The sequence below is a fragment of the Elaeis guineensis genome, chromosome 2, assembly GCF_000442705.2.
Source record: "Elaeis guineensis isolate ETL-2024a chromosome 2, EG11, whole genome shotgun sequence".
Classification (NCBI taxonomy): Eukaryota; Viridiplantae; Streptophyta; class Magnoliopsida; order Arecales; family Arecaceae; genus Elaeis; species Elaeis guineensis.
In genome coordinates, this window is record NC_025994.2 from 126,878,371 (window position 1) to 126,950,459 (window position 72,089).

Consider the following 72,089-nt stretch of genomic DNA (forward strand, 5'->3'; position numbering starts at 1 on the left):
TTATTCATTATCTACTGTTCATCAATCCCCTGTTGATTTAAGCATCGGAGGGTCTCGTTGGATACAATTTCTGTCTGTAAGGACTTCATTTTATACGTGCTCTTCACCAGTGATAGGCGACAGAAGATTGGCCGCAACAATGGGTACGTTGAATTATATCAATGAAGTCTCCATTTTATTGTTCAGAAAATTATGTATACTGTACAAATACGTAGTATAATTGCTTTCTTAGGAGTGACAAACCGCAAATAGATCGCCCATTTTTCAATTACAATAAATAGTCATATACCACGAATTCGCTCCACACCCTGCGAATATCACGTGGGACGGAGAAATAAATGAAGGTAGAGACCGCGAGGTTTTTTCCAAAATAATTCAAAAAAAAAACTTAAATATCAAAATATATCAAAACCAAACTTATTTACCAAACTAATGTAAAAGAGAAAAACGCCATTTTGAATGGCATTTTTTCCCCTTCCACGTCACCCCCCTTTTCCACGGTGTCATCGTCCCAAAAAAAAAAAAAAAAAAAAAAAATGCCATTTCGAATGGCGTCTTTAAAAACGCCATTTTGAATTGCATTTTTAAAAACGCCATTCAAAATGACGTTTTCAAATTTTCCCCAAAAAAAAAAGGGAAAAAATCATGAAATAATGGCAAAATTGATTTTTTAAAATTTAAAAATAATGAATAAATTAAAATTATAATTTTGATTGAAATTTAAAATATAAAGATTTGAATTTTTAATTCATTAAAAAAAATATTTTAGATTTTTTATTTAAAATATTTTTTAAAAGATGTCAAAAAAAATCTTAAGAAATAAAAAAAATTATCATAGAAAAAAAAAAGAGAAAGAAATTTGAAAGAAATAAAAATTTAAAATTTAATTGAAAAACATCATTCGCAATACTTGTCATAAAAATTTCTAAAAAAATTATAAATTTTAAAATTTTTAAAAAATAAAAAAAAAGAATTATAATGTAAAAATTAAAAAAAATAAAATTTTAAAGATTAATTGAAATTAAAATATTATTTCAAATTACTTTCTCAAATTAAAAATAATTATTTTAAAAAAGATTCAAAAAAAATTTGAAAAATAGGCTAAAAAATTTTTATAAAAGTATAAAGAATTGAAAAAAAATAGAAATTATAATTGTAATTGAATAACAAACTTTATAATTTTTAATTTTAAGAAATAAGAATTATAATTGTAAATGAAATTAAAAATTATATTTTAAATAACTAAATTAATTTAAATATAAATTTTTAAAAAATATTATAAATAAAAGAAAAAAAATACGTAATAGAATATCAAAAAGATAAAAATGAAAAAAAACTAAAATTAAAATTTAAATTTATAAAAATTATAAATTAGATTAGAAAAAATATATCATAAAAGAATAAAATTAAATTAAATTAATTACAATTTTTTTTAGGGTATTTTATAAATGTGACTTAAAAAAATTAAATTTGAATTAAATTTTGATTAAAAAAAATACATTAATAAGTTAAAAAATGATGAAAAGTTAAAAAGTTTAAAAGTTAAAATTTTTAAAAAGTCATAAAAAATAAGAATTCTAAATTTAAATTTTTAAAGAAATAAAATTTTAAAGATTAAGTGAAATAAAAATATTTTTTAAAATTAATTTCTCAAATTAAAATTAATTTAATTAAATTTTTTTTTAAATAAAATATAAAAATTGCCTAAAAAAATTTCATAAAAAGATAAAGAATTGAAAAAAAATAGAAATTCTAATTGTAATTGAAGAACAAAGTTTATAATTTTTAATTTTAAGAAATAAGAATTAAAATTATAATTGAAATTAAAAATAATATTTTAAATAACTAAATTAATTTAAATATTAATATTTAAAAAAATATTTTAAATAAAGAAAAAAAATACGTAATAGAATGTCAAAAAGATAAAAGTGGAAGAAAAATAAAAATAAAAATTAAAATTATAAAAATTATAAAAAAAAATATTTCATAAAAGAATAAAATGTAATTAAATTAATTACAATTTATTTTTTCGGATATTTTATAAATGTGACTTAAAAAATTTTAATTTGAATTAAATTTTGATCAAAAAATAAATACATTAAAAAGTTAAAAAATGAAGAAAAAAATCATAATTTTATCAGATATGATTCTGAAGTCTCAAAAGCAAGAACAAAAGATGTGTAATCTATTAGAGGCAATTTTAATATTTTTGGAAGCGTATTTTCTAAGAAAAATAGATTTATATTTTTTAGTCGGCCCCATGAATCGACTCATGGCTAAAAGAGTTTAACGGCACGCAAAATTTTTGGCTGCCACACTCTGTGAGTCGACCCCTTGACTTTCTTTCTGGTAATTTTTATTTTTTAAATTTTTTAAAAAGAGGGAGAGAGAGAAAGAGGGAGAGAGAGGAGGCAGCTCACCGCCGTGCCGTCGGAGAGACGCCGGAGAAGGGAGAAGAGGGAGAAAGGAGAAGAGGGAGAAGGAGAGAAGAAGGGGGGAAAGGAGAAAACGCCGTTCCCTTCGGCGTTTTTTTATTCTTTTTCTTTTTTTAAATTTTTTTTAAATTTTTTTCATAATTTATTTAATTATTTTTTTTTAATTTATTAAATTTTTTAATGAGGATAGTAATTTGAATGATAATTTTTAATTTAAATTAAAGTTAATTTTTTATTTTAAATTATAATTTCTATTTTATTACCATTTTTTCTCTTTTATTTACTATTTTTATGATATATTTTTTTTAATTTAATTTATAATTTTTATAATTTAAAAATATAATTTTAGTTTTCTTTTATTTTTATGATATATTACATATTCTTTTCCTTTACTTAAATTTGTAAAGGAAGAAGGAGAAGATCGAGAAGGGAGAAGGGAGAAGGGAGAAGGGATAAGGGAGAAGGAAGAAGGAGGAAAAAAAGGGGTTTGGGGAGGGGAGAGAATGGCATTTTCTCTTTTTATTTATTTTTTATTTTTTAATTTCTTTATTTATCTATTTGTAATCTTTTAATAAATAAATTTAATTAAATAATAAAAATAATAATTTAAATGATAATTTTTAATTTAAATTAAAATTAAATTTTTTTAAAATTTATAATTATAATTTCTATTTTATTATTATTTTATTATTTTTTTTATGATATTTTTTTAAAATTTATTTTAAAAATTTTATCATTTGAAATTATAATTTCAGTTTTCTTCCATTTTTATCTTTTTAGCATTCTATTACGTATTCCTTTCCTTTACTTAAAAAAATATTTATTTTTTCTAAAGTTCAATTCAAAAAGCAACATTTGATATATTATTATTTACGTTATAATTTTTATAATCCTTTCAGCATAATATTTTCTCTCCTAATGTTCTGAGACACGTTCGAGTATGTGTATCCATATGCACTGATCATAATATCCAATCATTTAAAATTAAATAATATAAAATGAAATCAACATTTAATATTATTCAATAGAATAAAAATGTCAAACGTACAAAAAAAAAATAGTACAATAAAAATATAAAAATACTAAATACAAATACAACAAAGACTAAGTCCCACAAGGACGTCGCGGCGCCCGTGGTCGCTTGGACCTTCTCAGAAAGGTCCTCATCGGCTGCTCCTGCTGTGATGGCTCCTCTCCTATATCAGTGGAGGAGATCTGCTGATCATGCTGCTTAGGAATAACTGATGCTGTCGGATCATCTACGGACTGAGAGACCCGTTCAACTCTCTCATCTGGATACACGGATGGACCTGAAAAAAAAGTATCATACTCATGTGGCCAACTGGTACCCGGTGATGGCATCTGGAGGATGTAGGAAGAAGAAGATGCTGCCATCTGTGGATGAAAAGATGGTGGCATCTGTGCAGCATCAAATGATGACATATGCGGAATATGCAGTGATGGCATATGTGAAGCATATGGTGACGGCGTATAACTCATATCTGGCGCCCGAACTGCTCCATACCAAGGCGCACAGGTATGTGGATCAACACCAATCGCCACCAATATTTTGGAACCTGTTCTCTCCATCTCCCGAAGTATCTGAATCCGCTCGTCCTCATCAGTCGTAGATAAAGCACGACGAGTGTCCAACACAAGATCCGACACAGAATCAGTCTATAAAATACAAATAGAACAGTTAGTATAAAACAATCAGTATAGTGTACAATATAAAACAAAAATATAACACAAATAACATGAAGTAATTTTCGTAATCTTACCAAAAGACGTACAGTAGAACTCTCGCCCTCATATCCAGAAACTGCATACTGAGACTGTCCAATGACTCGCACCGTAATACTAAAAAACCAAGCCATATAGTCATCAGTATATGAACGGTCTCTCAAAATAGGATCACCATGAACAATGTGATCTCGACGTGCATCCCAAATATCGATGTACTGTGCATGTCTGATACGCCAGTCGATACGAGCTTTCCCTCGTCGATCAATACGATGAAGTCCCTGGCTGGTATCAAACTGCTCTGGGATGCCCTGAGTCTGACCAAACTGCCGCAGGACACGATCGGGAAGATGCCACTCTACCACATCAAAACAAATAAGTGACACCCTAGCAGTCCATATGTCGTGTCCAACTGTACACATCTGCGGCAGTATGCCAATATCCCATCTGTATATGGCTCCCACAAAAACTGATATAATATAGTTAAAATAAAAAAAATTAATAAAAAATTATAATAAATTATGAATACTGTAAATTGATATTTGTAAAAAATTTAAAATTTACCCGTCTAGATGTATCAACTAATGTATCCAACTGGCACCTATAAACCCGTGCCACTCTTGTCGATACGTGATGAACGTTGAATGCAACGTTCCATCTGTTTCACAATGTACTAATATTAAATAAATTTAAAATAATAAAATTTAAATAAAAAAAATAATATTTCGATACCTGTATCCTAATGGTCCGTCTAGTCTGAATGGAACATCAGGATCCTGCTGCTCTGATGGCATCTCGAGCAACTGTCGTCGTAATGGACTGATAGTCGGCATACGCTCCCATATCCAAATCTGCAAAATTTAAAAATTAAATAAATGATATATCGAATGTAAAATATAATTAAATATTAAAAATTAAAAATTTTAATTCACGTACCTGTAATAATACAAGATAACCGCCAATCTCGCTCTGATCAGCATAGGAACCCCGACACATAGCTCGGTATAGACAAGCTAGTACTGCACTGCCCCAACTGAGTCGACGAGCGAAGTCTAAATCCTCTAATAATGGCAAAAATATCAACTTCATCTTATTCGATGAAGTATCAGGTAACAGGACACCACCTAACAATCGCAGCACCTGACCCCTAACATACTGCTGCACCATCTCCTCTGGTGCATCATCCGTAATATGAAAATGACGATAACGATCATCCAAACACTCAATCCTAAGTCGTGAATGATCGAAAAAATATGCGTCAGGCTCAAACCCTAACAATCGCAAGCACAAAGCCTGCCACTCCGGAATGGTAAGTGTGGGATCAACTCCGATAACTGGATCTCCATCAACTGGTAGTCCAGTAAGGATGCTGACATCCTGTAAACTGATGGTCGCCTCACCAAATGGAAGATGAAATGTGTGTGTCTCTGGACGCCATCTCTCAAGCAAAGCCGTAATAAGACCAACGTCCATCTGTATACGACCGATCCGATATACTCCATAAAATCCCAGATATCGTAAATAATCTAACACTCTATCTGGGATGTCCTCTGTCCTCCAGAAATCTGCATCGGATCGTCGTAGATGAAGATGTCTGGACTCCTGCAATAAAATATAATAATTAGATAACATACATGATTTTTAAAATAAAAATTTAAAGAGTAAATAAGATTGTAATGCTTACGCCGCCATCTAAAATAGTCTGTGATCGATGGTGCTCCTGCAATGTAAGAATGCTGCTGTCTCGGAGACCGGGATATCGTGGATCGTAAGCCATAATACGCTGTCTCAAGCAATATTATCACAGATGTATTAAAAAAACAAGACAATATATTTTAATTTTTTTTTTAAATACAATATTATCACACAATACAACTTAAACACAAAATTCAGTTCATCCCAACATATTAAACACGAAAATTCAAATACAATCCCACAGTAATTCATAAAACAATGACAACAATAAATTATCGAAGCTTTCAATTTCTTCCACTGCTTGAAGTTGAAGTATGTTGAAATATCCTAGGACAGCGACGACAATCATGACCCTGTTCCTTACAAATACCACAGTGGTTCTTATTTCTTATTTGCCTATCATCCATCTCATTTCGTAGTCTCGTTGACTTTGGTCTACCTTTCTGCTTCGGTCTCAAACGATGATGATCAGGCATACATTTGAACATACGTGTATGCATCCAATAATCTTTATGTGGTAGTGGATTGAAATTATCGCTCCAAGCATTCATGTATGCTGTAATTGTATATGCATCATCCACAAAATCACTAAAATGTACAGCAATTTTTTGACACACAGCTAAAACATGTGAACATGGATATTTGTACGTGCTCCACTTTCCACAAGAATATTTTCTTTCAGCTAATGTAACAGTATGAGAATTTTCTCCACCTCGTAATCCTCTGCTTGCTCTTCTCGTAAGCACTTCATATATACCTCTTTGAAGGTTGAATGCTGTTACTCTGTGCTGGTTAGCCTTAACTTGATCTTCAGCAATTTTAATTGCAACATGAGGAGTAAAAAGATTATTTTGATTCTTCTCTACATATCTCAAGGCTTGGGCATGCCTCGTATTGAAATATTTGACAAGACGATAAAATATCAGTTGAACACAAGCTGTAATTGGCACATTTCTAGCTCCTCGTAAAATACTGTTAAAAACCTCCGACAAATTTGTAGTTAAAACACCATAGCGTAGGCCATCATCATGTGCCAATGTCCACTTCTCCTTTTCTATCTCGGACAACCAGCCCCAAGCTTCTTCATTCACTGTTCTAATCCTACCCATGATAAAATTGAATTTACGAACTTGATGAGCACTTCCTGCTTGCCATACTGCTCTTTTCAGCTGCACATTTTTAAAATGAGTGTTGAAATTACTGCAGATATGTCTTAAACAGTATCGATGATAAGCACGTGGTGGACTCCATCCAATAGACTCATCTACGATGGCATTTAATATACCTGGATGCCTGTCAGAAATTAAGCATATTCCATTTCTATCTTTAACGATATGTGTTCTGAGCTGGAAAAGAAACCAACTCCAACTTGCAGTCGTTTCCTCATCGATAATTGCATATGCTAATGAAAATATCCCATTCTCTGCATCAATGCCTGTTGCAATTAACATCTTACCTTTAAATTTTTCATACAAGTGCGTGCCATCAATGCTATCAGAATTTATTCCACCGACTACCCAATCATCATTTCCTATATGAGTGTCGTCTCCCGCACTTACCACTGCTTGTACCAAAGGAGAAGTCACCATAGCAGAAGACACAGGAGAAGTCACCACAGCACTTGGAATAATTGGACAGCTAGGACCGGCAGTAATGGAATGTTGTTCTGCAAAACCGGCCTCAACTCTATCGGTTTGTATCATAGGAGTTACGAAAGGTGAGGAAGGCCCAACATTATTATCCGCTTGAGTTAAAAACCGACTATGATATCCAAAGCTTGGTACATCTTTTTTTTCAATATATAATTCTAAAAATCGACATTCTGAATATTTCAAAGAAAAGGTCAGCATTTCTTCGACATCATCATCGTCATCAATTGGAACCAAGATATATTTACTCTGCATTAACTGTCCCGACAGATTAGGAGATCTCCATTTCGATTTTATTTCATATTTTTCTTTGTCTACAGGAATACTGCTGTATAAATGATCCAATAATTCTTGACGTGATAATGATGAAAATATTCTAATCATCCGATTTGCAGAGTGACTATACTGCACACCAGTTTGATCATTCTGTATCATGCCATCATAATACAATAAAATACGAACTCGAGTACTAGCCATTTTCTCAAAAAAACCTACAATAAAATCAAGATTAAAATATTTAATATTATTAATTATTTTATCATTACAAAAGATTTACATGATACATGCATCATATCATCAACAAATAGGTACAGATAGATCCTATCCCATTCGGGAATTGCATTAATTCTATAGATTAATTACATTAATCAAACGATACGCAAAAAAGACCGAAAGAAATTTCGGCAGCATTTTCCCTTAGTTCTCCCCCCACGACTCAAAATGTGTGAGGAGAACTAAAGAAAAATACTGTCCGAAATTTCTCTCGAACCCTCCGCATATCATTCGAATAATGTAATTATCTATAGAATTAAATGCAATTCCCAAACTGTCCAAACTGGACAATCAATTGACCAATGTATGTATTTTACGATATCCATATAAAAATATATATTTCATATATATTTTATACGGATAACGTAGAATATTATACATTGATCAATTGACGGGTCTACGTTTTCATGAAATGCAATATATTTAAAAATTTAAAATACAACTGGATCTAATTAGATAAAGATAAAAATAAAAATAAATTAATGAGATAAAAAAAATGAGCATCGGAACCCGTGGGCCCACCGTCATCGCAGCCCATCGCATCGGAGCCATCGCCACACGGGGCCCGCCGTCAGGGCATGCGGCCCCACCAACCGTCTGAGCCCACCGCCGAGACGCGGGCCCACCGCCAGGAGAGGCGGGGGGGGGCTGAGGACCGCCGTCGGGGTGCGGGGCCCGCCCTGGCCACCGGGGCGCGGGCCCACCGCCAGCCGGGGCCGGGCTCATCTTCGGGATGCGGGGCTCGCCGCCGGGAAGCGCAGCCCGCCGCCGGCCGTCTGTGGCCGGCGGCCAAGGAGAAGGGAGAGAGAGAGGAAGAGAGAGAGGAGGGGGCCGGGGGCCAAGGACGGGACGCGGGACCCGCTGCCGGGGCGCGCGGCCCGCCGCCGGCCGTTTGTGGCCGGCGGCCAAGGAGAAGAGAGAGAGAGAGGAAGAGAGAGAGGAGGGGGCCGGGGGCCACCGTCGGGACGCGCGGCCCGCCGCCGGGACGCGCGGCCGGCGGCCAAGGAGAAGGGAGAGAGAGAGGAAGAGAGAGAGGAGGGGGCCGGGGGCCACCGCCGGGACGCGGGACCCGTCGCCGGGATGCGGGACCCGCCGTCGGGACGCGCGGGCCACCGCCGGCCGTCTGTGGCCGGCGGCCAAGGAGAAGGGAGAGAGAGAGAGGAAGAGAGAGAGAGAGAGAGGAAGAGAGAGAGGAGGGGGCCGGGGGCCACCGCCGGGATGCGGGACCCGCCGTCGGGATGCGGGACCCGCCGCCGGGACGCGGGGCCCGCTGCCGGCCTTCTGTGGCCGGCGGCCAAGGAGAAGGGAGATAGAGAGAGGAAGAGAGAGAGGGAGGAAGAGAGAGAGAGGAAGAGAGAGAGAGAGGAAGAGAGAGAGGAGGGGGTCGGGGGCCACCGCCGGGACGCGCGGCCCGCCGCCGGCCGTCTGTGGCCGGCGGCCAAGGAGAAGGGAGAGAGAGAGAGGAAGAGAGAGAGGAGGGGGCCGGGGGCCACCGCCGGGATGCGGGACCCGCCGCCGGGACGCGCGGCCCGCCGCCGGCCGTCTGTGGCCGGCGGCCAAGGAGAAGGGAGAGAGAGAGAGGAAGAGAGAGAGAGAAAGGAAGAGAGAGAGGAGGGGGTCGGGGGCCACCGCCGGGACGTGGGACCCACCGCCGGGGCGCGCGGCCCACCGCCGGCCGTCTGTGGCCGGCGGCCACGGAGAAGGGAGAGAGAGAAGAAGAGAGAGAGAGAGAAAAAGAGAGAGAGGAGGGGGCCGGGGGCCACCGTCGGGATGCGGGACCCACCGCCGGGACGCGGGACCCGCCGCCGGGGCGCGCGGCCCGCCGCCGGCCGTATGTGGCCGACGGCCACGGAGAAGGGAGAGAGAGAGGAAGAGAGAGAGAGAGAGAAAAAGAGAGAGAGGAGGGGGCCGGGGGCCGGGGGCCACCGCCGGGATGCGGGACCCGCCGTCGGGACGCGCGGCCCGCCGCCGGGACGCACGGCCCGTCGCCGGCATGAGAAAAAGAGAGAGAGGGGAAGAGGGAGAGAGAAAGAGGAAGAGGGAGAGAGAGGGGGGAAGAGCTCACCGCCGTCGAGACCTCGCCGCCGTGCCGCCGGAGAGACGCCGGAGAAGATCGAGAAGGGAGAAGGGAGAAGGAGAAGAGGGAGAAGGAAGAAGGAGGGGAGAAGGAAGAAGGAGGGGAAAAAGGTTTTGGGGAGGGGAAAACGCCATTCTCTATGGCGTTTTCTCCTTTTTTTTTATTTCTTTAATTATGTATTTGTAATCTTTTAATAAATAAATTAAATTAAATAATGAAAATAATAATTTAAATGATAATTTTTAATTTAAATTAAAATTAAATTTCTTTAAAATTTATAATTACAATTTCTATTTTATTATTATTTTATTATTTTTTTATGATATTTTTTTTATTTATTTTAAAATAGTTATCATTTGAAATTATAATTTCAGTTTTCTTTCATTTTTTTCTTTTTAGCATTCTATTACGTATTCTTTTTCTTTAATTAAAAAAATATTATTTTTTCTAAAGTTCAATTTACAAATTTTTTTTTTCATATTTTTCCTCATTTTTTAACTTTACACTGTATTTATTTTTTGATCAAAATTTAATTCAAATTAAATTTTAAATTTTCCTCCCATTTTTTTCTTTATTTAAAATATTTTTTAAATAATAATGTTTAAATTAATTTAGTTATTTAAAATATTATTTTTAATTTCAATTACAGTTTTAATTCTTATTTCTTAAAATTGAAAATTATAAACTTTGTTCTTCAATTATAATTACAATTTCTATTTTTTTTCAATTCCTTATCTTTTTATGAAATTTTTTTAGGTCATTTTTAAATTTTATTTGAAAATTTCTTTAATTAAATTAATTTTAATTTTATAAAATACATTTAAAAAATATTTTTATTTCAATTAAACTTTAATTTTTTTTTAATTTTTAATTTATAATTCTTATTTTTTGTGACTTTTTAAAAATTCTCACTTTTTAACTTTTTAACTTTTCCTCATTTTTTTTAACTTTTTAATGTATTTCTTTTTTTATCAAAATTTAATTCAAATTTAATTTTTTAAAGTCACATTTATAAAATACCCTAAAAAAGAAATTGTAATTAATTTAATTTAATTTTATTCTTTTATGATATATTTTTCCTAATCTAATTTATAATTTTTATAAATTTAAATTTAAATTTTAGTTTTTTTTCATTTTTATCTTTTTGATATTCTATTACGTATTTTTTTTCTTTTATTTATAATATTTTTTAAAAATTTATATTTAAATTAATTTAGTTATTTAAAATATAATTTTTAATTTCATTTACAATTATAATTCTTATTTCTTAAAATTAAAAATTATAAAGTTTGTTATTCAATTACAATTATAATTTCTATTTTTTTTCAATTCTTTATATTTTTATAAAATTTTTTTAGCCTATTTTTCAAATTTTTTTGAATCTTTTTTAATATAATTATTTTTAATTTGAGAAAGTAATTTGAAATAATATTTTAATTTCAATTAATCTTTAAAATTTTATTTTTTTTAATTTTTACATTATAATTCTTTTTTTTTATTTTTTAAAAAAATTAAAATTTATAATTTTTTTAAAAAATTTTTAGGACAAGTATTGCGAATGATGTTTTTCAATTAAATTTTAAATTTTTATTTCTTTCAAATTTCTTTCTCTTTTTTTTTTCTATGATAATTTTTTTATTTCTTAAGATTTTTTTTGACATCTTTTAAAAAATATTTTAAATAAAAAATCTAAAATAATTTTTTTAATGAATTAAAAATTCAAATCTTTATATTTTAAATTTCAATCAAAATTATAATTTTAATTTATTCATTATTTTTAAATTTTAAAAAATCAATTTTTCCATTATTTCACGATTTTTTCCCTTTTTTTTTTTGAAGAAAATTTGAAAACGCCATGTTGAATGGCGTTTTTAAAAACGCCATTCAAAATGGCGTTTTTAAAGACGCCATTCCAAATGGCGTTTTTAAAGACGCCATTCCAAATGGCGTTTCTTCTTTTTTTTTTTTTTTTTTTGGGACGATGACACCGTGGAAAAGGGGGTGACGTGGAAGGGGAAAAAACGCCATTCAAAATGACGTTTTTCTCTTTTGCATTAGTTTGGTAAATAAGTTTGATTTTAATATATTTTAATATTTAATTTTTTTTTTTAAAATTATTCTAAAAAAGAGCTCTAGAGACCACCGACTTCACTGATGGGATGGATTAAACAAGACCTACGATTCTAAGAACGACCCAACCATTTGACAAGTTCTATGATTCTAAGAACGACCCAACCATGTGACGTTTGAGTGCTTACAAAAAGCATGTACACCACTTCTCCCTGCTAGAGAACGAAAGGTCTATGGAATTATGAGGCGTGACCAACAGATGGCTTTTCTACAAGTACAGCTACGGAAGTTGTGAATCACGAGCGGGGACCAAGGGGAGATGAGGGTTCAAAGATTGGGCCGAAGTGTTTCTATTTTAAATTGGCTTCAGATTGGTCTGCACTTGACCTGAATTTCCCTCAGGCGTAGGATTTACATTGAGGCCAATACCTCAATGTTTGAAGTCTTCTTTCAGGTCTTCGAAAAAGAGGGGGAAAAAAAAAAAAAACTTCTTTCAGATTAGGTGGATCTAAGTAATTAAGTTTAGATCTAGATTATTCAACTAGTGTTTGCAAGTTACAATAAGTCTGAGTTGGTTAGTTGAAAGGTAATTTGAGATCCATGGTTTTCATGAACCTTAATCTTAGGAGTGGACCTGGTCTAGATTGGATCATCAAAGGTTCTTTACCACCTCTAAGAAAGTGACCAAAGAACACAATTCTCAAAAAAAAAAAGAAAAAAAAAAAGAAAAAAGAAGTGTACATTTATTATTTAGGAAGAATTCTTTACTAAATCAAAAAATGTTTTAAAAACTCAAAAATGTAACTCTTAAAATCACTGAGCTGCTGTGATATTCTTGTAGCTCCTTTTGTATTTGCATCGTGAATCATGCCATATAATATTTATAAAATATTTTTAGTATCTTACCTTTTTTTTTAAGTGATTTGCATTGCTCTTAACAAATGCACCTAAATGCCAAATACTTTCTTTGCTGAACTTTTGGCCAGTAACTTCTAAATTGATTCCTTTGTTTTCTTTAGAGTTTTTCTCTCTCCCTCTATCTCTAGCTCTAATCATATGTCCTCCCAGCCTTACTGTTTTGAATACCACAACTATCCTCTAATTAATCTACGAGCAATCTATAATAGGACTGCTGTTTAGGGTGAGTTTTGAAAATTTTAAAAAATTGGTAAATAATGATTCCACACATGACACATGATTTGTTTAGATAAATCGTACATGCAATTCACAGTTGTTTAAATATGTCCGTTAGTTTCAACGGTCTGCTGAGACCCTTGCAGCATCGGGGAGCTAGGGTCGTGCTAGTGCCAAGCTCATTCTAGGTCTCGCACCCGCTCTATAAAGAATTTTATAACTTAGTCTATTAGCATCCTGATAGACTGCTGGCCGGTCTTCGATATGTATACACATACACACATACATACACATGCATATATATACATACATGGACATTGAAGATGTTACAGAAAGTATAGATAGATTCTAGCAATTTATAGTAATGCACAGATAATATATTACACAGGTACTTTCTAATTCATAAAAAAAAAATATAAATAAATTATTTTCTTATATCGATGTTGTTAGAAAAATATTTATCTAAAAAAATATAATTCTGTGATAAATTTTTACTCCCCAAAGAATGGGCCCCAAGTTTTCAACCATCTCCTCTACCATGTTTCAGGTTTCCTTACGTTCCCCCTATTGACATTTTCTTTTTACATAATCATAGTATCATCTATCCCTTGCAATAGAACTGGGATTTGTCATAGGAATTTCTTTAATTTTGCATTTATATTATGTGACTAAAGTATTATAAGGTGTCTATATTTTGAATTTATTTGGAAGTTGTCTCATGTTTTTTCTGTAAAAACACATTAAAGTGAGGATTTTTGTAATTCCACTGGACCATATTTCAATTTTCATTTCAGCACGTACAGATATCTGTACGAACACATTTAGATAAATTCTGGAAAACTCCAATTTTACATTAATAGTCGAAAAAATATGCAGTACACAGAGGGAAAAATACGAAGTTACAAGGAAAAATTTTGTGTCCTTCTGTCCAAGTTTTTTTCTTCTTTGCTGATCAAGTCTCACAAGCATCCATCTAAATGTTCTTCAAAATAAGCGACTCCAGTCTGCATGACATGCTATGCTAGGTTGATCTGAATGCATTTCTCCAAAACATCACGGTGTGGTTGTAGGAAAACCTTCTTCATCTCTTTTGAAAATTGATCATTTTTATTGAGAACCCAAACAGGAAAGCAAATAGCGCAGAGAATGCGACGACCATCGCTGCTACCACTCCCAAAAAGCTGTGCCTGAATCCAAAGTAGCTTCCGACAAAATCAGCCACGGACACACCGATGTCAAGCTGATCCTGTACATCTCCAAACTGAGAAGCGACCAAACCATACAAGGTCCATGCAACAGGGCATGCCCAATAATACCATCTCCACCAAATAGGAATCCTCTGTGAAATGAAGGAGCTACTTCAGCGGACATAATTTCATAAAAGATCGTAACAAGAGTCAAGATACCACGGTTGGAACTTACAGGTCGAGGAATTATGAATCCGGAGAATAGATTCCACAGTACATAACATGCAGAGGAAGCTATTGCGGAAATGTTGTGGTTGGGTGTCATGCCTACTGCCATCATTCCGTAAAATGTGAAGTAAAGTAATGTGAAGTACATGAAGAACATGTACCACAAGAACTTAGCTGCTGTCCATTCAAACCCAATCATTGCATATACTATGACACCATACGTCAAAGTCTGGATCAAGATGTATGGAATCTCGATTGCAACCTTCAAATCAGATATGGTGCTTAATTAGGGACAAAGAGGAACCTAGTAAGAGTTAGCTTTTATGACAGATATGAAGAGATTCGATTCAGGTTTTGGAACCTCTAGATCGAGAAGCTCGAAAAGAGGATAGACAAGGTGATGTAAGAGTGATTACTTGTGCAAATGCATATGGCAAGGCTGAGTACATTCCAGCAGCTCTCTCTCTGTAGAATACGGTTCGTTCAACATCCACAACCGGCTGAACAGATGAAGCATTCTGTATTCCAATGAACAGAACAGCAGCATACATGGAACCCATTGCATTAAACAAATCCTGCTGCACGCTCCTGTAATATGAAATATTATAGGTGCACTGAGATCATTCTGGACCAGAAAATGGATGAAAAGCTTGTGGGCAGAAAGGTTCCCTGAAGATCTACCTTTTGGTGCCAAGGTCCCAGAAAATAGTCCCGAACAGTAGGGCCATGATTGTCGTGGATAAGAACCTTACTGCAGTGTATGAAGGATTTCTCCAGTATGAAGAGTGCTGTTTCCATAGGTTAGCCATACATTGTGTGAAGAAGGACTGCGAATACTGAGTTGGGAAGTAAAGATCACTTGAACCAGGAGGTGGTGTACTCATTTCCTTGATCAAATTCTTGTTCCTCCTGACATGAAACATGAAAGTATGAACAACGACATGCTAGCTGTTCGATTAGGCAAAAAGCTAAGTGAAAGTTACTGACTGATGCAGTTCGGATTTTTTGTATATTTCACTGAAATTAACCCCGAGTATCTCTTCTTGAAACACTGTAGTCGTTTCCAGCATCCATGTGGCAGGATTGTAGCCATCTTTTATCTTACTGACACCTTCAATTCCCTTGATAAATTAACCAAAAGATATTGTTAGTTGGTTCGCTGAGCTGAATCCTCAAAAGAAGCTAGCTCTTTTCATGCCTCACCTCAAAATAATTTATAAGATGGCAAGAATGGCGCCCCAGTGGACCTACATATATCTCTTCTCCTCCCTGCTTCAGCAAAAGTAGCTGCAACAAAATATAAGATGTATCAAATTTTCGCCTCCTTGTAGTTCAAATGAACTAACACAAATAAAAAACTAATTAATCCAAACACTCCCTGACCTCATCAAATGCTTCAAATATGTCGATGCTAGGCTGGTGAATGGTGCACACAACCGTCCTTCCAGTGTCCACGGTGTTCCTCACAGTCCTCATAACAATTGCTGCAGCCCGTGCATCAAGTCCAGAAGTTGGTTCGTCCATGAATATTATAGAGGGGTTAGCAACAAGCTCCACAGCAATTGTGAGCCTCTTTCGCTGCTCAGTCGATAGCCCATTAACTCCAGGTAATCCAACCAGTGCATCCCTCAATGGTGTCAGCTCCACCAGCTCCATGACCTCTTCAATGAACATCTGTGGATAATAGTTTATTGGTCAATCTATGCATGGATAGACTAAAAGGAATTGTAAGGATTAGGTCCATATTTATATAACCAACCTTTTTCGCTGTAGAATCAACCTCAGCAGGCAATCGAAGCCATGTAGAGAATACAAGAGACTCGTAAACTGTCACCTGTGGAGAGTGGATATCATCTTGTTCGCAGTATCCGGATACACGAGCGAAAGTTTCTTGCTTCTTGGGGTAGCCGGATATCGTAATGTTTCCCTCTATATATCCACCTGTTTTCCTTCCAGCCAACACATCCAAAAGTGTTGTCTTACCGGCTCCACTCACACCCATTAGAGCTGTTAGCACTCCTGGCCTGAAAGACCCGCTCACACCCTTCAGGAGTTCCAAACGGTCTTCTGTTGCACCTCGTGCTTTCATTTGCTACGAGTTTGCCAAAATTTTCAATGTTTTTGCCAGGATTAATTTAGGCGTATCACCTTGATAGTTTCGTAAAGGTTTGGTATATGTATTGCCTATGATATTATTACCTGTGGCATGTCCACGTAGTATCTTATATTGTCGAAGGTCATAGAAAGTGGTACAAATGGAAGTACCATTCCCTTCTGGTTCTGATTTAGATCAACAACTTCATTTGTGGACGTTGATGCGGTACCGCTCCTCCTAATCTCATGGGGGCTTTCTGCAAACATGAAAATTACAATTGATGAAGCCTGCTGCAAGGAAATTAGCTCATGTCAAACTTATTTACCAGACTTACTTTCAGATGTGGATTGATTTAGAGAGTTCTTTCCAACGGATGATTGTTCTAATACTTCACCAGTTAAATTTGCATGCTTTTCTTTTAATGTCTCTTCAGATATCGCTGGTTGAGCTTTCCCAAATGCTGCCGACATCAGACAATGCTCAGAATAGAGTTCTCAATCTTATAACTCTAACCGTCGCTTGTAAGACTTTGTTTTTTTTTTTTTTTTGCCCACAACATGTTATCATGTGATTTATACTCACGTTTGATATAGGTGAGAACCACGGTGAAAAGAGCATTGAATAGCAACGTGTATCCAACCAAGGCACCAAAACCGATCCAATACCATTTTGCCTCAGGAAAGATCCCACGAGACTTTAAGATGACCACTCCTAGAGGCTCTGTTGATCCAGGAAGCATCTGCAACACAATACGGAAAACAGATATCAGATATTCTTAATTGCCTCAAGTGATGCATTTTTTTCTTCACATATCAAGGAGAGATGCCCTTACATGGCTCCAACTTTTTCCTAAAAATTCATTTGTCGATATTGCATTCTGCGCATACATCAGGGGTGAGATCCAATAACCCCATATCCACCATTTCTTCACATTCTCTATCGAAAGAATACAGAGCGCATTATAGTGAGCAAACCATTATTGCAGGCAACTGAGACCAGAACTAGATCACGAACACTTGTGGTCCGGCAAAAAATGATATAAAGAAAAAGCAAGTGATGGAAGCATACCTCTAGAGATGATGAACCCACCCAAAAGCATAAGAATAAGCATTGTAAAGGATCCAAAGGTGTTTGCAACGATCAAATTCCTACCCAGTGCAGCAATGCACCGGAAGAGTCCTGATGCCATTTGATTGATCGCCAAGAGCAGCTGATACTGCTTAAACAGCCTGTTAGGGAGACAAGTACACAGTCATTCTGAAGATCATGGAATGAAAGACAGATAGAACCAAAGTCATTCATATTACCTTCCAATTTTTGGATCGAACCCGATAACATAGTAAGTTGTGAACACCCAGATTCCAACTTCTATAAATGTAATCGGAATCTTCAAAATCCACATTGGAATTGTATAAGACCATGCAGGATAAAAGAGCAAATCTCTTTGTCTGAAGAAGACAGGAAGCTTCACAATGGTCATAGCAAGCTCCGCGAATCCATTAAACATGATCGTGACTAATCCGTAGAAAAGTGCGCCCATATATATTCCCCCATCGCTTACAGATTCACGATGCATCTCGGTGCGCAGGAAGGTTGTCATTGTGATGAGGGACACGATTACAATCTGAAATTTGAATATCACAAAATTTTGAAAAATGGTTCTTATTTGTAGAGTCCAAGCCTATCATCACAAATGGATGTCACTCACCCGCGTTGCTTGGAAGATATAGACAAATGAATTTCGCTTCATCAGCAGTAGTTCTCTTGCAAGATTAGTTTTCAAAAGCTCCTTCTTGTTAACACCATATTTTGATGTTGTTAGGACAGCAGGGTGGCTCTTGCTCTTGTCGAAGGGGATGGAAAGTTCATTTCCTATAACCTGACCAATATGGAAAGACTGAAAGGCCTCTGCAAATTCCCTGACAGGCACATATCGGTAATGTTCATCAGGGTGTGCCCAATACTGCCGCTGGTCTTTCCTCGATGTCACCTTTGTATCCAAAAAAGAGATCAAGTGGAATGTTTGTGATGGTGAAACAACAAGCGTGCGGAGTATGAAGTTAAGAAGTTTGTAATTGATCTAATAGTTGAACGAAATCATTTTTTGTGGTTGGTTAGCCTACCTCTTGTAAGAAGTCTGCAACACCCTTCCTTTTTGGGCATTTGAAGCCCATGGATTCAAAGAACTCGAGGACATGTTCCCGGGGACCTTGATACACGATTTGTCCCTCTGAAAGAAGAATAATGTCGTCAAAAAGTTCATACGTCTCTGGAGCAGGCTGGAGCAAGGAAATAACAGCCGTCGCACTAAGAGCGTGAACGGACTGCCTGAGTGAGTTAACTATCTGAAAAGTTGTGGAGCTGTCCAGACCAGTTGATATCTCATCCATAAACAGAGCTCGTGCAGCTCCAACAAGCATCTCACCTATAGTACATGTATTCTATGAAGCCTCACTCAAAAGAATTTTGAACTTAGTATTCTTATGATCTTATCAGTTGCCATACCTGTCGTGACACGCTTCCTTTGGCCACCAGAGATACCTCTCCGCATTTCATCTCCTACCATGGTGTCGGCACAGATTTCCAATCCTAAGATCTGCAGAATTTAAAGAAGTGATCGAAGAAACGATCGGTCTTGTTCCATAAGCATTCCTTTGTATGTAATTGAAATGTGCAGCATGTACCTTCAACATATAGTCTGTGACGACAGAGGATTCTTGTCCACCCATACTAGCTGCCTGCATGAGTGAAAAGCAAGGAAAGTTTCAATGATGACCTACAACACTTTGTTCCATTCATTTCAATAATTTCAAGTAGAAGAGGAATTCTAATTAAAACTTTGTATCTCACCTTCATGAAAACGTCAATATCAGGATCTGGCATGATATTAGCTGCCTTCTCCCTTCTTGATAGCTCCGTTAACATTTCTGTAAGGTGTCAACAGTGATGATTTATTTGCGGTCACAGAAAAACAACTTGTGAACAAATCACTGGACTAATTCTGTGCTTTAATTTTGATCAAGTGATTCTTACCATAACGAGCTCCTACTCCCTGACACCTTGCAGAGAAAGCTAAGGTTTCGCGAACCGTCATCTCACCTATATGAAGATCATGTTGACCGATATAGGCAGCTGTTCTTTGAGGAACAAACTCGTCCATTCCATGACCGTTGTAAGTCACTCTCCCGGAAACCTGTTCATTTTTACATAGGTAATAAGCAAAATTACTCCTTTATATTACTTTCAAATTATTAAATATAGGAGGATGGGGGATTTATGTTTTGAAAATAAAGAAAATAAATGGAAATGGATGATTTTGACCTTCAGATCCGAGTCCAGCTTTCCAGCTAAGGCCAACAACAATGTGGTCTTTCCTGAGCCTGGGGGACCTAAGAGCAAAGTCATCCTGAAATGCAGAAGAACTGAATTAACAATACACCAGACAGAGAGATTCTGTAATTGATCATTAAAATAGAAAAAAGAAAAATACTCGAGAACAATTCATCTCACTTTCATATGAGGCAAAAAAAAAAAAAAAAAAAGAAAAAAAAAAGAAAAGAAAAAAGAAAAAACCCTCTCTTACCTGCGAGGCTTGATGATTCCACTGGCATCATGAAGGATCGGCAATGGTCTCTTCCTACTCGGTAATATATGAAATTTATTGGCAACAGCCTGGTTCAGGAGGATAGCAAAACCAGAAGGAAGTTACGAGCATGGAGATATTCCAGACTACTCTTTCGACAGGAAAGCTTGAACATTGCATCGTACCTCGAGTACGTTAATCGTGGAATTCCAAATTGTCGGCAATCCTCTGCTGCCCACATGGATTTCGGCTTGGATGTTGAGGTGCTCATAACGCACTTCAATGGTAGGAAGTTCTATTCCAACTCTAAAAAACAAAAGTAAAAAAAAGCAGGATGAGTAATCTATTATGGATCCAGTTGATATAAAACAATAACGCTACCAAGTTCTCACCGATCGATGCGATCCCTAAGCTTCAACAAAAACTCTTCATTGTCCTTCTCTGCAACTCTAATCAGTCTCTCCAGCAATGTCTTCCTCTCTTGCAAGCTGAGGCTGTGGATGTCTATTTCTTTGTGGTCGCCCTCGGCAAGAGTCAGTATACCCCTCCTCAGTCGGTTGTAGGTCGGCAGTTTCTCGAGAGCAGCCCACTTCAGGGCGGCCTCATCATCTTCATCCTGCGAAGACCTTGAAAAGATGTCATCTCCACTCCTCCATATCGAATTGTTCCGTCGCAGACTCCCGACGGCATCCATTGAAGCCCCTCAGCCAGAAGAAAAACGAAATGGAGAAAATATAATAGCTTCCTTCTTCTTGATTTCAAGCCAGCACTCCTAAACAACCGAAGAAAAACTCGGAGAAGAGCTTTTAAATGGATGAGAGCGAAAATGGTTTTGTTTTACGCACGAAAATATTTCACACACAACCTGAGGTGGTGTGCACATTTATAATTATACAATATGATCATCCTTTCCATATTGATGGGTTTGGATGGCAAGTAAAGGGATAGTGATGTACAACTGGCTGGCACACAAAAATGGAAAGAGATCATAACATTAGAAGAAACACGTCGAGATTTATTGAATTCTATCGTAGCAACCATCATGCCATAATAATAAAGTATTAAGTGCATGCTATAATGATAAATTTCATCCCCGCCTACCTTGATCTTCTAGAAGGGCCTAGGACCCAATACACGGCATGTTTAAATCATCAGGAAATATTGAGCTATTTTTCTTACAATCTTTGTCATCAAGGAACAACTGTTTCTTTCTAAACTTTGTTTTGAGAGATACTATAGCTATGTAAGACGGATGGTCACTTGTTTATTTATTCCATTATTTTTATTGTCAACCAGAATGTGTGAACAAATACATCTTGACCTTTTAATAAGGGCTCATAACCGAATCTGGATGTATTCCTACAATAATTTTAGGTTAGAAATTTTTGGTATGCAATCCGTGTGATTATTACTATGCATGCATGAGTGGTTAATATTCCTCTGCTTTGACCACCTACCATGCAGGAAATACGGGGCTATTTTCCCAATAATACTCGGAATCAATGAACAACGGTTTCTTTGCATATTGAATGTAGTTAAACATACCATAGGTGGTTCTATATTTATTATTTACTGCATTCTATTATCATTTATTATCAACCATTAAAATATGTGCACAACCAGCGCATCTGGACCTTCTAGAGGCAGAAGGGTCCTAATTTTCGTGCGAAAGAATGATTCACGTTCAATCCACGCAAATCCAATGCCATTGATTTACGATTGAGCAGTTTTTTTTTTTGCCTCAATTTGGAATACTAAATACTCGCAAAATAGAGCAAGCTTTGCATGATCTCTATAGTATTCTGGTTCTGGACTAAAATAAGAAATAGAGTTGAAGATAAGCGGTATTTGAGTTCTAGTTGATAAAGAATTTCAAATGTTTTAAGCAAAAGGGCTGTGGATAAAAATATGCTAAACATCTTTCAGCTTGGGACAGAAATTTGCAATTTATATAAATTTATGACTTAGGATTTCCTAAACGGACTCAACCGGTGATTTTGATGCTATTGGCTGCTATACAGATGGAGATGCTGCAAATAGAAAAACTGAAGGCTTGGCTTTCTCTCGTGAAATCCTCCTCATTGGTCCGCCCTCTGCAATCGTAAACTGCGGGTCGCTTTTGGAGGCATCTGGTCGAATTTTTGGAGGCTTCCGGATTTCCTGACGCATGATTGACCTCTCCCTTCAAATTTCAGCCCAAATAGCTTCTGACCTGCAAGTTTTTGGCAGTCCTGGACTGAGAACTGGGTTCTGCATTGATTGTCGTGGGACAGAGCATCCATTCCATCGTCTCAGACATCTGAAACGTTTCGACATCTTGTTTCTTTGTGTCTTCACACCTTTTTCTGTTTCTTCTCTTACTTTGGGTTCTGCATGTTGTTCTGAAGAGGTTCTCGTACCCTGTTGTAACCTTTGTATGATCAGACTTTTGTATGATTAATAAAAATTCATGATAGTCTTTTTTTTTTTTTTCCTTCTTTTCTTTTGATGATAAAATTTCGTGATAGCCTCTTGCTGGCCTCCATTACCATAAAAAATAATTAATTTTGCATCTAGAGAATTTAAAGTATTTTTTTAAAATTTATTCATTTTTTTGCCATCCTTGCATGAACTTGGGAGCTAAGAATCATGAATGATAAAATTTTATTGGGGGACCAAACATAATTTTTTCTAAACTTATGCATAAATTTTGATTTTGATATACGGCCAGTTTGATGTTATCAAGCACGCAAAATTTTGAGAGTGGTGAGGATGCATCCAATCTTCTAAGAAAATAGGTACCGGAACTTAACGTTTTGATTAAGAGTTTGAAGAAAAAAAAAAAAAATATATATATATATATATATATATATATATATATATTTTATTGATTGAGAATTTAAAGAAAAAAGAAAATAATTTTTTCTTTTTTGATTGAAAAAAAATATTAAAACTTTTTTTACTATTATATTTTTGAAAGAAATCGAACAAACTCAAGAAAAAAATTAAGAAAAAAATTTATTTTTTTATTTTTTTTACTTTTATTTTTTGTTTTTATTGATTTTATTAACGAGAGTCCCAGTTGGATGGGAGGTTTAAATGAAATTTTATTTTTTATTTTTTATCGTTCAAGAGATTGGAATGTGATATTAATTTTATTTTTTATCATTCAAAGAATAAGATGAAAATTATAAAATACTCACCAACTCTTAATTTTTTTCTCCTCAATTCGATCAGGAGGAGAAAAAAATTATGAATTTATATTTTCTCTATTTTTTTATTTTTTATTAACAAATTTTTAATTAAAAAAACAAATTTTTTTTTTCTCTCCTATTTCTTTCTTCCAACCAAGACGTTAGGGATGGACCGTGGCCAAGGAAGCCCATCTTCCTATCTTTTGTTTGAAATACCTCAGGTCACTCCCAGCCAGTTATGCTTAGTAGTCCTCCAAGAATCCAGCCACAGTCGCCGGACTCGATCTTGTCCATCACATCGCTGAAGTGGGAGACAACCAGCCCATACAAGCTCCAGGAGACTGGGCACGCCCAATAATACCGTTCCACCATCCCAGAATTCTTGGTGAATAAGCGGGCAGGAGTCATTGTATTGATCTTCCTTTCAAGAATTGAGAGAAAGCATGAGGCTTTGAAAGACTTACCGCATGAGGGTTTCAAAAGCGGGCAAAAAGATTCCATATATTATAGAAGATGATGGAGAATAATGCGCTAAATTGTAAATCAGGACTCCACGACCACCATCATCCCGTAAAATTTGTAGTATATGAGTGTGAAGTATGTGAAGAATGAGGTCCGGAAGAACATGGAAGCCTTCCATTCAAGCACAGCCATCGCATATACTATGGGAACGTATATGACAGACTAAATCAATATGTTTGGGAGTTCAATTACGACCTGTAGAAGTAGCAGATCCTGATGAAAGAAGAAACTGGTACTGGTAGATGGGAACATCTTTGATGTTGCTACATATTAGCTGTGCTAATGCATATGACAAGGCTGAATACATGCCTAATAGCTTTTCTCTGTAAAACATTATCTGTTCAATAACCACCACTCGCTGAACAGAGAAAGAATTCTCGACCCCAACAAATAAACAGCTATGTACATCAAACCCATGGCATGGAACAGATCCTTGTTTGTTCTTCCTTCAGTTGCGATTCTGGTCAGATTAGCCAGCTCATGAAGCTAGATAATTTGAGCAATCAAGATAACGAAATTACCCCTTGTAAATTCGTTCACAGGCTTTCCTTCTAGAGCCTAGATCCCAAAACATAGTTCCTATCATCAGGGAGTTCGCAGTTATGTAAATCAAGTTCCACCACACTGTTTCCACAGGCAAGCCAAGCGAACGGGAGAGGATTGTGAGTACCCAGTTGGAAATTATAGATCGGTTGAACCTGCTGGAGGGGTTCTGAGTTCCCTTTAATGCTTCATTCCTTCTGCATTGATCTTAGTATATGATTAAGAGTTAGAGGCATAAGTTGTGATATTATGAACCAAATTTGAAGGAGCATCAAATTCTCAACTTACTGAAACAAGTCAGAGTTCTTCTTCTGCAGTTGTAGAAGTATCATCCATGTTAAGGGATTATACCTGTCCTCTATTCTATTGACTCCTTCAATTCCCTTGACAAAACAAGATATTGTGGAAGTTAAAAATTGTAGTAGGACAATTATTTTTCTGCTTTTTATTTTTTTTCATGTGTGGGGAGTGCTTTGGCTCTTTAGCTATTATTGGTGCCTTGAACATGGGTATATTTCAACATATCAAGTTTGCATTTTCTCATCTCTATTTAGTCTCATCAGTCTGGGGAACCTCAACGGTTGCTGCCTTATTGCATAAGCATGTATTGAATAATAAATTTTCCAGCTCTCTGTACTGGCTAACTGGTCTTCCAGGTTTGATGGTAGACCTTTCTCTTGTTTAGGTTGTTGTTGTTGGGAGCTGATTTGCAGAATTTTCTTGAATTTGATGCATTTCCCTGATCTGGAAAGTGAGCTCCTTCCAAGTGAGACAAACCTTGTTCGCTAAGGTTTAAGGTATATTATTTTCTTGATCATATGGCATGAGTGATGCCCCCAGTGGGCCTATGTATATCTCTTCCCCTTCTCGCTTCATCAAGGGTGGCTGAAATTGTTCCCAAAGAAAGTTTCAGTAGATGTCCACTACCTAAAATGTAGAAGAGAATCGAATAAAACAATTTTAAATCTCAACAACCTATCACCTCATCAAATGCTTTAAATATGTCTACAGTTCTCCCTGTGTCAACTATGTTCCTAAACATCCTCATAACAATTGCTGCAGCCCTTGCATCAAGTCCTGAGGTAAGGCTTATCCATGAATATTACAGATCGGTTAGTTGTCAGCCTCTTGCGCTGCTCTGTCGATGAGCCATCTACACCTGGTAGTCCAACCAATGCTTCCTTAAGCGAGACCAGCTCTACGAGCTCCATGATTTCTTCAATAAACGTCTGCTATTGGTTATTTATGTATATAGTCAGACACTAATTTATGCAACATAGTCAAAGGGATGAAGCATCACAAACACTGGAACCTTTCTTGTTGCAGAATCAACTTCAGCTGATAAGCAAAGACATGGAGAGAATAAGAGAAACTCACATGCTGTAACATTAGGAAAATGGATGTCATTCTGTTCACAGTATCCCGATATGCGAGCAAATGTTTCTTGCTTCTTGGGACATTCAGACAGTAATGCTTACCTTCATAAACCCACCTGTTTTCCTTCCAGCTAGTACCTACATCAATGTAGTCTTTCCGGCACCACTAACGCTTATTAGAGGTGTCAGGACTCCTGGCCTGAAAGCTCCACACACCCTTTAAAAGTAGTAGCCGATCTTCTTGAAAACCCTGTGCTTTCATTTTCTGCAAGTGCAGTTCATTTTTTTTTAGAAGAAACCTGCAATTGCAGTTCAAGAGGAATTATTAGTTTGTTTCTCAATCATTATGTCATCAGAGTGCTTAGGCATATCTAAAGGCCTATATTGTCACTAATGTGTAATATTTATTTACCACTGACATGTCCACAAAGTATCTTATCAAAGGTGATGGAAAGAAGTGCAAATGGAGGAACGGTTCCATGTTTTAGTCTGATGGGAATCTAAACCTGTAACATAGTAAGTTATGGACACCCAGACAAAAACTTCAATGGATGCGATAGGAATCTTAACTATCCATTATGGGAAAGCATAAGCCAATGCAGGAGAAAAGAGGTGACTTCTCTTATAGAAGACAGGAAACTTTGCTGCAGTAATAATGGCAAATTCCGCATAGCCATTAAACATAATCATAGAGATAGAAAAAATGAGTGCACCCATGAAAATCCCTCCATCTGTCACAGAATCATGGTGCATCTCTGGGCGCAGGAAGACGGCCACTGTGAAGGATACCATGATAACAAAGCTGAACAAGAGGGACGAGCAATATTGTAAGACATGAGGCATGTGATGTTAATATGTATAGGAGTTGCCCTTAAAAATTGTAGCTGTCACTTAGACTTGTAGTAAAGACATGGTTTATCAAATTCCACTTCATCAGTAACAATCTCTTGCCATGCAAGCCTTTAGCAGTTCCTTTTTGCTAAAACCATATCTTGATGTCACCAGTGCTGCAGGATGGTTCTTGGCTTCTTGTTCTTGTCAAATGGAATGACGACTTCATCTCTCAACTTTTGTTCCATGTGGGAAAGATGGGATGCCTCTGGAATTCCTCGACAGAGACAAACTTTTATGGTACATCACGGCGAACCCAGTACTGCTGCTGATCTTTTCTTGATGTCAGCTTTCAAATGAGGTAACATAATGTGGCAATCTTTAGAGATTCTGCGCTGAAGTAATAAGTATGTGGACAGAATGAATTCAGAAGGAAAACTTATCAAGGTGATTTACCTCCTGTAAGAAATCCGCCATGCCCTTCCTCTCGGGACATTTAAAACCCATGAACTCAAAGAAGTCAAGTACATACTCCTTGATATGCAATCTGCCCATCCAAAAGTATCCAAGTCGTACGTCTCAAATTCTGGCTGGAGGAAAGATATAACAGCTGTCCCACCTAGAACATGAACGTCTTGCATCAGGGACTTAACAATGTGGAAAATCGTGGAGCTGTCCAGACCTGTAGATATCTCATCCATGAACAGCACCTTTGGTGGTCCAACAATCATTTCTCCTGTTTCATCGATTAGAGAACCACAGACAATCAGATTTAGTCTTAGAAGGACGAATAGTTGCTGGTACAGTCAAAAGCTTCCTGCTGCATCTGTTGCTCTACCAGTCGTGACACATTTCTTTTGTCTTCCAGATACACCTCTCAACATTTGGTCTCCAACAATTGTATCAGCGCAGATTTCCAGTCCCAAAATCTGGTGTCTTGAGAGAGAAATACAACAGGAAATAATTTTGGTAAATATCAAGCTCAGTTTCTGTTGGGTGGATATCTGGACCAGGACACCACCTCCCAAGATCCTTTCAGTACCACACGATGCAGCAGGAAGAAAGAATAAAACAAAACTGTCACGCCCCCGATCCGAGATTGTGAATCGAGGGTCATGGCAACCGTCGCATACTTATAGAATACTTTTTCCATAAGCATGCAAGGCATCTCATCATGATATCTTCACAAACAGTTAAATAAATTTTTCTTTATTCAATAATCAAACCTTGGTTCAAATAACAAATCAAAACTAAGTGTTCAAAAGAAAGTAACTGTCTGACAAAGTCAATACTAAAAACAAAACTAAAGGTCTTGAATCAATTCTGAGAAAAATCCTAAATCAATGAGTTAACTCCATCTCTAATCGCTCTCCCAACCGAAATCCCGCATCATGCTAATTTTCTGGATCTGTAAGAAAAACATAAAACTTATCATGAGCTAAATAGCCCAGTAAGCAGTGTATACCTTTAACTGAATAATCAGGCAAATAATACTATGCATAACAAATCAATATGTAATTTCATGAAATCATATTCATACTGTCAATCATATATAAAAGTCAATTCATCATAATTTCTAATTATGCTTTTCTTCTTAAATTCATCAATTTCTTAAATTCTTCTTACCAACCATGACTATGACCACATTATCCCTGTGGCAGGGTCATAATACCGCGTATCTGCTTGCGGTGAGCTGCAAATCATCTGGCAGCCAAGTCCTTTGGAACCGCTGGTCTCGCTGGCGGTTTTGTCGCTGGTCTATCTGGCGACATGTCGCTGGTCTTACTGGCGACATAAATCCTTAGGACAGTCAATTGCCAACGTATATGCCCCCATTGACGGGGTCCTCAACACAGTCAGGTTGTCAATTTCATATTGTCTTCCAATTCATATATTATTTTCAAGAATAATAAAATTAATTGATATTCGAGTCAAATAAATTATAACATTCTTTGAGATCATATATCATCATAATAATTGCTCAACAAATAACTTCAATCATAAATAATTTTCTACAATTAACTTTCATCATAAATAATTTTCAACAATTATTTCAATAAATAATTTCAATCGCAAACATGCATAAATTTATTTAATTCATAATTTACCAGATAAATTCAGTAAAAGTAAACACTACTTACCTCAAAAGAAAGTCCAAACTAAAATTCTAGGGATCTCGAAAATCCTTCTCAGAACCTGATACGTCAAATATCATATTTTAAATCAAAATTTCATCGAATTAAAAATAACTAAATTATTAAAATCTAATATCCCCACTAGGATCAATTCGTCGACAGCATCCCGATTTTCGAATTAATCCATGGACATCCTAATTTTATTTTTATTTTTATTGCTAATTTTACATTTTTTTTAATTAATTTCATAAATCCTAAAATCTAGAGAGAGAGAGAGAGTTTCTCTCTCTCTGCCCCTTCTCTTTTTTTTTTCTTTTTTTTTTCTTTTTCTTTTCCTTTTTTTTCTTTTTCTTCTTTTTCTTTTCCTTTCTTTTCCGTTTCTTCTTTTTTTTCTTCTTCTTCTTCTTCTTCCCGTGCTGGAACAGAGGACTCTTGGTCCTCAGGCCTTGATCGACCGTTCGGGCCGCGGCCGCCACGGCGGAGGCCGGCGGCCGACGGGGCCACTCCTCCGGTCACGGAGGAAACATGGCCGGCGGTCAATTTTGATCGCCGGTGCCGGAAATTTACGAAAAATAAGCCCAAAAACAGGGGTCTTTCCCGACCAAAAATCGACGACGCTCGTCGCCGGCCACCACGCACAAGAGCATGGAAGGAAAGGGAAGGAAGAGGGGAAAAAGAGAAGAACTTACCTCGGCCTCTTGAGACCTCGTCGGCGGGCAATCACGACGGGATTCACAACGGTGTCCGCGGCTCTATTTCGAGAAAAACGGAGAGAAGGAGAGAGGGAAGAGGCTGATCGATTGATTCTAAGGAGAGGGGAGACCTTCTTATAGGAACTCTTAGGACTCCGAGGGGTCTTAGGAGTTCGATTCTTGCTCGGATTTAGCCGGAGAAGGAGACTCCTATCGGGAGTCTTCTTCCCGGTTCTGAATTCCTCTGTTTTCTATTTTTTTTTTTTTCGTTTTGGGCTTTGATCTGCTGGGCTGAAACGGGTTTTGGGCTATAACATTCTTCACCCCTAAAAAGAAATTTCGTCCTCGAAATTTTTCATACCTGTAGTCTCGAAGAGCTGGGGATATTCTTGCTTCATTTCTTTCTCTAGCTCCCAAGTAGCTTCTCTTTCTGAATGTCGACTCTACTGTACCTTGACATAAGGAATGTTGCGACGTCTCAGCACCTGTTCTTTACGGTCTATGATCCGTATCGGGTATTCTTCATATGTTAGATCCTTCCTGGCTTGTACTGGTTCAAGTTCTACAATGTGACTTGGATCTGGTAAATATTTCTTTAACATAGAAACATGAAAAATATTATGTACTCCTGCAAGTGAAGGGGGTAAGGCAAGTCGATAAGCCACCTCACCAATTCTTTTCAAAATCTCAAACGGACCCACATATCTAGGATTCAAATTGCCACGAATGCCAAATCTTGAGATTCCTTTTGAAGGAGATACTTTGAGAAACACATGGTCACCGACTTGAAATTCTAATTTCCGTCTCCTGTTGTCTGCATAGCTTTTCTGTCTGCTTTGTGCTGCCCGAAGTCGATCTTTAATTAATTGAATCTTCTCGACTGCTTGTTGAACAAGTTCGGGACCCAATATTCTTCGCTCACCGACATCATCCCAGTGAATCGGTGACCGACATCTTCTACCATATAAAGCTTCGTAAGGTGCCATACCAATGCTAGCCTGATAACTGTTATTGTAAGCGAACTCAATCAAAGGTAGATGCTCATTCCATGAACTCTTCATATCCAAAATATAAGTTCTCAACATATCTTCTAAGATCTGAATAGTTCTCTCTGACTGACCATCAGTCTGTGGATGAAAGGCTGTACTGAAGTTCAATTTTGTTCCTAATGCCTTGTGTAAGCTCTTCCAGAACTGTGATACAAATCTGGTGTCTCGATCCGATACGATGGTCACTGGAATTCCATGTAGCCTTACAATTTCTTTCATATACAACTTTGCTAGTCTTTCCAAGGTAAATCCAACTCTAATTGGTAGAAAGTGTGCAGACTTTGTCAATCGGTCCACAATCACCCAGGCTGCATCATTTTTACTGAGAGTCTTCGGTAGTCCAGTTACAAAATCCATAGTGATATGTTCCCACTTCCAAACTGGAATATCAAGAGGTTGAAGTAGTCCCGCAGGTCTCTGATGTTCAGCTTTAACTTGTTGACACACCAAATATTGAGCCACGAATTGAGTGATCTCTCTCTTCATATTATTCCACCAGTACATTTCTTTTAAGTCTCTATACATCTTGGTACCTCCCGGATGAACTGTATAACCGGTCTGGTGTGCTTCCTGAAGTATTTCATGCTTGAGTGCTGAATCATTGGGTACGCAAATCCTGTTGTCGAACCTTAACGAACCGTCTTCATGTATCTTGAATTCAGATTGAACACCAGCTTCCATTGAATTTCTTATTTTTATTAGTTGTGGATCATTATTCTGGGCAACTGAAATTCTTTCAATGAGTGTTGGCTGAACCCTCATGTTGGCTAACCGTACTGTTGAGTCATATTTTCGGATGTCTAATTCCAATTTTCTTATATCCTTTAACAATTGACTTTGGTGTGTGATTAAAATCGCCAAATTTTCCACAGATTTCCTACTAAAGGCATCAGCAACAACATTAGCTTTTCCCGGATGATAATGGATTGTTAAATCATAATCTTTTAATAGTTCTAACCACCTTCTCTGTCTCATGTTTAATTCTTTCTGTGTAAAGATGTACTTCAAACTCTTATGATCTGTAAACACTTCACACTGCGCACCGTATAAGTGATGTCTCCAAATTTTTAGGGCAAAAATCACTGCAGCTAATTCCAAATCATGTGTCGGATAATTTTGTTCATATGGTTTCAATTGTCTTGAGGCATAGGCTACTACCTTACCATGTTGCATCAATACACATCCGAGTCCCTTTTTAGATGCATCACTATATATTGTAAAACCTTCATCTTCTGTTGGTATAGTAAGGATAGGGGCTGACACTAATCGTTGTTTTAATTCTTAGAAACTCTGTTCACAATCTTCAGACCACTCGAATTTAACCCCTTTTTGAGTAAGACGAGTCAAAGGTGCAGCTATGTGAGAAAATCCTTCTACAAATCGTCTGTAATATCCTGTCATTCTCAGAAAACTTCGAATCTCAAAAATATTTGTAGGTCTGTTCCACTGCATCACAGCTTCCACTTTTGCTGGATCCATAGAAATTCCATCTTTAGATACGATGTGTCCTAAAAAGGCTATTTTGTCCAACCAAAATTCACACTTCTTAAATTTGGCATAAAATTTTTCTTTCCTCAGTATTTGTAGCACACACCGTAAATGTTCTTCATGCTCCAATTTACTTCTAGAATATATCAAGATATCATCAATAAATACGACAATAAATTTATCAAGATAAGATCTGAATATTCTGTTCATTAAATCCATAAAGGCTGCTGGAGCATTGGTTAACCCAAAAGACATCACTAAAAATTCATAATGTCCATAATGAGTTCTAAATGCCGTCTTTGGTATGTCCTCTGTTTTGATTTTTAACTGATGATACCCTGAACGAAGATCAATTTTAGAAAAGACTTGTGCACCTTGCAACTGATCAAACAAATCATCAATTCGAGGTAGAGGATACTTATTTCTGATAGTATTTTTATTCAACTCTCTATAGTCGATACAGAGTCTCATACTACCATCTTTCTTCTTCACAAATAAGACTGGAGCTCCCCAAGGAGATACACTAGGCCTTATAAAACTTTTATCCAATAAATCCTGTAATTGATCTTTTAACTCCTTTAACTCCATAGGGGCCATTCTATAAGGAGCTTTAGAAATCGGACTGGTATTGGGTGCCAACTCAATAGTAAATTCAAGTTCTCTATTTGCGGGTAGTCCGACTAAATCATCAATGAATACATCCGAAAATTCATTTACGATAGGAATATCCTGTAACTTCAATTCATCATGTTCTTTATTCTTTATTGATACTAGATAACCTCTACATCCCTTTCTTATTATCTGTCTAGCTTGTTCAAGTAAAATAATACGTGGAGGGGTGGTTCCTGTACTTCCATCAAAACTAAAAGTTAATTCTCCCGGTATGTGAAAGTTCACTCTCTTTCCATGACAATTCACAGAGGCATGATAAGTAGCCACCAATCCATTCCTAGAATGACATCGAAATCATGCATATCCAGGACCACCAAATCTGTCGGTAATTCTCTTTATCCTATCTTGATACTACATGACTTGCACACACTTTCGGTACTCAAAATACCACCAACTGGTGTCTCAACATATAATTTGGTTTTCATGGGTTCCCTCCTGCTGAGTTGTGCCGCTGTTTAATTGGGAAGTATTATCGCCAAGTGAATTTGATGTCCCTCCTACCGCTCCTTGAGTATTCCTCGCTCGTCATGGAGGCATATTGACCTATGTTAGATTTGAGATAAAACTTATCCTTAATAAGGTTATAACTTGTGACAGGTTAAATCATAATCATCATAACTAACCTTTCAATTTTCTAATGTCTACCCATCACTCGCTCACTTTATTCTACATGTCTCTATCTATCTACTTATGCTCTGATACCATATTAATTGTCACGCCCCCGACCCGAGATTGTGAATCGAGGGTCATGGCAACCGCCGCATACTTATAGAATACTTTTTCCATAAGCATGCAAGGCATCTCATCATGATATCTTCACAAACAGTTAAATAAATTTTTCTTTATTCAATAATCAAACCTTGGTTCAAATAACAAATCAAAACTAAGTGTTCAAAAGAAAGTAACTGTCTGACAAAGTCAATACTAAAAACAAAACTAAAGGTCTTGAATCAATTCTGAGAAAAATCCTAAATCAATGAGTTAACTCCATCTCTAATCGCTCTCCCAATCGAAATCCCGCATCATGCTAATTTTCTGGATCTGTAAGAAAAACATAAAACTTATCATGAGCTAAATAGCCCAGTAAGCAGTGTATACCTTTAACTGAATAATCAGGCAAATAATACTATGCATAACAAATCAATATGTAATTTCATGAAATCATATTCATACTGTCAATCATATATAAAAGTCAATTCATCATAATTTTTAATTATGCTTTTCTTCTTAAATTCATCAATTTCTTAAATTCTTCTTACCAACCATGACTATGACCACATTATCCCTGTGGCAGGGTCATAATACCGCGTATCTGCTTGCGGTGAGCTGCAAATCATCTGGCAGCCAAGTCCTTTGGAACCGCTGGTCTCGCTGGCGGTTTTGTCGCTGGTCTATCTGGCGACATGTCGCTGGTCTTACTGGCTACATAAATCCTCAGGACAGTCAATTGCCAACGTATATGCCCCCATTGGCGGGGTCCTCAACACAATCAGGTTGTCAATTTCATATTGTCTTCCAATTCATATATTATTTTCAAGAATAATAAAATTAATTGATATTCGAGTCAAATAAATTATAACATTCTTTGAGATCATATATCATCATAATAATTGCTCAACAAATAACTTCAATCATAAATAATTTTTTACAATTAACTTTCATCATAAATAATTTTCAACAATTATTTCAATAAATAATTTCAATCACAAACATGCATAAATTTATTTAATTCATAATTTATCAGATAAATTCAGTAAAAGTAAACACTACTTACCTCAAAAGAAAGTCCAAACTAAAATTCTAGGGATCTCGAAAATCCTTCTCAGAACCTGATACGTCAAATATCATATTTTAAATTAAAATTTTATCGAATTAAAAATAACTAAATTATTAAAATCTAATATCTCCACTAGGATCAATTCGTCGACAGCATCCCGATTTTTGAATTAATCCATGGACATCCTAATTTTATTTTTATTTTTATTGCTAATTTTAATTTTTTTTAATTAATTTCATAAATCCTAAAATCTAGAGAGAGAGAGAGTTTCTCTCTCTCCGCCCCTTCTCTTTTTTTTTTCTTTTTTTTTTCTTTTTTTTTTCTTTTTCTTTTCCTTTTTTTTCTTTTTCTTCTTTTTCTTTTCCTTTCTTTTCCTTTTCTTCTTTTTTTTTTCTTCTTCTTCTTCTTCTTCCCATGCCGGAACAGAGGACTCTTGGTCCTCAGGCCTTGATCGGCCGTTCGGGCCGCGGCCGCCACGGCGGAGGCCGACAGCCGACGGGGCCACTCCTCCGGTCACAGAGGAAACATGGCCGGCGGTCAATTTTGATCGCCGGCACCGAAAATTCATGGAAAATAAGCCCAAAAATAGGGGTCTTTCCCGATCAAAAATCGACGACGCTCGTCGCCGGCCACCACGCACAAGGGCATGGAAGGAAAGGGAAGGAAGAGGGGAAAAAGAGAAGAACTTACCTCGGCCTCTTGGGACCTCATCGGCGGGCAATCACGACGGGATTCACAACGGTGTCCGCGGCTCTATTTCGAGAAAAATGGAGAGAAGGAGAGAGGGAAGAGGCTGATCGATCGATTCTAAGGAGAGGGGAGACCTTCTTATAGGAACTCCTAGGACTCTGAGGGGTCTTAGGAGTTCGATTCTTGCTCGGATTTAGCCGGAGAAGGAGACTCCTATCGGGAGTCTTCTTCCCGGTTCTGAATTCCTCTGTTTTTTGTTTTTTTTTTTTCATTTTGGGCTTTGATCTGCTGGGCTGAAATAGGTTTTGGGCTATAACAAAAACAAAAGAAAAACAATCAAAATACGTGGATCAGCCACAAAAGGGCTCGCCTCCACGGGGCATGCAAACTTCACTATGAAAAGAAAATTTTACAAGAGGAGATCTCACCCTCAACCCTTGTACATCCAATTCTCTCTCACCTGAAGTTCCCCTCACAAAAGCTCTCTCTCTCTTGGAGACCCCCTAAACCCCTAAAGAGCCTGGCGACCACTGTCCAGGAGCCTCCTGCTCCTTCTCTCACAGCGCTCTCGCCTCTCTCTCTCTTCTCGAATTCGTACGGCGTGAGAAACCAACCCCACTTCCTCTCTGTTCATCACAGGAGCTTTTATAGACCTTAATCACTACTTAGATCATGATTAGGACTCCTTAATCAACCCAAATCACGTCCCAGACCATCGGATCAAGATCGAGAGCCACCTGGGCCGTCGGATTGCTTTTCGGTCCACGAAATAGTGCCGTGGACCGCGAGAAACGTGTGGAAAATGCCCACGCGGTCCACAGGCCCCGCCGTGGACCGCCCGGTCCACGGTGGACCGGGGCAAAGGGGTCGCGGGCCTGGGTCGCGCGTCCCGCGCGGGCCTGGGTCGCGCATCCCGCGCAGGCCTGGGTCGCACGTCCCACGCGCCGCTACCTGCGGCCGCGCCGCTGCCGCCCGCCGCTGGTCACCGGAGGTCCTCCGTCGCCTCGATTCTCGTGCCGACTTTAAAAGCTCGTATCTCCTCCATCCGAGCTCCGTTTCAGGTGATCTTGGTCTCGTTGGACTCCATTTTTTGCAGCAAACCTCGCTGTGGGCTCAATGTGAGCTGAATCTCGAGGTGTCAAATCCTAACAATCTCTACCTCGACTCGATATTCGGCCTCCTCCAAACTCCGAGAGCTTCTGGATCTATTCGCCCCCATGCCCTGGGGCAATCGCCTGCTGATCATGGATGGGCAAACATGGGAGTCGAGCCAGGCTGCTCGATCCCATCTCCATCGTATGTTGTGCTCCTCCTGACCTGAGACCTACTCGGGGCATCATCCTGCGGCAATAGGAATCTCACCTTGCGACGTCGCCTCTCGTCCTCCCCAGTCTCCTGTCTCGTGCCCGATCCGCCTCTTGGAGCTCCACCTCGCTCTGGGCTCCGCCTGGCTCCCGATGCTCCACCTCGCACTGGGCTCCCTGTCAGGTAATAATGTCCTCTGCTCCCCTTCTTCCCCTCCAGTACAATCCTATTACCGCGTAGCACCCTCAGGATTCCTCCACCAGCTACCGTCCTGTAGCCTCTCGAATCCAGTCTGCTAAGTGAGATAAGATTCTGTCTGAAATCGGATATGTATCGGACCTCCCTCAATATCCTCACTGCACCGTCATGTGTCCTCTAGCTGACCGTCCCAATGCCTCTGATCGCACAGCTCGATCCATCCAGCAGATATACAGTGCCCTCACTGTTCTCCAGGGAGTTAAGCTGCTTCTCTCTGCAACATACATGATAGGAGCATGCAGAATCTAATATCCACTGCTGGAAAGAAGTAGATACCTTGTCAGATATCTCTAGGACATTTCCATCTGAATCACTGCCGACCGTCGCTACAACAGTCACCGTCTGATTTTTCAGTTGAGAGCAATCTCTGGCTAGATGCCTCAACTCCTCACACCGGTAATATCTGGTTTTGCTCAAGTCCCTCCTGGACTTAGACCGTCCTCGTTGCGATCTCCTGTCGCTCCGTCTACCGCCTCCTGCTCCTCCAGAAGCCACTAAAGCTGAGCTACCGCCGCCTGAGCTCGAAGCTGGGTTCTCCCTCCTGAGAACCTCGTTCTGGAGTATCGCCGTGATGACCTCGTCCATCTTGATAGTGCTCTTCCCCACTAGAAGAGCAGTCACCAAGGACTCGTACGAAGGGGGAAGCGACGCCAGCAAAATCAGTGCCCTGGTCTTCTCCTCAACGTTCTCGCCAACGCTGAGAAGGTCGGTGAGGATCTTCTGGAAGTGGCTCAAATGCTCCTGCACACTCTGTCCCTCAGTCATCCGCAGTTGGTAAAACTGCCTCCAGAGGAAAAGAGTGTTGGTGAGAGACTTCGCCTTGTACAACTCCTCGAGCTTCGACCACAGCACCGTCGGAGAAGTCTCGCTCAGCACATGGATCACCACCTCATCCGTCAGGTACATGCGGATGGTACTCACCGCCTGCATCTGTAGCCGTTTCCAATCCGGCACCTCCATGGTGGTCGGCTTCTCATCGTACAAGAGAGCATCGATCAACCCCTGTTGGATGAGCACGTCCTTCACCCTTGCCTGCCACAAGGAGAAATTGCTCTTACCATCGAACTTGTTGATCTCCATCTTGATTGTTCCTGTTTTCTCCATCTTCAGTCTTGCTCACCACTGCTGCAATCTGCATCCTTGTACCGCCTTGCTCTGATACCACTTGTTGGGTGGATGTCTGGCCAATACACCACCTCCCAAGATCCTTTCAGTACCACGCGATGCAGCAGGAAGAAAGAAGAAACAAAACAAAAGAAAAACAATCAAAATACGTGGATCAGCCACAAAAGGGCTCGTCTCCACGGGGCATGCAAACTTCACTATGAAAAGAAAATTTTACAAGAGGAGACCTCACCCTCAACCCTTGTACACCCAATTCTCTCTCACCTGAAGTTTCCCTCACAAAAGCTCTCTCTCTCTTGGAGACCCTCTGAACCCCTGAAGAGCCTGGCGACCGCTGTCCAGGAGCCTCCTGCTCCTTCTCTCACAGCGCTCTCGCCTCTCTCTCTTCTCGGATTTGTACGGCACGAGAAACCAACCCCACTGCCTCTCTGTTCATCACAGGAGCTTTTATAGACCTTAATCACTACTTAGATCATGATTAGGACTCCTTAATCAACCCAAATCACGTCCCAGACAGTCGGATCAAGACCGGGAGTCACCTGGGCCGTCGGATCGCGCTCCGATCCACGGAATAGTACCGTAGACCGCGAGAAACGCGTGGAAAACGCCCACGCGGTCCACAGGCCCCGCCGTGGACCGCCCGATCCACGGTGGACCGGGGCAAAGGGGCCGCGGGCCTGGGTCGCGCGTCCCGCACGCCGCTGCCTGCGGCCGCACCGCTGCCGCCCGCCGCCGGTCGCCGGCGGTCCTCCGCCTCCTCGATTCTCGTGCCGACTTCAAAAGCTCGTATCTCCTCCATCCGAGCTCCGTTTCAGGTGATCTTGGTCTCGTTGGACTCCGTTTTTCGCCGCGAACCTCGCTGTGGGCTCAATGTGGGCTGAATCTCGAGGCGTCAAATCCTAACAGTTTCTGATATAATCTGTGGCACATACCTTCAGGATATAATCTGTAGCTACACTGATTTCCTGTCCATCCATTGCAGCTGCTTGCGGGATATTTTCAGGATAAATTACTTTAGTTGGCGAGTGCACACAAGATGTCACAGAAACTGTTCTGAAAAATTGATGTTCTTGCAGTCTAACTACCATAAATTAACCAAGGATTTTCAACCAGGCTGACCAGTCCTCAAACATCATAACAAAAACATCCAGTGGCATATACAGCTTCATGTCTCGCCTTCATGAAAACGCCAATGTCAGGGTCTGGTTTAATGCCTGCAGCATTTTCTTTTCTCAATAGCTCTGCTAACATTTCTGATAGACAGTTACAGAAGATGGGATTCATATTAGTAATTTTGGTATGCATATATTAGATTGGTCATCCAAACCTTCAAAATAAAGCTTACCATAGCGGATCCTATTCCTCGACACTTTTTGGAGAAAGCTAATGTTTCACGCACTGTCATCTTGGCTGCCTGGAGATCATGTCGACTGATGTAGGCAGTTGTTCATTGTGGGACAAACTCCACCAATCCATGACCATTGTAAGTTACCCTGCCAGGAACCTGGATTCAGAAAATTTTGAAACATAGCCCAAAAAATTGACAGACTATCTAAGAAAAGAAAGAAGCTTTAAGATGCTTAGAGATCTGAACCTAGTCTTCCAGCCAAAGCCAACAACGAGGTTGTCTTTCCAGTGCCACTGGGACCTAAAAGCAGAGTCATCCTGCAAGTTCCAAAGAGATTTGATGTTCTGTTGGTTGGATGGATTCACATGATTTGGTCAGTCTCCTATTGATAACAAACACGACCTTCTCAATCATACATGTTAGGCTTGATGATTCCACTGACATCATGAAGAATCGATACTACTTTCATTTGGCTTGGAGCTATATGGAGCCAGCTGACAACAGCCTTTGGTGGTAAAGGAGAAACTATCACAGATCATTAGATGATATGGAAACACTACTAATGGCTAAAAGTTTTTGAAGAAACATTTATGGTCTGATATCCAAGTGCAGGATATATCTTAAAGATGCAAGCTTAAACTAGACAGAAGCTTGTGTTTTTCAAGATTCATAAGCTACCTCCAGCTTGTTCGTAAAGAAATTGAGGATTGTAAGCAAAGCTTTTCTACTGATCGGGCTTCTGCTTGGATTTTAAGGCGGTCAAAATGCACTTCAAGCGAAGGTAGTTCAATTTCAACTCTAACCCAGTAAATATCACAGTAAACACAAGTTTCTCAATTGAGAGCTAGAGGAGCATAGAGACATGGATAGCAAGTGAAGATAGGACAAAGAATGCTTGAAAGTTCCATACCGATCCAAAGCGATTCCTTAGCTTCTTCAGGAACTCTTTTCATCCTCACCTTGGAACAGCCTCTCCAGCAACATGTTCTTCTCTTGATGCCCTATCTTTTAAAAGTATTACTTCTTTGGACCTTTTCTGTTACATCACGATCGGTCTTGTTTATTGGTCTTTATTCCAGTTGGATGCCTACATCATTCTACATTTATACCGATCCAAAACTTCGGATGACAAAATTAGTTACACGGTTAGAAATTAGACTTCAGCAGCTATTGCAATTTTCATTTTAAAAGCTATTTGACTGCCTTTTCTGTGCACAATACTGTCTCTACTCTAGAAATTATTAGTTAGAAATGTCCTACCACGTGGACATTGGACCATCAACATATCATTCCGTGATTCAAAATTTCAAATCTTTCCGCTTGGTTGAAAAGTATGAATGGAAATGAAGTATGCAGTTAAGCATAATTAGTCACTTCAAAATCCTACTTTTTGTGGATTTTTTTTTTTTTAAATCTCATTAAATTTTGTGGCAATGTGTTATTAGACGGTCCAAAGTCCGTATGCTAGAAAACTTCTAACCAATAATTTCTCCTCTACTCAGCTGTCTCCTGTGCAACTTATGGTTCAATAACTGCCTCTGCTGAGTTTGGTTGGTTGTCCTCTGTATGCTTTTTGGACTTTGAAGGCGGTGACTCTTCCTCTCCTATTTAGTAAATTTGGTGGCTAAGCCTCCGCCTCTGCAGCTCTTTGTTGTTGAGGCCTTAATCAGCTTGTGGTTTGTCGGGTCAGTCCGAGGGAGCTAACTTTTACGTTGCTGCTTTTGATCCATGGTCATCAAGTACCCAAACCGGAGTAACTTGGGGTTCATGTCCATATTAAGATGAAAATCCTGATACGTCAATCATAGTCTACGACAGAGCAAATAAGGTCCGGTATATACCACAGTTTCCATTTTCCCCTTCTTTCGTCAAGATGCAAACAAATGCGCAGGAGTCATACTTCTGACGATGGCATTCAAATTTCTGGAATATATAGAGCTTATTTTATTTCTATTGTTCTTTTCTCTTCCATTAATTCCAAGGATAAACCTTTTTTTTTTTTTTTTTTTTTTTTTGCTGAAGCATAAGCACGTTGTATTTTTACTAAAATATTTCATTACCAAACATTCAGCATCTATAACTCCTGGATCTTAACATCCCAAATGAAATAACGTGGTTTAATGTGCCATCTTTCTCGAATGGTTCTTGCTTGCAGAGATGGAGTCAAGGCCAAGCCCAAATTATTTTCATCGAAAAATAAGACAACGTCCTGAAGCTCAATCAAGTTTCCATAACCCAATAGCGAGAGACTTCTGCCTCCTGGAGACACGGGCCCTCTGTGAGGAAAATTGTTTCAAGAAAAAATTTTTGTGCATCGCATGTGATGATTGGCTCATGTACGGAGCCGGACAGTGTGGGGGAAAAAAAAAATTTTTTTTTTTTGACCGGCCCCGCGTGTGATCCGATCAATTTTTCTTGTTTCAAAAACCGTCAAGCTGGGCTGGTTCACTTTAGTAGTCTGGGGCCCATATTTCGAGCCCAACTTTGTCCTGGCCCGGGCCTTTAACCCCGCAGCTGCACATGGCATCTCCTAAGCTGGGAATACGATCGCACTTCCGTACAATGCCGAGGGTATTACGCGACGGTTCAAAAAAAAAAAAAGGGCGGACCGAGGAGTGGAGACCGCGGAACGACTGGAGAGATCGCTATTTAAAGAACCCTCCTCCCATCTATCCTTGTCCTCCACTTGAGCGACAGGTCGAATGGCGAGTGTGAGAGGGAGCTGGACCGATCGCGCAAGAAATCCGCCGATCCCTCCTAATTCCGGTAATCTTCGACCTCTTTCTCGGTGTCGAGATGATTTCTTGCCTCTCGATGGCTGATATTGGTCTCGCACGTGAACCCTAATTCTTTGATTTCTTGGAACCTCGATAGTATACGAAGTTTTTTTTTTTTTTTTTCACTGATTTCTGGATGATTTGAAGTCGATTCTTCGTAATTTGGTTTGTGGATACAATGCATGCGATTTAGATCACGTCATCCATGACTAATGTGGTTCTTCTTGATACCTCTGAATTTTGAGATCATGTTTAACGCCGCAAACCCTGATTCTTACATCGGACTCTTTGATGTCTTGTTTGTTTCAATCAACTTCATCGCATCTGCAACTATGTCCTGTAATTCCTAGATGATGTTTAAATGAGTTATCCTGTAATGTTTATATGTCACACATGCGCTTTAGGCCACGTAACAATTTTATTTCTTTCTTCTTGTGTTGTTCTTCTTTGTTCTGATTCTTTTTTCTTTGTAATGGTCTGATTGAGAATTCAACAATTGTGTATCTGAATCTCTATTTGTTGCTTTAGAATGGTTATAACCTTTCTTTTCTTTAAAGGAAAAATGAAGGAAAGCACAATGATCAGAATTTTTTGGACTCATGGAAATCAATGTATTAATATTTATTGGTGCTCTTGGGAACCTGAGTAGGGTTTGATCTGAACAAGGTCTTGAAACTATTGGAGCTTTCAATTTTTTGGAATTGTTTGGGTTCTGGAAGTGTCAGAAATCTAGATTTTAAGATTGTCATGCATCTTGTGTGCAGAAAGTCCCTGTAAAATAACACAAGTTCCATGCATATTTTATTCAGTTATCATTCTGCATAATCTAGATTTTAAGATGAAGTGAGAGTCGGTTCTTAATTTCTGTTCTACTCACTAACAGCATATTATTTGCTTACATCACAAGATTTCTTTGTCATGTTGGCATCGAATGATTTGGAAATTCTATTCTTATGCTATCAACTCTGCTTGGGGGATTTATAGACAATTGCTTCTTGCTTCCTCTTTCATTTTAATTTCATTTATATTGTTTATTTACTGTATATGACGGTGCTTCTATGTGTTTTGAAAGAACAGAGAAGTCTGAGGTAATGGATTAAAACTTTATGTTATAACCTTCCTTTTCTTTAAGGAAAGATGAAGGAAAGCACAAGGATCAGAATTTTTTGTACTCATGGAAATCCATGTATTGATATTTATTGGTGCTCTTGGGAACTATGTAAGTAAGGTTTGATCTGGACAAGGGCATGATACTATTGGAGTTTCAATTTTTTGGGATTGTTTGGGTGCTGGAAGTGCCAGAAATCTAGATTTTAAGATTGGTGTGGACCTTGTGTACAGAAAATCCATGTAAAATAACATGAGTTCTGTGCATATTTTATTCAGCTACGGCAGCATTATGATTGTGCCTAATCTAGATTTCAATATGGCATGTTATTTGCCTCATGGTGAACTGAGAGTTGGTTCTTAATTTCTGTTTTACTCACTGACAGCACATTATTTGCTTACATCATAAGATTTCTCTGTCACTTTGATATCAATTCTGCTTGGGGAGTTTATAGACAATTACTTCTTGCTTCCTCTTTAATTTTAATTGATTTTATATTGTTTATTTACTGTATATGACTGTGCTTATATGTGCTTTGGAAGAACAGAGAAGTTTGAGGGTATCGAATTAAAACTCTATGTATGTATAATTTCAAGTCTCCAAAAATAACCATACTGGACATCCTTTTCCAGGTCAAGTGTATGTCAAAACCATTCTTGCTATGTCACACCCACTGAAAGACTTGTGGTTAGATATAACTATGATCCGAAAACTCTGTACTTGACAAAGAGATCCTTCTTTTGTTGCATCCCACTCTCTCTAAAGTATGTTTTGGAGATTCGAAGCAAATATAGTGATATCTCTTTGCCTATGTAAGAGGTGAAAATCCTTAGAGATTAATTATTACGACAGACGCTGGAGGAGAAATGTTGGAACATCTCAGTAATGCAACAATCTGCAGTGACAGTTAGTTTCTTTAATATGTACATTTTCTTATGGAGAACAGTCTTTGACATACTATATACATGATAATAGGTGTATGGACATATCAAATGCAATTTTATTCATTCAGTCATGCCTCAAGCTTTTATTAGAAAAGAAAAAAGCTGCTATACTTCATTTTTTGTAGGTTTATTTTCTGCTTTATTGCAGATTTTGTTTTTTAATTTTTCTGCTTTGAGTCCTTTGCTGTCACTGATCCAATTTGCTCTGCTTATAAGAGACTATATCCAAAACAAATTTGTCAAATTATTGAACAATATATTGCTTTCTGGTCTCTTGTGAAAAGCTTTGGGTCGCAAGCTTGTCTATTCTCACAGTTGGCATACTCTACTGGAACTCGATGTTCTATTTGCTTGCAGAAATTAGCAATGGATTTCATACCCATTAGATCAGATAAGAGGCAGTCTAATGTTTGTGTTTATTTCTGATGCCTAGGCCGGGACTCTGCTTTAAAATTTTACTGTATCCCAACTTTTGACAAAAAAGGGTTAACCACATATTCCATTCTATGCAGGTAGTGGAGTTTGCATGATGAATACATCATGGAGGGATAACCAGCATCCATCCTTCATTCTCTTCATTTCATCATTCCTTAGTGCAAATTCATACCGTCTAAACTTCCTACCCATAGCCGCTGTAATTCTTATGTCTTGTTTTGAAATTCCTGCAACAAGTTCATCTGTCATTTTGATCACTGGATTGTAGGATTTCATATTCAACAATGGTGGACTATCAGTTGCTTTTATTTTTGTAACAAATTGGGATTGTGATAATGGATCTGCTGTCTTTGACAGGTATCTAGAACCTTATATTAGTTAAGTTTCATTGTTATGCAATTGTTTGACTTTATTGAAATATGTACAGAGCTGAAAAATTGAAGAGGCAGTTCAGGCATCTGTATGTTGTCGTATCTGTCCCAACAAGGGAACAAAATGATTCTTTCAATCACTCATACTTCAAGTAGGTAGTAGAACTTTTCAAGGCTTGAAGCTCCTTCCCAGTTTGAGTGATTGTCAAGGACTTGGATGTGTGGTAATTAAGGTATGCTGTGGAGCTTGGTAGCCCAACCTTTGTGCCAGTTCATGATCCAGAGATGGGCTTCGAGAAGATTGTGAAGATAGCTCATGCTCATGGGGGTAGGATGTTGATCTCTATTTCTAATCTGAGGTGTTCCTCTTTGAATGACACATACCATGCTAATCACTCATCTGCAGTATGTAAACGACAAGATGCCATCTCCATGATGAAGAATGAGGTCAGTTAATGAACCTTTTTCTTTTTCCTTGTTTGCTAACATCCTTATTTATTTGAACAATGTACTGCTTTCATTTGAAAAGCGTGAGCAAGCAGTGCAAGGAATGGACTTATTCCTCAGAGTGGTTACCTCCATACCCGGAATCGACAACCATGATGCGAATGCAGTAACTATCTTTTCCTTGTCTGAGGCGATTGTGTGTTGATATGTTTTTGGTGATGGTTCTAAATTAGAATGGAGTTTCGTTTTTCACAAAACTGATTATGCCAGGGATGAGCATCACCAGACTCTTTATGCACATTTTCTGCTCTGCTAATCAAACTAGGAGAAATATAAATTTGTTAAGTATCCCAAATCCCTGAATAGTCCTGGACCCTGCTTAATTTAAATTTCAAGTGCTATTATTGCAATTAGAGGCATTTAGTCAATAATCAATGATCATCACATAGTCTCTGCAGTCATGACCTTTTGGATTCTTAAAGTGAATATTGTTTCATTGTTTTTTATTGTGTGAAGTTCTGCCTGTATGATACTTCTGCAAATGCTGTGTTTTATCTGCTCAACATCCAAGAAATACTTGGTCTTTAAAGAAAACTAAGAATTTTTTATTGCAATGCCTTGTAGCTTGCCCAAGCCATTGGTTCAATTGAAGCAATATCAAAAGCATCGAAGGGCTTTATTCTGGAAAATACAGACCTTTCAGTGGATAAAGCAGAAAGGATTGTAAGGTTCTTCAGAGATCCAAATTACTATCTCAGTCCAAAAATCAATTGACTGTAGAGTTATGATTTTTCATCCAGGTCAACTCTCTATTTTCTGTTTCCAAGGATGAACATCACCGTTTTGGGGTTTTGTTTGCTGTACCTGCAAATCATGATTATTTTTTTGACCTTGCAAATTTCATAAGGTAAGCCACAATCGTGTGGGTGGTTGGGTGGTTTCCCATGCATGCGGGTGAATGTCTGGACGTGTACATGTGTTTTACAAAGCTTTAACAGATCCCTAAGAATTAGAACGTTCTGATGGGTGGAAGTTCAGAAGTTCTTTTTTTCTCCATCCTCATGTTGCTGACTCTTTTCATGTCAATTGTATTCTTAGTTTCTTTTTTTTTTTTTTTAAAGAAAAAAGAGTGATTTCTCCAAATTCCATGTCCAAATTAAAGAGAAGTTGAAAGAAGTGGACTCCACAAACAGCCTCCATGGTTTCTTCATGGTTCGTAGCTGCACTAATATTTATCCTTTCCAGTATCAATAGGGCTAGGTATTTTTTGCAGGGATATTCACTGGAGGCCACCATCTATAATTGCAAATGTTAACACATACAACAATATTGGATCACATCATGGTTTGCTAATTGCGTTACCTGCTGCTACTGCTCAATCGAAAACAGTGGAATTTATCATCAATTTTATAAAAGTCAATTTGTTCTCTCCACATTTTTAATAATAGTGAAAATATGAACACCCTCAAGTAACTGTACTTATCTTTTTTTCTAAGCAAAAACATATGGTTTATGGAAAAAAACTCCCAGAATTGATGTTCTTTTTTTTCTCAGTTAGTATTTCAGTAAGTCAACACCTTCATACAATGGTCATACATAGGTTGCACTGGTCGCTTATTTTGAGGAATGGCTAACTACGTCAAAGAACCACTGAACCACTTTGATCACCTTTAATTAACCCCCCACCCCTGTTCCCTCACTTTAGCAATTGGTCTCTGACTCTGTTCTTATGTTTAGCTGCTTGGGGTATGCAAAAAATGTTTTTTATCAGATGGCAATACTTCTTCAGTTGAAGCAAGTGATTCATTAATAACTAGAAAACAGATGGCATGACTCTGCATTATATTGCATCCAATCACCACCGTTGATATAACTACTAGATTTCTTCTAGCATTTTAGGTTTGAAATTTTATACTTCCAACTTTAGACGGACAGTTCTTATTCTTAAGAGTCCATACTTTTTTTCAATAATTTGATATTATGATCATCCTACGCATCACCATGTTCATGAATGGAATATAGCTGACCTGTTCGGTATTGCTTTTGTTTTGTATTTTCACTTGTAGAAATCCAAAGAGAAAAACGAAGTAGACTGAACAACATGCATGACGAAATCCTTTAAAAAAGAAAATTATTTGTAAAATCTTTGAGAGCTTTGGCAGATTTATTGCTTTCAAACGTCAATCTCCATTTGGGATTTTACTAATTTGTAAAGAAACAAAAACACGAGAAGCAGCAAAGCTGAACTGGCATGAACTTCATTTTTTGTGCACTTAGTTTCAGAGAAGGATTTTTGATGTACTTGGATAAGTTATGAGTCGACTTTGTTTTAAAGAACCTCTCTGTCATATTCTATTGTGCTTATCTCAGTGGGATGGCAGAGTGAACTACAGTTCTGGTTAATTTCTCGAGTTCCCATTCCAGATGCAATTTTTTCAGGTAGGATGAACCGTTTGATAGTCTTGACGATATGTGCACATGATATCTGGTCATGCTCTCTCTGAACTTACAGTTCCAAATCTAAGCTGCATTGCAATCATGAGATCTTCTGCTTATCTTTTTTGAGAAAAGAGATTTTCTGCATATCAAAGGGCTATAAATGCTAGTTGTAATGTTCCATGATAGAGAATGATTTATGAAAGATGACTTGTTTTTCTGCAGTTTCTTTTATAGCTATAGAGATGGTTATACAAGCTTCTTCATTGACTAATAACTTAGATAAAAAGGTTATGGATTGGCATGAGCAGGTTCAAATTATAAAGGGGCTGATCTGATTTACCAATCTAACTTGGCTTAAAAACGTTTAATAAATGGGTTGGTTCAACACCTACCACACCCAAAAAGTCAAAAATTGTACAGAGATAAAGATGGTTTGTATAGTCTCTTTTTCTTAGGGCCTGTTTGGATAACTGGAGTCAAAATTCCATAGAAATATAGGTTTGGACCAATACAAGTACAACCACTTAAATGAGGTCAAGTCTAGTCTGTCTTTATAAATGCCTAGAGAATTATTACAGTGGACCGGCCCAAATCCCATATGGAAAAAAAAAAAAAATTTTTGAGGTTTTTTTTTTCTCTCTATAGAATTTTGACTGATGTACTGTAATAGTTCTTTGGGTATTTATAAATATAGAGCTTGTCCAGCTTCATTTAGATGATTGTATTGGTTCAAATCCATAATTATTATAAGATTTTGGGTCCAATCATCCAAACAAATTGTTAACCTTTTATTATTTCCAACCCTTTCAAACCTTCTACCACCAAGCCCCTCCAAATTACACCCTTCCCTCCCTAACCCCCCACCTAATATGTCTCTGAGTTCTTGTGAGTAATCAACAAACAGGCCTTTAACCTTTTATTATTCCCAACCCTTCCAAACCTTCTACTCCCAAGCCCCTTCAAGTTACACCCTTCCCTCTCCAACCCTCACCTAATATATCTCGGAGTTCTTGTGAGTAATCAACAAACTTCCAAAACAAGCAGAGAAGTGGTCAGCCAATGTGTGATGCCACCCAGTCACTAGGTCTAGTTCCCTGTCTGAATACGTGAGCAATAACCCCTTTCCCCGCCATTAGGTTTCTTGGCTAGAATTTGGAAGAAGGGATTTTATCTAATTTATAGGATGACCTATTGTTAAATAGTTATGCATAACCTAAAACCAAACTATTTAATGAGTAGGCTGTTCTTGACACCATACTAGTCATGCCCTAATCCCACTGTTTGTGTTGGGCACATAGTATGGCCGTATATTCCTTAGGACATGACTTCGAAGAATATACAAGATCTACAGATTGGACAAACTTCAATAATACTGGAAATGTGTAAAATATAATTATCATCCTCAAGAATAAAATACGTCAATTCCCTCTTTATTAGGTAGTATAAATAACCCAATTACAAGGTTCCAAACATCCAGTGGTCTTAGAGATTCGAAAGTCTTTCCGCCTCTCGGTGGTAAACCCAAAATTCCGGCCGAGTGCCAAGTGTCCCATGCCTCTAAAAAGAAAGGCAAAAGAGTAGCGTGAGCTAATAGTTTGGTAATAATTCCCTAATATACATCAATATAAACAATTAAATAGCATATTTTTCATGACAAATGTAGCTATTTTAACAATATTAAAATTACCAACATCATGAACTGCACATTTTAGTTGACCTGTATTTAAATTTTCATATCTACAACTTAATAGTCATGATCTATCAATGAAAAACAATTGAGATAATAATTTTATTCAATAGTGATTTTAAATAAGTATTTTATTATTATTTAATTTGCAAGAGTTGGATTCAACAAGATTCCTAAGGTTAAATAATAAGTAATTTAACTTATTCTTTTAATTTTGAACTAACCATAGTCATACTCTTGATATAGATATGCAAACTATTATTTCATATATCTGTCTATAGTAAGACTATTCGCAACGTCATGTTCTTATCTGTGACAAGATTATCTATAATATAATATTCTTGTTTATAATAAGGTTATCCATAATCAAGTATCTGTAACTTTATGTTTCTATTCATCATGAGGCTATCTGTAATGTTATATTCTTGTCTACGATGAAGCTATCCATAATGTCACATTGTTATCCATGATGAGACTATAAATACTAACATGGCTAATTCAAATGCCTTTTACTAACCACTTATGCAAAATTTAATTTATTAGTTAATTATATAAACTGTGCTTGCCATATTTAAATATAAATTTATATTAGATTCCATGCAAAATAAAAAGCAAAATACTACCGTAGTCCCTTACAAATCCAATCCCATCCGTGCATGGTACATATAAATGGATAAAAAATTTTACATCCATGCAAGTGAACATGCAAGAAAATTTTTACCTCATTTGACAGTACGGTCTAAACAACATGTCGACCAGTCCAACTCCTAACATACCTAGTCAATTTAGTATTGATATTTAATATAATTAGAGAAACTAACTATCCTCACAAAAATAAACTAGCCTACCTATGATCAACCATCGCTCAAAGATACTAATTTAATTAGTCGTTTAACTTTTTTCAGGTTTCTTATGTTGAGTGTTTGAACATCAAAATTAGTCCTAATTCTAGATTTTTCTCGACCTCCCTTGGTCCAAACTAATTACCAAAATTAAATAAAGAGGAACTTGTCAAATTATATCAAACTTGTCTTCAGCCAATCTACATGAGCAAGATTGCACCAAACTCCTCTGTTCGGCATGTCTTTCAATGGGTCATAGTCCCATCTAACCCAAACAATTTCAATGAACTTATTGATCTCTGAGGGTTAAAATTGTAGCATAAACTGTTATTATTACTCACCTTTGGATGAAACGTACTTTATGATGGCCATCATATGGGTCTTAAAGGATATTAATCCTCAGACCCTATCGTTTCAGATACTTAGCTTTGCGTTGTAAAACTTAATTATGTCTCAAAGTCTCACATGTTACAGAGTACAAATTGCCTTTCCGAGGTGGACCATCTACGTTCCAATCCAATAAAAGGAGAATAAAATTCTCTATGCAACGACCAGACTTAGCTAGAATTGATATTAGGATTTATTTTTTAATCACAATTTTACTTTAGATTTTGTAAACAATTATGAATGGTGTATAATAAAATATTGAAACTCAGGATCCAGGAGATAGTAACGTGACAACGTGCGTTTAGTTGTTTATTGTAAAACTTACTGTCATTACTAGAGAAAAAAAAGGAAAAAGTTTATCGATTTAACTGTAATTCATTAGCCTCACCAATATGAGCTGGATCATACAGTAAATTGGCAAAATAGAGCAGTCATACGTTGCAAGTATGAGTACCGTTAAAAAAGTCAAAAAAAAAAAAAGAACATCTTGAAATGTTTGTGGCCTCTTGGCCATCTCAGGCCATACAACTTCTTTGGTGTGCTCAACCATAAAAAAAGATCATTTAGTCAGCTGCTCTGTTGGCCTCGTGATAGACATGTCTGATCTCGATCGAGCAGCATCTCTGAATAAGACGCTAAGTATCACTAAGAAGGGGATGAGTAGCACTGGTCCTTTGTTGCATCTTAAACTAACCAATAATCGTAGTTGAATCGCCCTCCATAATCAACCTCTGCATTTGTAGCCATAGCTTTGCAAAAGATATACCAGCTCAGGCAGCCTGTAACTCCGCTACAAGAATGATGCTATCAAGGAGGTGGCACTCGTTAACTACTACTAGTCTGGAGTTAGGACCGTGGATGATGAAGCCTGCACCACCTTTAGAGTCTCTCACGCTGTCATCGAAGAAGATGTTATGGAAACTCGAGGGTGGGGGCACCCAAGTAATAAACACCACATGGGTCACTGCCTAAGCAGTCGAGGAGTTTTAGATGTCCCAAGTAATATAGGTCAAGTATATCGATAGCACATCCATAATCTCTCTAGCTTGCGCCAATGTCCTCTCCAAGATAAATCTCATCGACTACCAAGACGCCTTAAAGATGCTCCTATTTTTAGCAAACCAAATGTAACAAATGATGTACACCACCCCAATCCTCAAATCCTTGGATGAATCACTCTGCAAGCTCCACCGAAGTCCCTCCACAAAAAATTGAGCTGGTTTTATAAAGACACCTATTTTTCAAGATACTTAGATTGGCTTGGTTTTTCAAGCTGGACTGTCTACACTTTGTCCAATGAAATGAGAGTATAATTATTTACCAAAGTTTCAGATTCAACCAAAGTTAAGTTTGGCATTATACATATTAATTGATGTTAATAAAATTTTATGCTCTTTAATTTTCTATTAGAAGGGTAAAGGTATCTTAGCAAATATAATTGTGCCGACTTCTTGTCCCAAAAGGCTGGAGCAATGATTCTGAAACTTCCTATGGAGATCGGAGCATGATGGTCATCGGATCCACCTATTGTTTTAGGAGGCGGTCTGCCTAGGGGTGGCAATCGAGTTGGGTCGGATCATAAATAAGTCAGATCAGATACGAATTAGGTCAGAAAGCATCAAAATTGAACCCGACCTATTTATTAAACAAGTTAGATTTTCAAATCTGAACCTGATCCATTTAATAAACAGATTATCTGACCCAACTTATTTAACTTATTTATTAAATAGATAACCTGTTTAACCGATCCGACCCAATCCGTTTAATCTATTTATCGTTTGACCTGTTTATTAGATGAACAATCTATTTAACCGATCCAATCCAACCCATTTCATCTGTTTTTAAATAAGACAAACATCACAAACAACCAGCATGTTTAATTTAGTGCAAAAGGAAGAGGAGGTTCAAATTTAGTATTTCATCTATAACTAAATCAAAACAACAACAATCGGTTGCCGGTAGAAGAAGGCCGTCCAAGATTATTGCTGTTAGAAATAGTTGAATCAGTAAAAAGATATTCTAAAATTATTATAGCCTCCCTACACAAATTTTAAAATAAATCTCTGTATATTTTGACAATCAACATAAAAAACAGAAGTCAAAAGAATACAAAACAGAATACAAAATTAATGGGAGGAAAAAAATAAGAAAATATACCTTAGAAGGATTAAGAAAGCATGGAAGGAGAAAATTTTGAAAAAAAAAAATTTTAGATCTCGAGCGGCCATCCCCCTTTGGCGACGGTCGTTGAGGAAAAAAGGGCATCGGCCATCGAAAGAGTAAAAAAGAAGAAAAATCTTAGATTTCGAGTGGCTAAGGCGCCAAGCGGCACAACTGCATAAGCCCTAGAGCATCTGGAGGAGGAAATCGAGGAAAGGTGGAAGCATCGGAGGAAGGGTGGAAGCACTGAAGGAGGTGGAAGCATCTGCCGACGGCCACTAAGGGAGTGGAGCTGTGGAGGACTGAAGGAGGAAACCCTAGAGCATCGAGAGTCGAGAACGAGATGGGATAGAAAAATAAAATGGGGCCGAAGTGGTGAATACACCAGAGGAAGCCGAGGGAGGATGGAAGCAGTAAAGGAGGTGAAAGCATCTGTCGGCGACCACCGAAGGAGTGGAGCTGTGGAGGATCGAAGGAGAAAACCCTGGAGCATCGAGAGTCGAGAATGAATGGAATGAAAAAATAGAATGGGACCAAAGTGGCGAATAGCGGAACCCCTAAAGCCCCTAAAGGATCCAGCTGTCATGGATTAAACAGGTTTATAGTTATAACCCGACCTGATCCGACCCAACTCATTTATTAAACAGGTTAAACGGATCAGCTGTCTGAAATCTGAATCTGATCTGATTATTAAACAGGTCAACCCATTTACGATCTAAATCTATTTAATCCAAATCCAAACCTGTTTAAGATGGATCGAATGTGGGTCGGATTGGTGGGTCGGGTCAATTTTTGCCACCCTTAGGTCTGTCAGCCGATGAGGGATGGAGGTCTAGGGATTCAATCTCTGTTAGTCAGAAGGAAGGCTTTGATCATCAGATATACTGTCAGATTCCTTATCCAGCCTAATTATCTATAAAGCAGAATGATGAGGGTCCAGTATAGGGCATAGAGCCAAGGAATCGAGATCTAAGACACCTGTGGCTGCTTCATCTGAAAGGAGATTTGTGCGTGTGGGCCTGATGTTCTGGCATAAGTCAGAAGGTTGATTGGAAATGGAACTTCAGTGGATGTGAGTTAGGATATTTAAATTTTGAGCCTATCTCTCTTCCGCTAGCCGACCTATGTCAGTAGTGAGGTGGATAGTCATCTGTGTGTTTGTGACGTGCTTATTGCTAATAGTAGGGGTTGGAGGGCCCAGGAGATCATTCATCTTTTTGGCGGTCCGCTCGCTGATCGAATCATCGTTTCTCCAATTCTGGTTCATCTCACTCAAGATTTGAGAATGAGGGGTCGTTCTTGTTGTCCTAGGATTCTTTTGAGGGATCTATTAGAAATGTGTAGGTCGACGATGGATAGGAGGATTGAGGCTGCTTTGATTTGGAGAGTGGCTGCCCATTTGAGAGTGAGACTCTTTCTTTGGAAGCTTGCTTGGGACTAACTTCTGATGCGCATAATTCTCAAAGATAGAGCTATGGAGATTCTGACTTCATATCTGGTGTATGGGTTGAAGGATGAGTCGACAGAGTACGCCATCCTACGTTGTCCAAAGGTGAGGCTGATTTGGAAACGGGCGGACGACTAACCTTGGAAGGCAAGTCATGGCCCGTGGCTAAAGTCCTTGAGCGTGGTTTGACAGAGTACGTCGGAGGAGGCAGCCTCCACTTGGAGGGGTCAAATAGCCTATATCACCTATCAAATTTGACTTTTCAGAAACAACTTAATCTTCAAGGGCAAGGTGGTACTTATTCACCAGGTGTTGGAGAGACTTACATGCTTGGCTGCAAAGTATTGCCAGTTCAACGCTGTTGGCCTATCCCTTGATACCGTTGATCCCTGAGACTCCCATGCTATTCCTACAGTGACCCAAAGGATTATTTTCATTTTCTGGAAGTCCCCACTCTTGGGATTTGTCAAGATAAATTTTGATGGCAATGTCCAGGATGGCAGGGGCAGTGGGAGATTTATTATCTGGGATCTTGATGCTAGGCTGCTGGTGACCGAAGGCTCTCATCTTTTTGAGCCTTCAGTCCCGGGAGATGAGCTTCATGCTGCCTAGGTAGGCATCACTTATGCTAGACAGAAACTACGGACGAAGAGGATCTTTATTGAGAAAGATTCTGCTACAGTCATGGATTGGATCAGAGGCAGTAGGAAGCAACTGGAGACACATCTGCTTCTCCATGACATCTGGATTTCTTTATGTCATTGTGCTACGGTGTTGATCCAGCATGTTTAACTGGAGGTGAATAGCATAGCTAATTGGATTTTCTTATGTGGCAGACCACTCTAGGGACTGGATCTGGAGACAGGTGATCCGTGCCTATCGAATCTGTGGGACCTTTTGTATTTTGATTTTATGGGCTGTTCTCACACCAGAGTGGTGTGGCCTCCACTTGTACAAAAAAAAAAAGGAAAGGGGGGTGTGGGGCGGGAGTGTTAAGGGAACAAAAATCATATGGGGCATGCACTATAAAAGATCATATAAGATGGACTTCACAATGTGCCATGCGTATCTTAATACTAATTTTAAAATATGAGTCTAAAAATCAAAAATTTTTTCTACTAACGGAGTTATTAGTTTCGTGATTAAAGTATTCTTTTTCTTTCTTATTTTCAGCATATAGTGATACATACTATATGATCATATAATACAGACTAAATATATAATCAGGTGATACATACTGTAAGCTTTTTTAATACACATCCAATAATAATGTAATACACACCTATAACTAAATTAATATATAGTTTACCGAATTTAGTTTTATCAGTACAAAGTATATAGTTAATTGATACACATTTAGCAAAATATTTATCCAACATCCCAATACACATCTCTAGATAAAGCAATATATAGTTTTCAAAATATAATATTCATCAATACATAGTATATCAGTAAATGATGCATACTAGATGACCTATTGATATATATTGGAAGTTTTTTTGATACACATCCAGTAACGATTTAATACATATCTACAGATAAATTGATATATGGTTTACTGAACCTAGTATTCACTAATATATAGTATATTATCAGTTAATACACATCTAACAAGATATTCAACCGATGTCCCAATACATACCTCTAGATGAAATGATACACAGTTTTCATAAATTTTTAAATATAAAAATCTTAGAAAAAAAAATTAGAAGAGGAGAAAGGGCCTCGAGGTATGTATTGGGCATTACTGGGTGTGAATTAAGAAAACTTATAATATGTATTAATAAGCTATCTAGTATGTATCATTTACTTATATCCTATGCACTGATAAATATTATATTTTGAAAACTATATATTGTTTTATTTAGATGTGTGTATTAGGATGTTGGATGAATATTTTGTTAGATGTTTGTCAACTAGTCATATACTATGTACTAGTGAATATTAAGTTTGATAAATTATGTATCAATTTAGCTATAGATATGTATTAGATCGTTGCTGGATATGTATCAAAAATACTTATAGTATATATCATCTGGTTATATATTTAGTGTGTATCATATACTCATATAGTATGTATCGCTATATGCTAAAAATAAAAAAAATATATTTTAATCATAAAATTAATAATTTTATCAATATTTTTTTTTTAAATTTTTTAATTTATATTTTGAAATTAATATTTAAAAATATATAATATATTGTAAAGCCCGTCACATATAATTTTTTATAGTGTCCGTCGCATATGATTTTTGTTCGGTGTTAAGGTACCCCGTCCGGGTTGACTTAGTAAGCTCGTCACCCAGCCAGCAAGGCAGCAATAGTTGTTGGATCAAGAAAAAGCCTTGAAATTTTCTAAACCCGTTGGAACCGGCAGGCGGCAGCCCGGGTCAATCATAAGATCGACCGCGGGTCAACCGGTAACAGGTGAAGGAAGGGGGCGAGGAAAAAAAAACCTCGATGTCCTCTCTGGAAGCCCTGAACACTGGTAGTCTGGAATAGGTATTTCTCCTTTCTCCCGATCCCTCTTGGCCGTTCGATGGTCGGAGATCGCCGGTAATGATGATTGGGAGTCTCAACACCGCAGCAGCCGTGGTGAAAGAGGTGAGCAGAGGTGGAGAGGGACGGCAAGGGAAGAACGGAGGTGGGGAGAGATGCTGATGAGCACCTGGCTGTCCATTTAATATATGCGCTACCTGTACTTCCAGTCCAAATCAAATCTCTCAACCAACAAGAGATGGGTCGCACCACATTATCAGAACATCATCTCCCTTCTCCGGAGCTGCTCCAAATTCGAGGAATTGATTCAAATCCATGCCCAAATGATCCGAACCCGCCTCATAGCAGACACCTTTTTCGCAAGCCGAATCATCGCTTTCCTCACCGCTCCTTCTCCCCAATCCAGCATGGTCTATGCCCGTCGTGTGTTCGATCAAATTCACCAACCCAACCTGTTTTTGTGGAACTCCATGATCAGGGGCTACACCAATCACGATTCTCCCCGACACGCGCTCTCTCTTTATAAGCTGATGCTTCGAAGAGGGTCCTCTCCGGATTGTTACACGTTTGCGGTTGTAACGAGAGCTTGTGCTCACCTTAATTCCTTGGAAACGGGTGAAACAGCTCATGCTTCGGTTGTAAAACGTGGTTTGGAGTCGGATATGTTCGTCATGACCGGGTTTATTAATCTATATGCTGGTTGTGGGGAGATCAGTATTGCAAGAGAGATTTTTGATGAAATGCCGCGAAGAGATGTGGTCTCGTGGACGTCAATGTTGTCTGGTTATGCTCAAGTAAATCGGTTGGATGAAGCTTTTCTATTGTTCAATGAAATGAGACTGACGGGCGTCGAGCCAAATATGGTAACAAGCATGAGCTTGTTTTCAGCGTGCGGACAGCTGCGAGCTCTTGATCAGGGTCGTTGGCTCCACTTGCGAATCGCGGAAGCTGGGATGGAACGTGATGTTGATGTTGCTAACTCTATAATAAACATGTATGCAAAGTGTGGAAGCATGCTAGATGCTGGTAGGGTCTTTAAGAGGATGTCTGTGAAAAATTCGGTAAGCTGGAATACCTTGGTTGGTGGCTTAGCTCAGAATGGACTCTACAAAGAGGCCTTAACGGTGTTTCAAGAGATGGCATGCTCTGAAGTGAAGCCAGATGAGATAACGGTCGTCAGTGCTTTGTCGGCATGTGCTCAGTTGGGTGATCTCCAACAAGGGAAGCTTCTCCATGCTTACATTGAGGATCGTATGATCGCTTGCAATGTTTTTGTTACAAATGCTCTCATTAACATGTACGCCAAATGCGGAGATCTTCCTAAAGCTGAAGCCATATTCAGGGAAATGCCTGAAAGGGATGTTTTCTCGTGGACAGCTATAATATCTGGTTTTGTCCAAGGGAGCGGTTGTAAGAAAGCCTTGAGCCTCTTTGAAGAGATGCAACTCACAGATGTTGAACCAAATGAAGTTACCTTGGTTAGTGTCTTATCTGCTTGTTCCCAACTCGGGGCTTTGGACCAAGGCAGGCGGATTCATTCTTATATAGAAGAACATAATGTGAGAAAGGATGTGTGTTTGGGAAATGCACTGGTGGATATGTATGCAAAATGTGGTTGCATCGAAATTGCATCACAGGTTTTTCTTCGAATGCCTCTAAGAGATACCCTTTCATGGAATACAATGATTACTGGTCTTGCAACTCATGGACATGGAAGAGAAGCGATAGATCTCTTCAGTCAAATGCAGCAAATAGGGGATGCAAAGCCTGATAGTGTGACTCTTTTGGCTGTTCTTTGTGCGTGTAGCCATTCATGCATGGTTCAGGAAGGAATATTTTACTTCAGCTCCATGTCTAGCTCATATGGTATTGTTCCTGAAGTGGAACACTATGGCTGTATCGTAGACCTCTTAAGTAGAGCTGGGCTAATTGATGAAGCTAGTGATTTTATCAAGAATATGCCAGTAGCACCTAACTGTGTGATCTGGGGATCGCTTCTCGCATCCTGCCGGGTCCATCATATGATGGAACTTGGACAGAAAATTGCACAGCACATTATCAAGATAGCACCTGATGATGAGGGAGCACATGTGCTCATTTCTAATTTATATGCTGAAGCAGGTAGATGGGATGATGTGAGACAAGTAAGAGCCCTGATGGGAAGTAGGGGAATAGAGAAGTCCCCGGGATACAGTTCGATTGAAGTGAATGGTGTTGTCCACGAGTTCTTTGTTGGACATAAGTTACTCCATCAGTATGGTATGATTTATTTGGTGCTCGATGGCCTTACACACCAGATGAACCAGACTGTTTGTGAATTACGCTATGCTTTGTGAAGCGTCAGCTGCCAGCTTAGCAAGTCTGATCTAGATCCAGGTATGTTCAGCACATGTCCACTCATATAGGTTTTTTCTTATTATTTTGCGTAGTTTACAGCAAACAAACATTCCTCGTTTGATTAAGCAAATAAAAATCCCAACTACTGTGACAGTTTGTTACAATTTGTCTTTTATATGGTACTATGTTAGCACTTCTATGTTTGTTCATCTTCATGGGCATTAATTTCATGAAGGATGCATTTGTTGCGCAGTTTTTTTTTTTTTTTTTTAAAAAAAAACAACAAATATACTATGCAGAATGATTATCTCCTTGAAATTGTGATTTTAGCCTTCCTTCCTTTTTTTTCCTGCAAAATTCTGGTATGTGGATACCTGCTATGCAAAATATTCGGCATGCATCTTTACTTGGTCAAGGAGTAGCACAATTATTTCTTTGTGCTTCGTTGCAAATATAATTTATTCTAAATAATTGTACTCCTGTCACAACTATCAGAAGATGGTTTTGAGTTTCTTCATGATATGTCTCATTGCAAGAAATCGTCAAACTAGATGCTTTTCTTTGTATGTAGTTTTAAGTTTCTGTAGGTTAAACCTTTTGTAGAAGATGGTTTTCGAAAATATTTTTGGTCCAATATACGTGTTCAATATTTATCCCATGAACTAAATACATATTCACACGAATTCTCATGTAGCCCAATGCTCAAGCCCAAGCTGTAGCCTCTACTTCCCTGGTCCCACACCTCACGGTGTCCCATCCTTATCTTCCTCTACCACACTTCACCTCTATCCTCTCCAACCTTCGTTGCTCCTCTACCTTGTTTGCCTCCTATTTTACCACCTCCTTCCTCTTTTCCCGCCACTCCCTTGTCCCCTTTATTTGCTTCGCCCCCTCCTCCTTCCTTTACCCCTTATCCTTCCTCATCTTCATCCTCTCCTTCGTCCTCTCCCTTCTCTTTTCTACTCTTTTGTTTGCTGTCTCCCTAACGTCCTTTGCTCCCCCTCCTCTCTCTCTCTCTACCCTAAACCTACATTCTTTCCTCCACTCTCCTCACCCTTATATTCCTCCCCACACCCTATCAGATTGGGCTTGACCCGAGGTGGTGCCGGCTGAGGCTTGATTCGTGACAGGCCCGTTTGGGTTTTTGGGCCTCATTCGAGTTTAGGCTGCGTCGGGTCTGGCCCAATAAAATGTTGGGGGCTCAGTTCCAGTTCAAAGTCAAAAATATTTTTTGTAGTAAAGAAAAAGGATGGACCCAACCCAGCCAGGCTTGTCTCCTGTTCTGCACCATGGCTTTTTAACAACATTTGTAGCTATTGAGTCCGTTCTTGAATATCTACGTTCTTAACAGAAGTTAAATGTTGTGTCATAGAATGGCACGCCATTGTGTGAAGTGAATCTTTTGGAAGAAGGATTGATCTTACTTTGTGCGAGTCCACCATTGGATTATCCACTGGTCGCTTTGAGATCTGTTCAGGTAGATGAATGATGGAACTCGGAGCACTCCAAGATCTGTGCAGTGGGTGATCCAACAGTGGATTCGCGCCACAGAACGTGAATTCTTCTTTCCCTCGTCCAATTTCTGGTAGGCAATTCTTGGTACTGACCAGTCATTTTTCCATATTTTATTCTCCTCTCCCATATTTCCTCGTGTCCAACGTGTTTCTCACTAGATTTATCCATCAGTATTCAATACGGGAAGGCGAACAGTTAATAAATGATGTTTCCTAGGAAGGCTATCCATACTGTGTAATTGGAGGTTTGCATAAAACTGAGGGTGGAAGACTTGTTTCCATCTAGCGTAATGTGTTGCTAGGTAGTTTGTCATCCCCTTCCGAAATGGCCTTTATGGTGTGCAGAAAAATCATGCCTTCACCAAACCCCCTACGCTTCCGATTTTCCCCTTTCTTTTTAGAAGAAGAGCCGGAATGGGCCACAAAAGAATCAGAAACCATAGGTCAAGTAACAAAATCTGGTGCATCCATGATTGGTGTTTTGACCTAAGTGGACCTAGCAGTTCATATCACTTCTGCTCCCAGCTTGTGGCGCCAACCAGTCCATTATTCTTCTTTGCTTTCTGTCTGCTTCTCCAAAATCTAACCTCTTCCCCGCAGTTCAATCTCAATTTCTAATTAAGAATAGGAAAATAGGTTTCACACTAAATCCTATTCTTTTTCACTATAGCTTTTTTTTTTTTTCCCCCCCCCCTTAAGAAAACGAAAAAACTCACTCTCTTCCTAGATCAACTTTGAAACTCACTACATCCGCACTTAATTCTTATAGGCATGTGTCCCACTTATTTGATCTCTTTAACACCGTGTGCATGTTTTCACCAAATATTCCGGCATGAGGGGCTTATTTTGTGTCTTCCTATGTTTTATTTTTAAAAATATTGATCATCTTTTCTGCAACGTGTAAAATTACATATTTTCATCAAATCAAATCAACAGGCAGCAGCGTTCAAGCAAAGGAATCATATACCCTCACGTCCATTCATCATCAAGGATGACAGAATTCTCGTTAATGCTCAATAAAACTCAAGGGTAATAACTATAGTGATCCTTAGCCCTTGTAATAATAATATTAATCCTCTTCCATGGAGGCCCATGCGCCCTGCATGTGTCCGCTTCCATTGGAGCTGTCAAGGAAGATGAGGGGCCCATGAATGAGATGTCTCCGCGTGATACAGTGATCGCCAGATGGTCCTGAGGTGGGCCCACGGAAAGCCCAGGATTGGGATTGGCTTGATCCCATCTATCATCATCCCCTTCATTGGAATTTAGATAGTACTTTGCCATCCTTATCATATAATTAGCCGAGTATTGTTCTTTGAAGTCGTTCCGATTCTTCATAAATTCTCCACCGGCGGTGGTTGAACCGTCCCCAGTTCCTCTCGTCACTCGTTTGCTTCTCTTTCCGTGACAGTGATGGAAATAGAAACGCTCCTTTCAAGCGTAAGCTTTTAAATAGCAACTATAATGCTGCATTGGTTTCAAAAGATTTTTTTATTTAATTTATATTAACTAGCAAATTTAATCAAGAGAAATATAGATGAAGCAGCTTTTTTTTTTTTTTTTTTTGTGTGTGTGTGTTTGTGCGTATGTGTTCTTTTTCTTTTTTTGCTCAAGGTGGAGGGTGGTTTAAAGAAAGCAGCTAGTATTTGACATTTTCACCGTTCATCTAAATAAAATAGTGTCTTTTGAAATCTTAAAGTTTATGGTGGCTAACAAATAAATTGTGGCTCAGTGCAAATTAACAAGAGTAAATCGTCCGCACGAAAAAGGATAAAAAAAAATCTTGCCAGAGTACTTTTCACTCGAGCTAACAATTTTTTTTTTAGGAATGCAAACAATCTTTCTTATTTCTTTATTTTCTGTTATAGTGATAAATAGTGGCCGTTTTAAGTCATTATTTATTTTGAAAACCAAGCTCTGCAGATGATGGAAATGGCAATCAACGGCTCGTTCTGTCGGTCTCACTGCCTTGGGATCCCAAGCTGTTCGCTCTCACCCTGCCGTGTCCAATATGGATAAGTTACGGATCTTCTCTATTTGTTTGGAATCGGGTATGTTGCGGCTCATATTCGATGGAATAGTCAAATCATCGTATCTGAGTGTCGAATGACAGAGAACTAGTAGAAAATGACCGCTCACCGAAGAGGGCACAGTCAAAAGAGCCGAGAACAAGAGTGAAGGTTCATGGTGCACTGAATGAAAGCAGGATCAATTTGGATCGAACGAAAATGTCGGCCGACGGCGTCCGATGACAACAGAGAGACATGCAAGAAAAATCCATACCGGAGATGGCTTCGACAAAGACACTCTGATGCTCAAGTTAGTCTTTAGCTCAAGAGGTGGAGGAGCGAGTGTGACACAGTTTTTGAGCTCTGAGTATTGGAATGTGCATACCTCCTGGGGATCTCCTCTTATTTTCATTTATAGAGAGAGCAGGATGAAGGACGAAAGGATGGAAATATATTTCGATAACGTTCAATTATACGAAGCCGTATAAGTGCATCTTTAAATAACCCTGTCAGCGAGCATGCCTTTTGTCTGATGCGTCGGTGGTCGTGGCGGTGGGCCTCATCACGCATACACGGTATAATTAATGACTTTGTGGTGTCCTATCATAGCGCGGAGCAGACCATTTAGGGTATAATCTCAGGATGACGTGGTTTGATGTGACTCGATGTGACTGCATGACAGCCTCACTTAACCTTCGATAGTTCGATCGATGTTAATATCGAGGTCGGCCATTAGCCAGGGCAAGATGAAAAGGATTAGAAGCAGTCCAGGGTGAGTACACCATGTGTCAGCAGTCTCGGGCTCACCAAGTAGACTGAAAAATCAAGTCGGTGGATGACCAATCTAAATTATCAGGCACCATAGGTAGCTGATGGATCCAATTTTCGGATCAGGACTGTCGTGACAGGCAAGTACGCTGGTTTCTCGTCGAAGCCACTAGATAAACAGGCTGGTCGTTGGCCGATGTAATCTTCAACTTGGACAATGTTACCATACCCAGGTGATGTCGAGGTCATACTTTTATCGTATTTTTACCAACCTCAATTTTCAGACAAAGTCGGTTTCCTGGTGAGATTGGCTTTCTGGAGACCACGGTCTTCTGATGAGGCTAGCTTTTACTGAGATAGACCTCCGGTTGATGTCGATTGGGTGAGATCGATTAAGTGATGAGGACCTACTCCAACATTTATCCTCCAACTTCTGAGTCTGATTATATAGTCTTTATCGGACGAAAGGAGTTAACCGATGTGCAGTTCCGAGTTGCTTTTTCTGACGACCATCCCTAGAAGCTGCACACAGCAGACTTATTATTTCGGGATGTGGGTTGCCATTTTGTAGAGCATCTTGTCAAGTTCGAAGCATGGTGGTTGAGGCGGAGCATGATTGTATCTCTACTTTATTTCCGATCAACTGATTCTTGGTCAATCGGGGATAAGCCGACTAACCACAATTTTTTTCGTCTGGGTCTGCACTGCGAACTATAGTTTATACTCCAGTGGCCCTTCAGCCATAGCTGGCATGCTAATAGTTGCCAGACTTCATGACTCCATTAAATGGATATTAGCCAAATAACGTCGGATTTCGCTTGGGTCTGCACTGCGAACTGTAGCTTATACTCCAACGGCCCTACGGTTAGAGCTGGCATGCGAATAGTTATCGGACTCCATGGCTCTGTTAGACGGACATTAGCCAAATAACATCAGATTTCGTCTGGATCTGCACCACGAACTGTAGCTTATACTCCAATGATCCTTCGGCCAGAGCTGGCACGCTAATAGTTGCCGAACTCCATGGCTCCGTTAAACGGGCATTAGCCGAATAATGTCTCGTCGGATTCCAGAGGAGTTTCCCAAGTCGAAGGAATATCTCGAGTGGCCTGCCTCTCGTAGTATCGGTGTCGTCGAGGTCATGGTCGACTCATCTTCGAGGGGCTTTGTGATGACTTCTTAGGAGTTCCTCCTCGGATTTTGTCAAGGTGGCCTCGTGTCTCATCAGTACTGCTATTGTACCTCAAATTTTATCGAGGTGATCTCGTGTCCCATCAACAATCTTAACCACATCGCACCTCGAAAACCACTGTGGTGACTTGGGGCCTTGATGAGGGTTTTTATTGCAGGCCATTCCATCACAGAGGAGCATCGTCATTTGCTGTGCCTCGAGTCTCGCCTAGGTAGCCTTGGTCCTTGACCAAGGGTTTTCGTTATCACACCTCGGACTTGGTCAAGATGACTTCTAATTCGGCCGAGGGTTAAGCCTCCAAGGGTTGAGTTGTTTAACATAGAATTGTAGGAAAGAAAATTTTTTATTTATAAGGTGTTCCTATTGATAATTCATCCATAGATTCTTGACGTTTCAGGTTCGAGGAATCTCCGTGCCATCCAGACTCTCGATCTTGTATGCTCCAGGTCATAGAACCACTGAAATCTTGTAGGAACCTTTTCAATTCAAGGATAATTTTTCTTGCTCTATCGATTTGGAGACTTTGGCTCTCCTAAGGACTAGGTCTCCAGCTTGGAAGATCTTAGGCATAACTCGAGAGTTACAGTACCGAGCTACCCTTTGCTGGTAAGAAGCCATCCTCAGTTGGACTTGACTTCGGATCTCATCCAATAAGTTCAGATCAGCTTGTCACTTATCCGAATTGGTCCATTCGTCGTAATGCTCCATCCAAGTCGAAGGTTGGTCAACTTCAATCGGGATCACGGCTTCCATCTCGAATGCTAGTTTGAAGGGGATCCCTCCGATCGGGATCCGAGGAGTAGTTCAGTAAGACCATAGGACGCTGGGGAGTTCGTCTATCCAACATTTTTTGGTTTGATCGATTCTTATCTTCAAGCCTTGCAGATTTATCTTGTTGGTCATCTCGGCTTTTCCATTAGACTGTGAGTGCCCAATCGAGGTAAATCTTGGATGATATGGTACTTTGCGCAGAACTTCTCAAAATTGGTATTATCGAATTGTCTGTCATTGTCGGTGATGATCACTCAGGATAGATCAAAATAGTAGATGATGGATTTTCACAGAAAGTCGATAGTTTTTCTTTCCATTATTTGCACCAGTGGCTTGACTTTCACCCACTTGATGAAGTAGTCGATGGCTATGATGATGAACCTCATTTGTCCACTGACAAATGGGAAAGGTCTGAGTATATCGATTCTCCATTGATCGAATAGCCATAGTGCCGAAATGGTTGTGAGTTGACTTGATGGAAGTCTTTGAACATTGACAAATCTCTGACATTGGTCGCACTTCTGTACTAGATCGGTAGTATTCTTCTGCATGGTCAACCAATAATATTTTTGCCATAGTATCTTGTAGGACAGTGACTTGCCTCCAAGTGGTTGTCGCAACTGCCTTCGTGCACCTCTCGAAGAGCATAGTCAGCTTCGGAGGATCGGAGGCCCTTGAGCAAGGGCAAAGATGCCAATCTCCGATATAATTGGTCATCGATGATCACGTATTGGACCACCAGTCTCCTCATTTGGCATGCCTCGGTAGGATCAGTCAGTAAGGTTTCGTTGATCAGGAACTCAATGAATGGATTGATCCAGCTCGGTTCATGACCGACCTAAACCTGATGAACTTCCTCTTTGAAATCGATACTTGGATTTTCGAGATGCTCGATGAGGATTTTCTCTAATTTATCGTAGCCATATGTGGTGAGTTAGGACAGAAAATCAGCTCGAACATTCTTCGAGCGGAGAATATGGTAGATCTCGAAACAATCGAAATTTATTTGCAGAGATCTAAATTTCTGTAGATATCTCGAGAGAATTGGATCTTGGGCCTCATATTCTCCTCAAGATTGTCTGATGACCAGCTGCAAGTCAGTGAATACCCTTAGGCATTTTACACTGAGATCTTTGGCGATCTTCAGTCTGACTATCAGAGCTTCATATTCAGCTTGATTGTTAGAGGTTTTGAAGTCAAATTTAAAAGCGTACTCAGTCACCATCCTATCAATGTTGGTCAGAATGGGACCCGCACCGCAGTCCTGAGCATTTGAGGCTCCATCCATATGTAGAATCTACGCAGGCTCTGAAGTTTCTCCTAGGAGGCTGTCCTTGACTTGATTGTCATCGGTCAGAGTACACTCGACAATAAAGTCAGTAAGTATCTGAGCCTTCACCGAGGATCGTGAAATATAAGAGAGATCGAACTCACTGAGTTCGACCGCCCATTTAGCCATCCTCTCCGAAGGTTTAGTCGTTGAAGTAAAGTCCTCGAGAGGAGGTCAGTTAGGATCTTGACTGAGTGGGTTTGAAAATAAGATCGCAGTTGTCGAGTGAACATGATGATCGTGAAGATCACCTTTTCGATCTGAGGATATCTGACTTCTGCTTTACACAGCATCCAATTTATGTAGTAGATCGATTTCTGCATCTTATTTTTTTCTTGGATAAGTATCGAGCTCACGGCTTCAGGAGTCACAACCAAATATATGAGTAATTCATCATCGATATTTGGCTTTATCAAAAGTGAAGGAGAGCTTAAGTATCGCTTTAGGTCATCGAAAGCCTTCTGACATTCTTCCGTCCAAATGAAGCTCATCTGCCTGAGGGTTTTGAAGAAGGAGAGGCATCGCTCTGTAAACTTGGAGATGAACCGACTAAAAGATGCAATGCATCCTGCCAGCCTCGATGCCTCGCTTTGTCACCATAAAATCGAGAAACTTTTCCGACGTGACGTTGAAGATGTATTTAATCGGATTCAATTTCATCCAATGTCTCCTCAGGGCATCGAAAGCTTCTGTCAGGTCGTCGATATGAAGAACAGCTTCTTTGCTTTTCATGAGCATGTCATCGACGTAGACCTCTATATTGCGATCGATCTAGTTCTTGAAAATTTTGTAACCAATCTTTGATATGTAGCCCCAACATTTTTGAGACCGAAAGGCATGACTTTATAGCAGTACAAGCCTTTGTTGGTGATGAACGTCATCTTCTCCTCATCCTCCGATGCCATCCGGATCTATTAGAGTCGGAGAGGGCATTCATGAAGCTGAGCAGCTGATGGCCCGATATGGAATCGACCAGTTGATCAATCACGGATAGTGGAAAGCTATCTTTAAGATAAGTTTTATTCAGATTGGTGTAGTCGATGCATATTCGCCACTTGTCATTAGCTTTCTTGACCATCATTACATTCGTGAGCTAATCTGGATAGATTGCCTCGCGGATGAAATTGACTGCTAGCAATCTATTGATCTCCTTGTCGATGGCCTTCTGTCACTCAAGAGTGAAACTTCTTTTCTTTTATCTCACTGACTTGTCCTTGACGTCGATATTTAGTCAGTGGACAATCACATCATATGGGATGTCCGACATGTCTGAGGCAAATCAGATGAAGACATTTGTGTTCTTCCTCAGAAAATTGATTAGCTCCTCTTTCAATTCATCGCTTAAGGAACATCCGATCTGAACAGTTCTGATCGGATCCTCCTCATTGAGGGGCACTGAGGTGAGTCGCTCTGTGGGTTCTCCTCGACTTTCTTCCTTCCTTTGATCCAGTTCGTCATTGATGGAAAGAGCTTTAGCCGGCTTCTTTTCTTTGACTATGGTTAAGTAGCATTGTCGAACCAGCTATTGATCTCCCCTCATCTCTTCGGTTCTTTTTTTCATCAGGATGTGCATGAGCAAGTGATACGTTGAGATGATTGCTCGGAGCACGTTCAGTCTGGATCGCCCCAAGATAATATTGTAGGCGAAAGGAATCCAAACTACAAAAAAATTGAGTTGCACAATCGATTGTCGAGATGGTCGCCCAGCAGTAACAGAAAGTTCTATTTCCCTTTCTACCTTGATCGAGTCACCAGTGAATCCGATTAAAGGAGCGTTAACTGATTTAAATTGATCAATAGAAAGTTGCATTCGAAAAAAATAATCATAAAAAATTATATCGACTGAGCTTCTATTATCAATAAGACATCGTTTTACATCATAGTTGACTATCATCATTAACACAACAACTGCGTCATTATGAGGAGTTTGGACTCTTTGCAGATCTTTCTTAGAGAAGATGATGTCGTTGTTTGATTGCCGACGTTCAGGGGAGCTTTTTGAGTCATCGAATCCCCAAAGTCTTGGTCCCGTAGAGATCACGTTGATCACGTCCACCGTAGGTTGAGTATGAGCTTCCTCATCGGGGCATGGCTGAGGTTGAGAGTCACCCGACAACTACGTAGGTCGGTCCCGTACGTACTTTTTGAGGTATCCCCACCCTATCATGTCCTCAATCTCGTTCTTCAGCTCGATGCACCTCTCGGTATTGTGGTCATAGTTGTGATGGAATCGACAGTAGCACCTCCGATTTCAGAATGTTGCTCTTATCTTCATCGATTGGGATCGTCAAAGGTAGTTCTCTCTCTCTATCTCCATGAGAATCTGTGCATGGGGAGTAGTTAGAGGGGTGTAAGAGTCGTACCTGGGGCCGAAGTTCTTTGGCCTCGAGCTTGGCTAGGAAGGTGGGGCCTTTCTCTCAGCGCGGGCTCGACTGGATCCCATGGAGGTTCCTACCTTCTTGATCTTCTTTTTTGGATCTTTGCCTTTAGATTGACGTCGGTCAGTCTCTTCCTCCTTAGCTCGGATGTACTTTTGCACGCACTCGAGGAGCTCAGCATATATCCAAGGAAGCATCTTATCTAGAGAATAGGAAAATTTAGAGCTGCGCAGTCCCCACTTCATGGCCGTAATGACCGTCGATTCGTGAAGGTCCCAGACTTTCAAGGTAGCAGTGTTGAAGTGCGACACAAAGTCTCGTAAAGATTCTCCGTCCTGCTGCTTGATAGAGAAAAGACTGTTGGATGTTCGCGGCACCTTTCGATTGGTACCGAAGTATGCCAAGAAGAGCTGTCTGAGCTGGTCGAGCAAATGGATACTCTTCGATTGAAGTCTGAAGTACCACATTCGGACGATCTTCCTAAGGGTGATCGGAAAGACGATGCAGAGGAGGGCATCGGATGCCCTCTAAAAAAGTATGAGAGCTTTGTAGCTCTCAAGGTGGTCGAACGGATCAGTGGAGCCGTCATACGATTTCACTTGTGACATCTTGAACCGGCCTGGAATCGATTCATCGAGAGTTCATCGAGAAAAGGGCGGATGGGAGTTAATGCCGAGCTCACCGGTAGGATCTCGGTTGTTCGCTTGGAGTCGATTCAAATGACGATCAAACTCCTTCAGCTTGAGGTCGTATTCGTCCGGTCGCCGCTAAGATTGATCGGGATGCTTGGAATATCCTAGGATGGAACTTTCCCTAGAAAAAGATTTTGACGGAGATCGCGGCCTATTCCCTTTGTGTGAAGCTCATCGAGGGGAAGGGGACCGGCGATCGTCGGAAGTGGCACGTCGAGTGCGTTGAGAGTCAGCTTGTGGCGACCGTCAGATGGGTTGAGAAGCCGTTTAGTGGGAGTGTCGAGATGAGTGGTGGGATGAAGAAATAGGGCCGGTGACTCTGCCTGAAGGGCACATCCTATGGCACTGAATCCTCCATCCATCATTGCTGTTGTTGTTGCTACTCCGCAATCTGCTGAAGACTATGGACAGCCTCCGTCAATGCTCTAACCTGCTATACCAAGGTGGCAAGCTATTACTGGTCCGCTGTTTCCTTTGATCGTGAAGCACTCGGCTTCTTAAAGATCGTTGAAATGCATCACGTCGTGATGAGCGTCGAGTGAAACTAAGAAAAGTATTTTATGCTCTCATCTTAGCCATTGTAACTCTTGAAAGGATATTTCTCGCCCCCCTTCCTGGCATGCTAAGGTGTTGCGGCTCATCTCTGATGGGGTAGTCGGATCATCACGTCTGAGTGTCGAATGGCAGGAAACTAGTGACGAAGAACTGCTCATCAGAGAGAAGGCACAGTCGAGAGGGCCGAGAACAAGCGAGGGCTTATGGTGTGCTGAACAAAAGCAAGGTCAACTCAGGTTGGAATGGAAAGGTCGACTGGCAGCGTCCGATGGCAGCAAAGAGATCTGTAAGAAAAGTTCTCGTCAGAGATGGCTCCGACGAAGATATTCCGACGCTCAAGTCAGTCGTTAGCTCAAAAAGTGGAGGAGCGAGTGAGACAGAGTTTTTAGACTCTGAGTATTGGAATGTGCGTACTTCCTAGAGGTCTCCTCTTATCTCCATTTATAGAGAGAGTAGGATGAAAGATGAAAGGACGGGAATGTATTCCGATAACATCCAATCATACGAAGCCGCATCAGTGTATCTTTAAATGACCCTATCAGCGAGCATGTCTTTTGTTCGATGCGTTGGTGGTCGTGGCGGCGGGCCTCATCACACGCACGTGTGACAGCCTCATTTGACCTCCGGTAGTTCGACTAATATCGATATCCAGATCGTCCATTTAGTCAGGGCAAGATAAAAGGGATTGAAAGCAATCCAAGATGAGTACAACACATGCCAGCAGTCTCGAACTCGTCAAATAGATTGGAAAGTCAGGTCGGTAGATGACCGATCTGAAGTATCATGCGCCGTAGGTAGTTGAAGGACTCGGTCTCCAGATCAGAACTATCGTGATAAGTAAGTACGTCGGTTTCTCGCTGAAGCCATTGAAAAAACGGATCGATCTTTGGCCCATGTAGTCTTCAACTCAGACAACGTCGTCACGTCCAAGTGATGTCGAGATCGTGCTTTTACTGACCTTAGTTTTTAGATGAGGTCGGCTTCCTGGTGAGATCGACTTTCTAGGGATCATAATTTTCTGATGAGACTGATTTTTACTGAGATAGGCCTCCGATTGAGATCGATTGGATAAGATCGGTTAAATAACGAGGACCTACCTCAATAGGGTCCATTCTCCTACCATGGCATTAGGATTGGATAGGCTCCACCAAATACAGAGCCCAGGAACCGGCCCTGTCCGTTTCAGGCACGAACTAGAGACGATCCGGACTCGATGTGGACCCCGGACAAATCCACGCGATTGTTTCGAATAAACGGCTCTGATCGACTGAAGCCGGGCAATCAGGGAATGAACGAGATTCCTCATTCTTGGTCCCCTTGTGCGCATGTGAACCAGCCCACCTGTCACGCGAGGCTGGGACCGCACCGTAGCACGTGAAAGCTGCGATACCTGTGACCCCCTGTTACCCTTTTTCTGGTTGGCCACAGTCCCCACGCTCCTGATCGTACGCCCTCCTTTAGTTCGGACCGCCTGATGGGCATCACAGGGCCGTCGCCGGCCCGTTTTCCACGCTTCTGCTCCTTCGAGATGCGAGAACCGAACTGGGATCAACATCGTAAAAGGAAAG

General features: G+C 39.3%; 3 protein-coding genes and 1 pseudogene across 6 annotated transcripts; 2 read left to right on the forward strand and 2 right to left on the reverse strand.

Annotated features, from left to right (window-relative positions):
- Positions 1-14,233: 14,233 nt before the first annotated feature.
- Positions 14,234-21,279, reverse strand: LOC105041291 (ABC transporter G family member 36-like). The gene is made up of 24 exons (XM_019851786.3): positions 20,841-21,279; positions 20,634-20,754; positions 20,449-20,537; positions 20,187-20,271; positions 19,899-20,058; positions 19,716-19,792; positions 19,550-19,603; positions 19,371-19,461; positions 18,989-19,290; positions 18,574-18,855; positions 18,173-18,489; positions 17,934-18,094; positions 17,698-17,801; positions 17,448-17,604; positions 17,200-17,325; positions 16,970-17,121; positions 16,530-16,862; positions 16,154-16,444; positions 15,974-16,057; positions 15,758-15,891; positions 15,452-15,679; positions 15,187-15,358; positions 14,778-15,032; positions 14,234-14,694 (listed from the first exon to the last, which is right to left on the reverse strand). The coding sequence occupies exons 1-24, from the start codon at positions 21,140-21,142 to the stop codon at positions 14,437-14,439; spliced, it is 4,335 nt and encodes a 1,444-aa protein (XP_019707345.1). The 5' UTR covers positions 21,143-21,279; the 3' UTR covers positions 14,234-14,436.
- A 2,564-nt stretch (positions 21,280-23,843) lies between these two features.
- On the reverse strand, positions 23,844-41,285 carry LOC105046883 (ABC transporter G family member 35-like; annotated as a pseudogene).
- A 694-nt stretch (positions 41,286-41,979) lies between these two features.
- Positions 41,980-46,570, forward strand: LOC105041367 (protein PARTING DANCERS homolog). Of its 4 annotated transcripts, XM_029262760.2 has the most exons (9): positions 41,980-42,198; positions 44,774-44,895; positions 44,965-45,053; positions 45,124-45,219; positions 45,301-45,395; positions 45,474-45,514; positions 45,597-45,680; positions 46,139-46,237; positions 46,315-46,570. In XM_029262760.2, exons 1-9 carry the CDS (start codon positions 42,135-42,137, stop codon positions 46,423-46,425), a joined length of 801 nt encoding a protein of 266 aa, XP_029118593.1. In that variant the 5' UTR covers positions 41,980-42,134; the 3' UTR covers positions 46,426-46,570. The 4 variants fall into 4 exon arrangements, with proteins under 4 accessions (XP_029118593.1, XP_073107150.1, XP_029118594.1 ...); XM_073251049.1 differs by lacking the exon at positions 45,597-45,680; XM_029262756.2 differs by having other exon boundaries at positions 41,982-42,198; positions 45,301-45,514.
- Positions 46,571-56,803: 10,233 nt separating this feature from the next.
- On the forward strand, positions 56,804-59,509 carry LOC105041486 (putative pentatricopeptide repeat-containing protein At3g05240). The gene has a single exon (XM_010918474.4). The coding sequence runs from the start codon at positions 57,164-57,166 to the stop codon at positions 59,309-59,311; it is 2,148 nt and encodes a 715-aa protein (XP_010916776.1). The 5' UTR covers positions 56,804-57,163; the 3' UTR covers positions 59,312-59,509.
- The last annotated feature ends 12,580 nt before the right edge of the window (positions 59,510-72,089 follow it).

Excerpts from the sequence above, each read along its gene's own strand:
- LOC105041367 (XM_029262756.2), top strand. The coding sequence starts at position 42,135 with ATGGCGAGTGTGAGAGGGAGCTGGACCGATCGCGCAAGAAATCCGCCG. Across the intron at positions 44,896-44,964 it reads ACTTCCTACCCATAGCCGCT|GATTTCATATTCAACAATGG; the intron begins GTAATTCTTATG and ends ACTGGATTGTAG. Across the intron at positions 45,681-46,138 it reads ACAACCATGATGCGAATGCA|CTTGCCCAAGCCATTGGTTC; the intron begins GTAACTATCTTT and ends AATGCCTTGTAG.
- LOC105041486 (XM_010918474.4), top strand. The coding sequence starts at position 57,164 with ATGCGCTACCTGTACTTCCAGTCCAAATCAAATCTCTCAACCAACAAG.
- LOC105041291 (XM_019851786.3), bottom strand. The coding sequence starts at position 21,142 with ATGGATGCCGTCGGGAGTCTGCGACGGAACAATTCGATATGGAGGAGT. Across the intron at positions 19,462-19,549 it reads TCACAGACTATATGTTGAAG|ATCTTAGGATTGGAAATCTG; the intron begins GTACATGCTGCA and ends TAAATTCTGCAG. Across the intron at positions 15,033-15,186 it reads TGCCATATGCATTTGCACAA|GTTGCAATCGAGATTCCATA; the intron begins GTAATCACTCTT and ends TCTGATTTGAAG.